The sequence below is a fragment of the Antechinus flavipes genome, chromosome 2, assembly GCF_016432865.1.
Source record: "Antechinus flavipes isolate AdamAnt ecotype Samford, QLD, Australia chromosome 2, AdamAnt_v2, whole genome shotgun sequence".
Classification (NCBI taxonomy): Eukaryota; Metazoa; Chordata; class Mammalia; order Dasyuromorphia; family Dasyuridae; genus Antechinus; species Antechinus flavipes.
This window is the reverse complement of record NC_067399.1, coordinates 240,500,352-240,561,299: the sequence shown is the minus strand read 5'-3', so window position 1 is coordinate 240,561,299 and position 60,948 is coordinate 240,500,352. Positions and strand designations below refer to the sequence as shown.

The 60,948-nt window shown below is 35.7% G+C and overlaps 1 protein-coding gene across 1 annotated transcript; it reads left to right on the top strand.

Moving 5' to 3' along the window:
* Window positions 1–546: 546 nt before the first annotated feature.
* Window positions 547–25,511, top strand: LOC127548933 (1,25-dihydroxyvitamin D(3) 24-hydroxylase, mitochondrial). Its single transcript, XM_051976616.1, has 12 exons — window positions 547–1,317; window positions 2,504–2,694; window positions 3,941–4,034; window positions 6,109–6,205; window positions 8,912–9,003; window positions 10,036–10,147; window positions 13,337–13,482; window positions 18,192–18,358; window positions 19,842–19,920; window positions 21,534–21,731; window positions 21,855–21,975; window positions 23,559–25,511. The coding sequence occupies exons 1-11, from the start codon at window positions 1,060–1,062 to the stop codon at window positions 21,963–21,965; spliced, it is 1,545 nt and encodes a 514-aa protein (XP_051832576.1). The 5' UTR covers window positions 547–1,059; the 3' UTR covers window positions 21,966–21,975; window positions 23,559–25,511.
* Window positions 25,512–60,948: the final 35,437 nt, after the last annotated feature.

Genomic DNA, 60,948 nt, shown 5'->3' with positions numbered 1-60,948 from the left:
GAAAGGGATGGTTCAAATACTAAATTCCTTAAAAACTGTCTACACTTTCCTTCACCTGGTGAGCAGAGTGAGCCACTGGTCGCTTTGCAAGGTTTGATGTTCCAGTTTCTGCAATCATCCCCTTGATTTACAGACCTTCAAGGATTCAAGGATAGCAAGTGTATTGTGCAACATCCTCGAGTGCCCTGCCGCTATTGCTGATTCTTGCACGTTGGAAGGGGAGGGGGGAGGAGGAGAGCACAGGGCATACACTCGTTGAACTCCACTTCGGGTTTCAACTTCTCTTCCCTTCCTCTCCTGCTCTCCCTGGTAGAGAGCTTCAGGGTCATCTGCCAGGGGGAGGGAAGGAGGAAGGAAACTGGAAACTGGGTCTCAGCAAAATGCACACCTGAGACGGCTGTTCTAGACCTGAATGACCTCCTTCACCTCGCGAGTTGCCTATCCCACCCCTCGGTACTCCTCCCACCTGCCGCTCCAGCAGGCCAAACCACGCCAACTCGGGCCCACCCCGCCGCACCCCGCCCTCTCATTGGCCATCTCGGGGAGTCCGGCCGGCTTGCCCCAGCTTCATAAATACCAGTGCATCCTTTACTAGTCATAGGAGTCGTCCCGGTAGGGAAGAAAACGACAACGCCAGCGGCAGCATCCTTCACCACAACATTGGCTGCAGATCCTGATTCCAGCCCCAAAGGCAAACGGAGCAGACAACAAAGAAGTCCCAAGCCTGCAGAGCGCGCTCTGACGAGAGCTGTCCACCGGCACCGCAGCCCTGCCGCCTCTTCTCTCTGAACTTTGGAGCAGCTGCAATTTGGTCGCTGCACCAATTCTGAGCATCTTTCTCTAAGTACCTTTAACTTCCTTGGCTGTTCCTCTTCCTCTCCTGTTCCCTTCTTTGTTTAACCCCAATTTCATGCTTTTCTCCTCAATCCCCCAAATTTCTCTGGATCCACATCTCCAGCTCCTGTGACACTTTTAACTTCTCTCCCACACACATCCGCATATACACACCCACACTACTTTCCATCTCATCTACTCACACTACTTCTGTCCCTAGAAGCCATGAGTTCGCCCATAAAGAAAGTCCCCTATGTTGCTGCTTTCATGAAGCAAATCAGTGGGCTCAGACAGCCTCCTCGACCTGTCACATCCGCCGCGTGCGGCCCCCAGCCTCCCGAGGTGCCACCGATGTGCCCTCTGATGGTATCCAGTGAGGTGCAGACCGCATCTGCCCTGCCAGGTCCAACCAACTGGCCCCTCCTGGGCAGTCTGCTGGAAATCCTCTGGAAGGGGGGTCTGAAGAAACAGCATGATACTCTGGTAAGTGCTCCTCTCCCCATATTTCTTGTCCTGCTTCCTCCCTGCCTGCTCAGAGCTATTCTCCCAAGAGTTTTAGCACTTTCCAGCTTCCAGGTTGGCTATGTTCTCTCGTCCTCCGAGAGAGAGAGAGAGAGAGAGAGAGAGAGAGAGAGAGATACAGAGACAGAGAGATACAGAGACAGAGAGAGATACAGAGACACACAGAGAGACACACACAGATACAGACACACACACACACACAGAGAGACAGATAGAAACAGACAGAGAGGCAGAGACAGAGAGAGAGAGAGACAAACACAGAGAAATAGAGACAGAGAGACCGAGAGAGAGAAAGAGAGAGAGAGAAAAGAAGAAAAAGAAGAAGGAAAAGGAGAAAGAGAAGGAGAAGGAGAAGAAAAGAGAGAAAGGAGAGAGAGAGAGAGACAGAGACACACAGAGACACAGAAAGATACAGAGACACACAGAGAGACACACAGAGACACACAGAGAGACTCAAAGAGACAGAGACACACACAGATACAGACAGAGACAAAGAGACAGAGAGAGAGACAGACAGAGAGGCAAAGAGAGACGGAGAGAGAGAGACAAACACAGAGAAAGAGACACAGAGACACAGAGAGACAAGAGACAGATGAGAGAGAGAAAGAGAAGAGAAGAGAAGAGAAGAGAAGAGAAGAGAAGAGAAGAGAAGAGAAGAGAGAAAGGAGAGAGAGACAAAGATACACAGAGATACAGAGAGATACAGAGGCACACAGAGAGACACACAGAGACAGAGACAGAAACACACAGAGAGATACAGACAGACAGAGACAGAGAGGCAAAGAGAGACAGAGAGACAAACACAGAGAGACAAGAGAGACAAAACAGAGAGAGGAGAGAGAGAGAAAGAGAGAGAGAGAGAGAGAGAGAAGAGAGAGAGAGAGAGAGAGAGAGAGAGAGAGAGAGAGAACAGAGACAGAGGCAGAAAGACAGAGAGAGACAGACAAGGGAGATAAAGACAGAGACAAAGAAATAGAGAAATAGAGTCAGAGTCAGAGAAAGGGGAGGCAAAGATTCGGAGACAAGAGAACCGATATTCTTTTGGAGAATATTTGGGTAACAGCACAGGAAGAGTGCTTCTGATCTTGCCTCCCCCTCCCCTATCATCTCCTTCCCCTCTCCTCACACCCTTCAAATCTTTTTCCAGGCAGAGTACCATAAGAAGTTTGGCAAGATTTTCCGCATGAAATTGGGCTCCTTCGACTCTGTCCACCTAGGCTCTCCGTGCCTGCTGGAGGCACTCTACCGCAAGGAGAGCAGGTACCCCCAGCGACTGGAAATCAAACCCTGGAAAGCCTATCGCGATTATCGCAACGAGAGCTATGGGCTGCTGATTCTGTAAGTGGGAGACTCCAATAGGAGTCGGTTATCTCTTACATCAAGGACAAAACTAGTTCTATTTCTTGAAGCTAGGGTTTTATTGAAGATTCTCAAGGGCCGGTCAGGCAGGCATAAGGAAATCAACAACATAAGGAAAACAAAACAAGCAAACAAACAATAAAAAACCAAAACCCTAGATATGAAGTAAAATCACTGCCTTAGATTTCTTTCTTTTTCTATAAAACAAAAGAGTGAGAAGTTGTTTTAAACGCTAAAACCCTGAGTCATAAGAATTTCCAGACATGGAAAGGAACATTCTGAAAGAAACTATCCAAGTAGAATTCCTGATTCCTTTTTAATTAGAAGGAGGGGAGGAAATAGGAAATTCATATTATCTGCAGAATCTTTCAGGAAATTGACCTAAGGACAGATTGTTAATTTCCGATCTTAAGGGGAAAAAAAAATAGAAGAGAAAACTGCAGTGGCACATTTGGAAACACCTGTAAACTCCTGACAATGTTATGGGTAAGAGAGTAAAAAAGACCAGGAGGAAGGAAGCACCTATTTGGAGGAGATATGGCCCAGGCTACATCAGAGAGGGCTATAAGAAAGACTTACTGGAATTATTTGATTTTGCAAAGAATAGTCTCTTTTAGGAGAACCCAAGACATTTTGCCTCAAAACCAAATCTCCCAATTCTGCCCAATGTACCTTTCCTGCTTTGGCTTAAAAAGTGAGAGGAAAACATCATCTCTGAATCAGACTTTCTTGACTTCTCATCCAAGTACATTTTTAGACCATGAATATATGTTCTTCCATCCTCCTAAGCAAAGTGGTCCCAAAGGGAAATAATAAATACAATAAAACCTTTTTTTTATATTTCTTTTATATTTCTCCTTAAAATTTATAAAGTTTATAAAGCACTTAACCTACATTATCTCATTTGAGCCAACAACAACAAAAACCCTGTAAGTTGGGTACTCAATTTTACAAAAAGGGAAAGTGAGGCTGAGAGTTTAGTGATTTGCTTATGATCATTTTACTAGTAAGGATCTGTCAGGATTTGTATTTGGGTCTTCCTGACTCTGTAGAACTTTATTCATTAAGTCATGCGTCCTAAATTCGCTGCCTAATTTAAGCTTTTGTCTAAATAATATAGATAATTTGCTTTAAATCTGTTTTATTTGATCTGTATAAATAGTGACTTATTAGACTTAGAAGTGTCCCGGCTTTTGTTTTAAATAATATTCTTTTTTATTCCCAGGGAAGGGAAAGACTGGCAGAGAGTAAGGAGTGTCTTTCAAAAAAAGCTCATGAAACCCACAGAAATTATGAAGCTGGATGAGAAAATCAATGAGGTACTTGTTACTGAGGCTGCCCCCTTACCTGTGCTCTTGGAAATAATGAGAAATTTATGAAAACAAAAGTGTGATCTATAAGGCATGCTTTGGAAATGAGACCAATTTTTAGAGAAAGAGAAAGCCTGCTTTTCTTTTCCTCCAAACACCTTTGAAAAACATTCAAGTAATTTATGTAGAAGTGATTTTCTTACCTCACATTCTCCAAGAAATTCTATCAATTTCCCTCTTTGTGTAGAATAGATTCAGACAACATATAAAGAACTCAGGATAAACAACCTGGAATACATCATCTTTCCAGAGAGATAATGCTAAAAGTTGTTGGATTTATATCACGTTTTACTTAAATCCTATGCATTTTAAGAAATGTTCAGGAAAATAAATAATTAGACCTAACTGAAATAAATGTGTCTTTAATTTAAGAAGACACCTTTACTTTAAGATATTTTATGTCAGTCCTTGGGTGAAATGGGGAGGAGGATAGAATAAATAGAGACACAAATGGACAGACATTGAGCTAAGCACTTTTTACAAATATAATTTCCTTACAACAACTCTAGTGAGTAAGTGCTATTCTCAAATACCATTTTACAGTTGGGGAAACTAAAGCAAATAGAAATTAAATGATTTGCCCAAGGTCACACAGCTAGTATTTGAAGCTCCTGACTCTAGGCCCAGCATTCTAGATACTGCACTACCAGTTACCTATACCCAGCATAGAAAGTCAGGAAGAAATGAGTTCAAATCTTGCCTTTGATACATACTGATTGTATGAATCTGGGTAAAGCATTTAACCTTCTAGTGACAAATGCAACCCTTTTATATTTTAAGTTGCAGAAAAAGTACTACTGATACTCTCCTTATTCAGAGTTTCCTATACCAATAAAGTCAAAGAAAAATGTTAGCCCTTAAATAATAAAACTTTGAGAACTGACACTAAGGTACTCTTCCTTACAATTTACTCTAGAGAAAACTTAAGTTATCAGATTTAAGTGCTGAAGTGATTTCTCCAGGCTTTTCTGGCTAATTGAGATATCAGTGTATTAAGAAATGCCAGCTACATGAAAGTTCACTTCATGTTTCAAAGAAAAACTACTTGAATGTTGTTAAATACAATGTAAGCAAGTAACTAAGGACTCTTTTGCCACCCACCAAATATGGGGTTGTAGCCCTGTGATGTGGACATTTTGTTTGATTTGTTCATCCACTTTTAAAAGTGCCTGAACTAGAGCTGGAAAGTATTTCAGAATCTTGGAAACTTATCTCCTTTGGGAAGCAAGGTAACAGTGGAAAGAACACTGAGCTTCGAAATCAGGAAGACTCACCTTCCTGAATCTAAATCCAGTCTCAAACACTTAGTAGCTGTGTGACTAGAGGCAAGTCATTTAACCCTGTTTGTCTCAGGGTTATCTTACCTGTAAAATGAACTGCATAAGGAAATGACAAACCATTCCCAATGTCTTTGCCAAGAACATCCTGAATGGAGTCACAAGGAGTCAGACATGACTGACCAACAATAATAAATCCCTCACTTTACTGAGGAAGAAACTAAAGCTTAGAGAGATCAGAAAGATGGCCCACAGTTCTACAGCAAGTAAGTCACATTACTAAAACTAGCTGAACTAAAATTCAGATCCTTTGACTGACTCTCTCAGCTCAGGGTTTCTTCTACTAGATCAGATCTACAGGAAGTTCTTTTCTAAATAAAGAAGTGGCAGACCTCAGAATAGTTAAAATTATCACAACACTTGGAATGTTTAGCCAACTACGCTTTAGATGATTATCCCTTAACAATCTAATTCCCATTGAGATTAGTCAATGTTTTCCCTTTCAAAAATTGCAAGCATCATTTTTAGATCAAAAGCTGAAACTCAATCCATAGACTTTTGCAAGAAATCTTTAGAAGTCCCAGATGACAAGATTTGTTTAGGCAACAAGGTGGGCTCTTATGGAAATATATAATTAGTTTACTTTGGGGGGAAAAGGGGAATCTCATGAGTATCAAATGCCATAACTGAAGTAAGCTTATGGTGTCATAAATAGTTTATTCTTTCCATTTGTATTTGTTTCTTAGGTCTTAGTGGACTTTATGAAAAGAATAGATGATCTCTGTAATGAAAATGGCCAAATTGAAAACTTGTACAATGAACTGAACAAATGGTCATTTGAAAGTAAGTTTTTAAAGAATTTTTTTTTCTTATGAGTTTCAAGAGCTAAAGATCTGGTAATTTTATTGCTGATTACAATACCTAATTTTAGGATTTACAAGATATTTTATGTACATTTTTGCATTTTACCCTTTTAATGATCAAACACAGGTGCTACTATTATCTCCATTTAGTAGATAGGAAACTGAGCTTCAGAGCTGTTAAGTGCTTTGCTCAGAATCCCATAGTTAGCAAATGTCAGAAGTAGGATTCTATCTCAGATCCTCTTGCATTCAAATTCAGCACCATCCCTCTAAGCCATGTATTCTGCCACAGAACTTTTTTTGGTTGGAAGACAACCAACAAATGTTATCTCACTAGACATAAGGCAAATAGAAAAAGTATTTTTCCTAATTGGAAGAGGAGAAAAATGAGATTCCGTTAAAATACTTAATCTAATATCAAGGAACTAATGTTAGAATTAGCTGAGTCCCAAACCTAAGATTGCCTATCATCTGATCTATTCTCCTAGCCTGTTGCTCTTCCCAATTAAAGAAGTTAACATCTCAGCTCTTCATACTATAATATTCTCTAAGAAAATTGGAGAAATTGGAAAGCTTAAGGAGTTATATTTTGTCATTTTATTGGAAATCCCCATTTATACTGGATATAGTATCAAATCTAAAATGACAATACAAAAAAAGGGAGGTACGCATTCCTACATGAAAAGCCTATGTGTATGTTCCAATCCAAATACTATGTAAGTCTGTTTTGCATGACATTAATGGACAATATATAAAGGAAGAGAGAAATCACTGTCTTCTGCCTCTCACAGAGACATGTTGATTTTCAGTATTGGGATAGAACCATCAACAAGATAATTCTGAGATAATGGAAAAAAGGACAGTCTTCAAGTCAGAAGGCCTGGATTTAAGTCTTGCCTTCAATACTTATCATCTATTTAACTCTGGGATAATCATTTAATTTTCCTTTCTCTCAGTTTCTTCATTTGCAGAATGGACCCACTTGACTAATCTCCCTCACAGAGTTATTATAGAAAATAAATTCTTCTTAAGCCTTAGAGTGACTATAAATACAAACTATTATTATTTTATATTTTAATCAGGTTTATTGTTATGAGTAAATCAGTCCACCATAAAAAAAAAAGTATTTCCTATTACTACATTTTACAAGAATATCCTTTTTCTAGTTATCTCATGGGACACTGACATTGAAGAGAAATATTTAATAGTACTCTATTTTGGTTAAAGTGATGGGACAAAGACCTTTTGAGACCACAGAGATCAGATTATCCTGCTCCTCCCATTATATAAATATCCCAGCCAATGAGTATGCTCATGATCACTAACATTTAGAGAGACTAATTATCTGTCATTATATATTATGTTCATACATAGATATATGCTTAGTTCTTAGTTCTTTTATGTGTTGTGTACCCCTTTGGCAATCTGGTAAAACAGATGGACTCTTCAGAATAATGTTTTAAAATAGATAAAATAAAGACAAGATTACAAAGGAAACCAATTATATTAAAATAATCAAAAGATTAAAGCAAAAAGTTATAAAAGCTAAAAACTCCAATTTTAAATAACATAGATTTAAGGTGATGATAAAGTATATAGACCTCTGAACCTGGAGAGATTTGACTAATTCAGCTTCTGACATAGACTAGCTCTGTGAGCCTGGGCAAGACACTTAACCCTGAGCAAATCTGCCTCAATTTCCTTATCTGTAAAATAAACATAATAATATCACCTATTTCCCAAAGTTGTAGGTATCAAATGAATTAATATTCGTAAAGCCCTTTGCAAACCTTAAAGTCTTATACAAATGGTAGAATTATTAATTTCAATTCAGCAAATATTTATAAGCTTCTATTCTATACATGTCTCTGTAACAGACACTTTAGAAAGCTGAATAAGATTTAGCCCTTCTCCCTCAAGAATGTCATAACAACAGAAGAACTAAAACAAAAACACAAATAGTTAAAATTCCAATTCAGTTTTGAGCATGGTTAAGCTCCCAACAGAGTTACCAAGTGTTCTGCAAGTCTAAGGAAGGAGTTATTCCTTCTGGCTAGCAGAGGATGAGTGAAGGGGTAGAAGCTGATGGAAAGAGAATTTTGAATTGCTACAAAAAAGAATAAAAACATTTTCTCCTTAACTTCTCAACTCAATTCCTCTGGAGAACCATTTCAGTGTCTCTTAAGTCATAGGAAAGAGGTGATTTCTGCTTTCCTTTGAGTAGAATTCCTTTTGGCTGTGTTTAAAGAAGGATCAAAGAGTGTCTATATCATGAAAGATGAGTTATTGACATCAGAGTGAGCCAACCTTTCATTGTTGTTGACTGCCATCTTAAGTGTCACCCGGAATAAATGATGGGAGTCCTAAACGCAATCTTATTCCAACCTCTCTTCTAAGATCCTTACTTGCCTAGAAAGGCAAGTTTCTAGGCAAGTAAGGATCTTAGAAGAGAGGCAGGTTTCTTGCCATAGAGATGAGATGAGCCCTTTAATTGTAGAGCTTCTATCACTCCCTTCACCTTGTTTTCCTTAATATGCACTAGGCCATGACAGGTCATTGAATTTTTGGATTCTTTGTTCTCAGAAAAACCAATGATTCTACAAGAATTGTACTTTTAATGACCAGATAATAACAGACTTCAGAGTTGTTGCTATTGTGTAACAGCCATGCTCATTTTAAATAACAGGTATTTGCCTAATATTGTATGAAAAGAGATTTGGACTGCTACAGGACAATGTCAGTGAGGATGCTTTGAACTTCATTACATCCATCAAAACAGTAAGAATATGTTTGATGTGTGGTTTTCCTGTGTGGAGTTAAATTGCCAAATAAAATTAGGAAATTGTATATCTCTTAATTGTTTTGAATGTGAAGTATTGAAATAAATCTGTTGAATCTATTGTATCTACCAAATCAAAAGCTTTTGCAGAAAATAAATCCTATTCCATATTATTTGGGGCCCCTAGTCACTGTAGGATGTATGCTATGGTACTTAGAATTCTGAATTTGGAACCAAAGGATCTGAGTTCAAATCTTATCTCTGCCACTTTATATAAATACAATCTTGGCAAGGTCACAATCTCATGGGTTCAGAAATAAGAGATTTGGACTAGATGGCTTTGGAGTTCTCTTCTATTATCTAGATCTATTCTCTGAGGACAGAGGAAAGTTTGGGAATAAAGACATAAAACCAACATCACCAACTTCAGAATTTTGAGGGATTGATCTCAGCTTGTATAAATCAAATGAAAATAATGTTTGTTTTTAATTATAGCTGATCTAAAGTAAGGATTCATTTGAGATTTAATCTAGACAGGATTCAATTTTTGCACACTTTTTAAAAAATTCTATGAAATTTTTGAATTCTGGCAGCAGAAAGGCACAAATTAAATTTTGTCAGGGAAGCCTGGATTCAAGTCTCCAGGCTGGTAGCAGATTAAAATTTAACTGGGAAATATTTAACAAAATAAATAAGAATACAATACAATATAGATGATGTTAGTTTGACTTTTCTAAATCAATATGGAGCCAGTGGGGAACTACTTCTACTTGAACTGGGCACCACTGCTCTAGGATTAGGTCATTTTCTGAGAAGAATTCTGATGACCTGAATTGGTAGAGAGAATTTTCTCATATAAAAATTCCTTGTACTAAGGGAATTACAGATACCACCTCAACCACCCTCTCCTGTGATCATATGCCCTCAGAAATCCATTCCATTTCTTGAGAGGGTAGGTTTTCACTAAGATGCATAATGCCCTAGTTTTCTTTAGAAGGACAAGGAATGTAAATGTGTTTGTTTTCTCCCAGATGATGAGCACTTTTGGAAAGATGATGGTGACTCCAGTAGAGCTTCACAAAACCCTGAACACCAAGGTCTGGCAGATGCACACTCAGGCTTGGGACAACATTTTTAAATCAGGTGAGAAGGTCCTTCCCTGTTTTCTGCATCTTTATAGTAAATATATTGAATTAGATGGCCCCTGAGGAGCTTCAAGATCTATGAGTCTACATTGTTGTTTGTCCTTTGCTCTTCAAGAAAGTCTTACTGGATCCTCTTCCTGACAGACTCAGCTTGGGTGACTCTGTTGAAGATGATATTTCCCTTTTTTGCCCAGCCTTCCCCAGTGGCCTGCCCAACTCAGGCAATTCTCTCTTATCTTCTTCTGCCTCTCTCTTGGAATTTGACAACATCATAGCAGCAGAACCTTCCATAGGAACGATGATATGTAGCTCATTGTAGAGTCCTTTAGGTCAGAGAGTAGATTTTATCTTCCCTTCTCTACCCCAGATACCCTGTTCAAAAATGATAACTGGTTCTAGGTTTAATAATACTGTGAATGTACATTCAGATCATGTTTTACTGTTACAAAGTTCTTTAAATGGAAGAGACAGCATTTCACAGGGGAAAATAATAGGATCTGGAGGTAAGGAAACCTGGCATAGTAGAAAGCATGCTATGATTGGAGACAGAGGGCATTCAAACTTTGTCTCTCATACTCAGTGGCCTCAGTTTCCTAACCTGTTAAAAAAAAAAAAAAAGGATATCAGACCAAGTAACTTCTAAAGTCCTTTTCTGCCCTAAATTTGTGATCCTGTAAGTTGGAAGGACTGAGTTTGAAGTCCAACTCTACAATTAAGAACTAAGCAAATCTAGGCCTTAGGTGTCTTATTTATAAAACAAGTGGTCTCAAAGGTTCTTCTAATCTCATTTAATTTTATAGAAAATTTGTGAGACAGGATAGGATAGGATAGGATATCCAAATATTTGGATATTTGAAAGACTTTATATGGCTTTAACATGGATATTCCCACCACTGGGAGAAAAAACAACCATAAATTCACCACTCTCAATAGATGTTCTTCATGAATTATTGTGGCTGAAGAATAGAAATATGTCATTATAGGCGAGAATGCTGGATTTAAAGTCAGGGGACGTGGACTCAAATCCTGCTTCTTTTATTTATTATTTGTGTCCTTCAACAAATTATTTGATCTCTTTGGCTCTCATCATTTAAGTGGAGAAATTGAATTGAATGACTTCTAAGTTATCTTGACTCCAAATTCCATGATTCTGTGACCTTCTGATGATGTGCTTTGTGTGTTTTCTTAGGGGAACCCTTAGACGATAGACAAGTCCAAGCATAATCTAGTCTAGGTCTGTAATTATGATCTTCCAGCTTGGAAAGTCCTAGGAGCACTCACACTTTATTGGCATAGCCTTCAAGAGCCCACTGTTTCTGTATCCTATAAGGAAGAATCAGTGTAAGATCTTAATGAACAAATATAAGAATTATTATAACCATGTTAGGGATAGGGACTAGATTTGTAATTTCACTGGTATAGGAAACTCCCAGGTCAGGAAATTCCCTTTACCAGTGCAGGTAAAGCTCTCTACAACTGTCAATCTTCAAGAATTTCTGAAAACTTTGAAAGGTTAAGTGACTTGCCCACTCCCACAGCCAGTATGTGTCAAAAGTAAAACTTGAACCCAAATCTTTTTGACCATAAGATCAGCTCTCTATCCACCTTATCAGGGGTGTAGTAGATTTGGAGTTAAGAAGAGCTGAGTTTGAATCCTACCTCACACATTATTAAACTAGGAAATTCTCAACTTGTGTCAGCCTATTTCCTTCTCTGTAAGTAGGGATAGTAATAGCACCTAAAACAGAAGATTTCCTTCTGCAGCTGAATTATTCTTTATTCCTATTATGTTAACTATTTTGCTGACAGACAGACCTAAGATTTGCTCCCTTCATGAAAAAGAGGAGTCTAGAACTTCTTGCATCTCCAATGTACACTAGAAATCTCTCTAAGGTCACACTATCTCTTTTAGTCTGGACTAGTATCTGGTAACTATGTTATGCTTTTATTTCTTCCTTTTCTTTACAATTTTTTTTCACTTAATAATATTTTATGTTTCCAAATACATGCAAACATAGTTTTCAAGATTCCTTTTTGCAAAATCTTGTGTTCCAATTTTTTTCCCCCTTTTTTCCTCCCTTTCCTCTCCACAAGATAGCAAGAACTCTAATTTAGGTTAAACATATGCAATTCTTTAAACATACTTCCATATTCATCATTATGCTTTCATTTCTAATGAATACAGTCAAATCTGTAATCAAATTTCTTGCAACATGTCAAAGTGGTAACAATGACTGAGGAGGCAAAACCTGGGCTCCAACCCCACCTGGGCACTTTCTATGTATGGAATCTTAGGCAACCTATTTAAAGCTCCTGAGCCTTGTTTTTTGCATCTTTACACTAAGTGTATTGAATTAGATGGCCTCTGAGGAGCTTCAAGATCTATGAGTTTATATTGTTGTTCATTCTTTGTTTTTCAAGAAAACCACATTAAGCAAGTAAGTTGGATTTAAATGAGGGAGGACAAATCACTTGCCTCACTTTCCCCTCCAGAGCCATCTGGGTCCAGTAGCCACAGATCAGGATGACTAAAGTTGGCCCTGGAAGCAATGGCAGATCTTGCCATTTTAAATTAAGGGCTTCAACAAGTTTCACTTTGATTGGGGATGGTCCCATTCAGTGATTAAGTTCAGGTAGCAACTGAGACAAATAATCTCCTCTTTCATCTAATCTAAAAAAAATCTAAACAAATAAATAAATAAATCTTGGAGGGGAAGACTCAAGGTTTCTGACAAAGCAGAAAAGATGGCTATTTACATTCAATCTGAATGAATTAGAATCCAAATAATGACCAAATAAGGACCAAAAGAATAAATCCCAGCCACATACATAGTATTTGTCAGCTTTGCCTTCCCTAACATTTACCCTGAAACTGGTGGGGTAAAAGGGAGGCAGGAAGCAGGAGAATGAAGCTCAGGTTCATTCTCAGGTATGCACAGTCCCCAGAGTATAGTAAGCATCCTAAATGTTTTGATTTATTGATAATACTGTATTCACCTTAAAATGTTTGTTGAATTGAATTGAAAAATCTTGTCATTCTCCATTGTCTTACTTGTTATTCTCTATTTGAATTAAATTCTGCTGCAGTGAATATCTTGAGTTGAGATTTTCATTTGATGGCTCTTCTCCTACCCTAATTATAATTGTATAACCTCATTTCTCTCTCATTTCTTTCCTCTTCTAACAGTCAAATTATGCATCAATAATCGATTGGAAAAACACTTAGAAAATCCCAGTGAGGATTTTCTTTGTGATATTTATTACCAGAATCAGCTTTCCAAAAAGGAACTAATTGCGGCTGTTACAGAGCTCCAGCTAGGTGGAGTAGAAACGGTAAGACCCTGTTTGTCTTTTCTACATATGGACTGGACAGTCACATGGATGCTCCAGCCCTACCAGATTGTTTTGTTGTGCTTTGTTCTATTACCATGAATTCTGTGGCTCAGGAGCTCTTAACATTTTTTCTATGTCTTGGACCAATTTAGCAGTCTGAACAAGTCTGTGGATCCTTAGAGTAGTAATATTAAATGCACACACACAAAAAATCTGACTTTACAAAAGAAACCATCTAGATAATAATAATAACTAGTATTTATATAGTGATTACTGCAACAAGCACTTAACAAATATTTCATTTAGCTTCACAACAACGCTAAGAGATAGGTGCTATTATTATCTCCATTTTATATTTGGAGAAATTGAGGGAAACAGTAGTTAGTGACTTACACAAGGTCACTTGTTAGAAAGTGTCTGAGGTGATATTTGAACTCAATTTTTCTTTCAGGTGAGGCCCAATACTCTATTACGCCACCTAACTGTCTATATTTAAATACAGCTAAAAACATTTAAACAAAAACAAACAAAAAAACCCTCAAAGACCCTCTGTTAAGAACCACTGCAGAAGATGAAGATTGACTCCTGAGCTAAATAGAAATTTCACATTTTAGTAAAAGTAAATAATATTTTAAATACTGAACTTTTGTCCTATTTAATACGTATTTTATAAAGCTACCAATATAGCCTTCTAACTGGTCTCCTTGCCTCAATACCCTCCCAAATTCAGTCCATTATCCATTTAGTTGCCTAAGTTAATCTTTGCCAAAATTATGTAAATAATACACACAATAAACCATAGTGGTTTCCTATTATAGCCAGGATACGATAGAAAATATTATATATATATGGCTAAATATATTCATATGTTTATATATAAATATAACATAAAAAATATAAAATTCTCTGACATTTATAACCTGGTCTATTCCTAACTTCTTGGGCTTATTATTCTTTTTTCTCTTCCACTCATTATTATGTGATTCAACAATGCTGAGCTTCTTGTAGACTCCATGCCTTTACATGAAAGTCCACCATCCCTAAAATGCTCTCCCTCCTCACAAAAGTCTCTTACTTTTCCAGGCTTCTTTTAGGATTCACCTAAAATCCCAACTGCCTTCAGGAGGCCTTTCTGGGTCCTCCCAATTATTAGTGCCTTCTCCTCCCTCTCAAATTGCTTTCCATCTACTTTGTAGACATTCTGTATGTACCTAATTGTTTATATGGTATATCCTTTACTATAAGATGAATTTCATAGGGCAAAAATCATAGTTTTGCTTTTCTTTGGATGTCCATTTCTAAGCACAATGTCTGGGCATTGTGAGCCCTTAATAAATGCTTTCACTTGCTCGAGGATCAGCCTTACAGATCCCTAAAGGAATGGAAGCCAAGGAATGAAATTTTTTTGGCCAAAACAAATTTCATTAGTTTTTACAGTGATAAAGGCATTATAATCTGAATTAGTAGAATAGTGCTTAATAGAAACTATATAAATATTAGTTGTTAATATTATTATTTTTAATATTCAAGTGAGTACCCCATTGATAAAACCACAAATTCTTGAAATATTGAAGCTTCATTTAAAGTGCTACATAAATATGAAAAATTATTGTCATTGTTATTCCTGGAGAACCAGTGCTTGTATTGTGACTAAAAAACCGTTCTAGGACTCAGAAAGCCTTTGGCTTTACTCATGTTTTTCACATATACTATTTGTTTGTCATTGAGCAACTTGATTTCTGAGTGTTCTAGATAACTCTCTAAGGTGTTAAATGTGGAAGGGATGTTGACCTGAGAGGTAGTTTCCTCATGCAAGAATTCTCTATACTAATGAAATCACAAGTTTAGACTTTATCCCTTAATGTTAATAATATCCCTTCCCCAATTCAACATTGCTTCTTCTTCCTCAGTTCTGGGCAAAGCACATGGAGATTTTTTTATTCATTCTTCTGCTTCATTTTTTGCTCCTTTGCAAAAATAATATTTCTCCTATAGAAAAAGTAGGGTGCTTGGTAAAATTGTATTTCTCAATGGAGCTTAAGATATTATTCTAGTTTCTTATGCTTCAGATTAATTGAAATGAGATTTCACACTAATTCATTTTTATAGTTGAGCACTTATCCTTAGACAGTATTTATGCCCTTCCCACTGTGTTGATTTTGAAAATTGTTACCAGGTTAAGGTAAATTCAACTCAATTGCCAGTTTTGGACTCCAGAATGCTGGGTGCCTAGAATAAGAAAATCATAAGTCCTTCTGTGATCCCTTCTTTTTTCATTATTCATAGAGCTAATACTCAGTGTCCAGGCCAGTAGGTCTGAGGAGGTTTTCTAGGAGAGGTCCCAGTGGAAAAGTGCAGCCTTTCTTGGATGCTTTTGGTGAAGGCTACAGTTATCTGTCCTTTGGAAACCTTGGAGAATACTTGTGGTGAAGGACTTATTGATATGGTTAGATCTGTTTCTTTTTTCGGCCTGGCTATTCTGAAAGTCACATTTGGTAAATTTGAGAAATTTGAAAGCATATCTAATGTGGTGGCTATGCCTTCTTCCTGTTTTGCAAATTGGGCTATTACAATAATGCCTTCCACCAGAGTTTATTTGAAGCTGTAACCACCAGAATCTTGTGACTTAAAACAACCTGCCATCAAAGCCTCCTATTCCAAAAATAATAAATCTGGCTTCCTTTGAGCTCTCTCCCAATGTGCTGTTTGGTCTGGGAATCACAGATGTATTTTCAGAGAACTGTATATGGCACTTGGCGAGAGTATATTCATTCCTCTAGAGAGGTCACTCTGACCATTTCCAGGGGAATATATTGTCCAATTTAGCTATTGCAGCCTTACACCACACACCATTCACCGAAACTGGTCATCAAAACCTGGCATGTGTTTTTTCAAAGAGTTGGACAGGCTGTCTGGGCCATTTCCCCCCTCCTTGTCTAGTTAACTTGGGACAAAAAAATAAATGATGCCATTTTAAAAAATGAAACAAGTTTTTATTAAGAATAAATAGAAGTCAGAATTTCATATTTTGGTAGGAGCTGTGGTTAAAGACAACATTTTTGTTTATATAGGAATTAACTTCCTAAGGATGAGAAAAAGAGCTGGATTTTTTTTTTTTTGTCAGCTCACATATAAGTAGCACAGAGATTTCCTCAAGACTACTATGTGAGGAAGGCAATAATAATACTATATAATAATGTTATTATTAATAAATACTATAATAAAAGTATATAATAATGTAATTAAACTATACTCATTTTGTAGGTGAGGAAATTAAGAAAAGAAGAAATAATGTACCTAAAGTGAATTTTTATAGCCAAAAGAGAAAACTTTAATGAATTTATTAGCTCGCAAATAATACAGATTGTTTTCTATATGTAGTCCCTTGTTCACAGTCAGGTGTTTAATAAATTTGTTGCATGGACTTGCATTGAATTTTAAGTATAAGGTAATCCCTTTTTCTAATTGTCCAGACCTATGATTTCAATGATGTTAGGAACTTCCACTGAGAAAATACCCCCTATCAGTGTGGTTCAGCAGTTATTCTGTAATTTATAGTGTTAGAGAAATGTCATTCTCAGAGATAAAATGGCTTTCCAGTGTATGTCAAAAATGAACCTTAAACCCAGCTTTAGGCCAGGGCTTTTTGACTTCATTGTTAGCTTGTCTACCATACCATTTCATATGTTATTGAGTCGTTTCAGTCATGTCTAATTCTTTGTGATCCCATTTAGGGTTTTCTGACCAAAAATACTTCAGTAGTTTGCCATTTCCTTTTGCAACTCATATTACAGATGAGGAAATTGAGGCAAATAAGAGTAAGTGACTCCCCCAGGGAGCTATCAGGTATCTGAGGTTAGATTTGAATTCAGTTGTTCCTGGCTTCCAAGCAGACACTCCATCCACTGTGCCACCTAACTATCATTCTATTCCATACGCAAACATTTATTTTAAAGCTCAATAAAGCTTTATTATAACGTTTTATTATTTTTCATTTTTATTATGATATAATATAAAATCATTTTATTTATCTGTTGCCAATAAACAATCAGTCTTTGTCATATCTTTCCATCATCCCCACCTCCTACTGCAAAGCCCTTCCTAATTTTATAAGACCTGTATCAGTTGTAAATAGGAAGAATGTGGGGGGAGGGAATTACAGCTTAAGGTCTGGGTATATCTTGTTTTATACAACAAATAAAGCTTTTCCTCAAAGATATATGAATTGAACCACATTTTAAATGCATGAAAAAGATGAAAAATCGTCCTATTTTTGCTTAAAACTGGATATTTCTATAATGCAATTTGCAGCAAAAAGAACTAAACTTTCCATCACATCCAGTGGGTTCTGACAGCAGATGGCTTCAAGGCAAGCTCTTTAAATGCAGCTATTCATGGCTCTACAATGTAGTATAAAAGGTGGAAGAGTAAAGGTTTGTGGATGTAGCCTCAGATCTCAGCCCTACCACTTAACTATCTGTGTGACTCTAGGCAAATCTTTTCCCTCTCCCAGCCTCAGTTTTTCCATATGTACAATGAGGAAGTTGGACTCTCAGATTCCTACTAGTTCTAAACCCATGATGCTAAGATAATAAGTACATTAGAGTTTGCAAAGCTCTTTATAAAATAAGTGTTGGAGACAGAATTAGAACTCAGGTTTTTTTCTATGGAATGTCTTCCCTCTATGACAGTGTCTATTTGCATTTCAGATAGCTAACAGTTTATTGTGGGTTCTGTATAACTTATCTCGAAATCCCCGGGTGCAAAAGAAGCTTCTTGAGGAAATAGAGAGAGTTTTGCCCAATCAACGGACACCCAATGCAGAGGACTTGAAAAATCTGCCTTATTTAAAAGCCTGCCTGAAAGAATCAATGAGGTAAAATATGTATATCCACTGCCAGAAACATAATCTTAATTGTCTAGGTTGTGGAAGAAATTCCTTTCTGCTTATTGCCTCATGATTTAATAGCTTCTCCTTTGCCCTTTTCATCCATCTTCTATCTCTCCCATATCCAGAGCACTCCAAATGGATTGAAAAATGGAAGTTAATTTATGAAAACAGAATTTAAGGAAGCCTTGATTGAGGGGTTGTGAAAAGTGGACTGGATTTGGAATCAGAAGCCTTGGATTGGGTCAGCTAGATGGCACAATGGATAGAGCAGTGGTTCTGAAGTCAGAAAGAACTGACTGACTTCAAATCCAGCCTCAACCACTTAATATTTACTAGCTGTATGACCCTGGGCAAGTCACTTAGCCTCCACAAAAATTAATAAAAAAAAAGAAGAAGAAGGAGGAGGAGGAGGAGGAGGAGGAGGAGGAGGAGAAGGAGCCTGGGCTCAGTTCCTAATTCAGCCCCTTCCTCACTATATGGATCTGGCAAAGTCACAATCTCTCTGGGCCTCAGTTTACTCACATAATATCAAGCAAGACATCCCTAAGATTGAGATCCCTAAGATTTGTTCTAGCTCTAAATCCTACAAACCATTGAATCACATTCTTGGGCTCCATTGTTCATGAAAGGCTGAGCAAGTCACAGGTGTTCTATCCTTAATTTCTAAATTCAAATTAAGAATAATAATGCTCTCAGGAATGCTGGGAGCATTGATGAATAAAGCTGGGATCTTGTTTTAGGCCCAGGGAGATGAAACAATTGCCCTAAAGTCAGTAACCCAGCAAGTTAATGACAAATACTGGTTTAGAAACCAAGTCCCTTAACTCTCAAGTCAATTATCTTTTCACTGTACTACACTGTCTGATTTATTTGATCAGAATCTAATTCCTATTAATAACTGATGTAGAATTTAATCACTTATACTTCAAATTAGGTTCATGGTAAAGTGAAGTAATTTGATATTCAAAAAAAATGTGAAAGGTAATGTGAACTTTCACTACTTTTTTATGTTCCAAGTTTTGGTTACATAAATCCAAATCAACTGACAGTTACATAAGCTTTTGAACCTTAAACTATAAAAGTAATGAATTTCTATTACTCTCTATTTCCATCCTTCTTTAAGTTCATATAAAATTCTACATAATTGAATTAAATAATATATTAAAAATCTTGTCTTTTTTTTTTAATGTAGATATATCCTAAATGGACATTTTAGAATTATTTTTTACCAGTATTAGAGACATTTGCTGAACTGAAAAGATGTGTGATGTTATGTAATGTAATGTAATGTAATGAAAAGATGTGAATTATGTTGTGTTAACTGTAGTAAACTGTGCTTTCCTATTAATATAAAAAAATAGAATTGCCATTTATATCATGCTTCTAATATGTGCTATAAATTCCATTAAATTAACTTATACAAAAGAATTATAACTATCCAACTTTGATAACCATTTTTTTTTTTTAGGTTAACGCCATCTATACCATTTACAACTAGAACTCTTGACCAAGATATAGTTCTTGGAGACTATGCACTACCCAAGGGGGTGAGTAGAACTTGAGTGCTGATGTGAAAGGGACTCTTAAAGCAAAGCAGACAGAGCTTTTGACAGCTGCCTTCCAGGAAGGCGGCAATTCAGATGAAAGGGGAAATTGTCATGTGGAAGGTTAAAATTATTATTTAGAGAGGCTACATATCAATTGTTATATGTATAAATGTTGATAAGAGGAAATTTGGTTTAGCATCAGAGGGGCTCTGGTGGTGTTCTATGAAGCTTACTAGCTATGTGAACCCTAGGACAAATCATCTCACTTCTCTGAAGTCTGACTTCTACTTTTGTAAAAAGAATAATGCTTATACAACATATCTCAGAGGGTTGTTATGAAAAAACATTTTGAAAAAAACTAAATTATATATTATCAGTAGTAGTAATAGTAGTAGTAGTCCTCATTGTCATGGTAGTAGTAGTAGTAGTAAATAGTAGTAGAAATGATGATAGTAGTAGTGGTGGTAGTGGTATTGGTGGTAGTAGGGTAGTAATAGTACTACTAGTACTATAGTAATAGTAGTAGTAGTAGTAGTGTGGTAGTAGTATAGTAGTAGTAGTAGTAGTCATAGTAGTAATAGTAATAGTAGTAGTAGTAGTGGTGATAGTAGTGATGGTGATAGTAGTGGTAGTAATAGTACTACTAATAGTATAGTTGTAGTAGTAGTAGTAGTAGTAGTCATAGTAGTAATAGTAGTGGTGATGGTGTTGATGGTGGTAGTAGTGGTAATAATAGTACTACTAGTAGTATAGTAGTTATAGTAGTCATAGTAGAAATAGTGATAGTAGTAGTGGTGTTGGTGTTGATGATGGTAGTAGTGGTAGTAATAGTACCACTATTAGTATAGTAGTAGTAGTAGCATAGTAGTAATGGTGATAGTAGTAGTAGTGGTGGTGGTGATAGTGATGGTGGTAGTAGTGGTAGTAATAGTACTACTAGTAGTATAGTAGTAGTAGTGTGGTAGTAGTATAGTAGTAGTAGTAGTAGTCATAGTAGTAATAGTGATAGTAGTAGTAGTGGTGGTGGTAGTGTTGATGGTGGTAGTAGTGGTAGTAATAGTACTATTAGTAGTATAATAGTAGTAGTATAGTAGGAGTAGTAGGAGTAGTAGTAGTAGTGGTGGTGGTGGTGATGTTGGTAGTAGTGGTAGTAATAGTACTACTAGTAGTATAGTTGTAGTATAGTAGTCATAGTAGTCATAGTGATAGTAGTAGTAGTGGTGGTGGTGTTGATGGTGATAGTAATTAATAGTACTAGTAGTGTTATAGTAGTAATAGTGATAGTAGTAGTGGTGGTGGTAGTGGTGGTGTTGATGGTGGTAGTAATGGTAATAATAGTACTACTAGTAGTATAGTAGTAGTAGTATAGTAATAATAGTAATCATAATAGTCATAGTGATAGTAATAATAGTAGTGGTGGTGGTAGTAGTGGTAGTAATAATACTACTAGTAGTATAGTAGTAATAGTAGTCATAGTAGTAACAGTGATAGTAGTAGTAGTAGTGATGGTGGTGGTGGTGGTGGTAGTAGTGGTGATGGTGATGGTAATACTATTTTTACTACTCCTGAACACCTTCCTTTCTGATTAACATGAATGTTGTATATTTTTTTAGACAGTTTTAATGTTAAACACTCAGTTCTTGGGATCCAATGAAGAAAATTTTGAAGACTGGAGTCAGTATAGACCAGAACGCTGGCTTCAGGAAAAGAAGAAAATCCATCCTTTTGCTCACCTTCCATTTGGCGTTGGGAAGAGGATGTGCATTGGGCGACGCTTAGCTGAACTCCAGTTGCATTTAGCTCTTTGCTGGGTAAAATATTCTTCTTGATGCTTCTTTCTTGCTCAAGAATTTCTATCACAATGAGCCTTAGATAATTCTTCAAGAAAAAAATAAAAGTGGATAATTCCATTTCTCTGTCATTTTGTGTTTCAGATTGTACAAAAATATGACATTGTAGCCTTAGACAACAAGCCAGTGGAAGTGCTGCATCTGGGCATTCTGGTCCCCAACCGGGAACTTCCCATAGCTTTCTTGGCTCGATGAGGTTCTTCAGGTAAGTGACCATCATGTTTTCTTCCATGAAATGGGAGATGTGCGGATATTTGACATAATGGCAATACTCATTTAAACATAAAACTTTCCTCATCATCACTCTATGAAGTAAAGAATGGATGAGGTAGTTGTCATCATTAGTAGTAATAGTGATAGTAGTAGTAGTGGTGGTGGTGGTGGTGTTGATGGTGGTAGTAATGGTAATAATAGTACTACTAGTAATATAGTAATAGTAGTATAGTAGTAATAGTAGTCATAATAGTCATAGTGATAGTAATAATAGTAGTGGTGGTGGTAGTAGTGGTAGTAAGAGGAAAGAGAAAAATTGAGTCTGAGGTTGGTGTTGAGGAAGGTGATCTGTCTAGAACCACAAAACTAGCAAGTGTCAAAGTTAGGGCCAAAAAAAAAAGATATTCTAACTCAAAATTCAAAATTCTTTCCATTTTTATTAATCTGGGTTATATTAAATATGTCACCTCCAAATATTATAGCTTTTAGTAGGAAAAGTTTTTGGTTTCAAGGAGATCAGAGTTCAAGTCCTGCTTAAACACTTACTAACTAGGTGACTCTGGACAAATCACTTTATGTTTCTGAGTCTCAGTTTCCTCATGTATAAAATTATGAGTTTGGATTTAATAGTTTTTTAGGTCCTTTACAGCTTTAAATTTGTGCTCTTATGTTAAATTACTTTAGTCTCTATTTCTTTGACTGTAAAATTGAAATAATAATATTTATATGACCTCCCTCACAGAGTTGCTTCAAGAAAAAGAACTTTGCAAATTCACAGAAATATGAATTATTTCATCCCCATTACTCTGCTCTCCCATTCATTTAGTATCACTCCCTGACTCCACCCCAATCCTTTTGTATACTGATTATCACTGGCTTTTCAGATACCTGTTTTCCTCCCTATTTGTCCAGAATTACATGTTTTCTCCATTTCTGGGACACTTGTACAAACTATTTCACAGTCCCAGGCATTAGAACATCTGGTTCAACTGACTCGGAAAGATAAAGGAACTGAGGACAAAAAGAAAAGTGATTTGACAAGATGACACAGAAAGTCCCTTCCAGAGACAAGACAAAACCTTAGAGACCTGGTTCTCAGTCAAGCATTCTTTCTATTGTACCATATTATTTTTTGAGGTCCCTTTGCTAATCACCAATTATGAAGCAATAAGCTGATTAGCAAATTTTGGGAATTACACTGAACTTGAAATCAAGAAATTTAGATCAAGCCCTAGTTCTTTCTTTTACCAGTTTTGTGACTATTAGAAATCACTGATCATCTCAACCTCAGTTTCTTCAAAGGTGATTGTAAGGAAAACACATGACCAATTTAATATTTCATATAAATGAATTACTTAGTTCTCCTCATCTAAAAAGTGGGTATTTTACACATACTACCTACCTTATAGAATTGTAAGGGAAATGATTCATAAATCTTAGAGCAGTAGTAGAAAAAGCCAGTGGCAATTCTTGATGATCTATGAACAGTCACATATAAAATCATAATTACTAGCTTATGCTACATTCCCCTCATATAAATATTTTTCTTTGATCTGTAATTGCATTATTCTTCAGGTTCTCCACCAAGTGTCAAGAATAGCATTTTTTTGGCTTATGCTCAAGATTGGTGTTCACACTACTAGATGACCAATGGAAAGACTACTTTTCAAGAGTGGCAGATGGCATCCAAGGACATTTCATCCTCACATTGAATGGATATTCTTTTCTCTCATATGGTCTTTTTAATACCTCTAGTTTATATATGAATGATAGTATTTATTTTTACTATGACCAACTCAGGAAATTGTATTGAATGCTGGAATACAGGGTATTTTATCTCTATATCAGGTCAGTAGTGATTAAAAGCAATTTTTATTGTTTAAAGGTGCTCTGACTTGAATTCATTCTGGTCTTAACTTGGTGATTAGTGAGTCAACTTTTCTATCTAATACTAGGAATTCTCTTGTGACCTGGAAAAGGAGGATGAAAGGTCATGAGAATACCAGATAGAAGATGGCAACTATTTTTGCCTTACCTTAGGGGGATCTTGAACTTCAGATGGGTGAATCTGGGACATCTCCCTGCCCTGAAGACACTATATGTAACTCACAACTGAAGAGCAAGTCATATCTGGGACAAAAAAAAACTATTATTAAATCCATGAACTAAAACTCAGTTTTCCCTTTTATTGTAAATATACTGCTTCAATATTTCAAGGACTCATAATTTCATTTGTGTGGAAACTACAACACTGATTACAACCTCTCTGTTCTTTAGAAGACAGTATGTGTGAATTTCTGGTCATGGGGTAGAAGTGAGGGTAGAATCTCTCATCCAGAGTCCAAAATTTTGAGAATGAGGCTTTCTGAATTTAGCTAGATTTATCCTTTCATGATAGACAAAATTTAGAAGATAATCATTGAATAAATTAATCAATACAAAAAGGTTCTGAATTAAAGGGTCAGCCCCCATGAGTGTACTGAGTAAGTCTATCTCTCTCCTGATAAATTTAAGGATAGTTAGAAATGTTTTGAAAAATATTTTCATATATCTTTAACCAATTCAGAAATTATTATTTTAAACAGATAATTCACCTTAAAAGCCTAATTGGAAAAATCATGAATTTGCTAATTGCTCTTCTTTTTTGCTTTGTGGTTTGTAACCCTAGGGAAAGATACAACTTTTGGGGGGGGGAGTGTATAAGCCAAGAAATTAAACTTATTTGTTTAAAATAAAAATCACTTTTTCCTTTGAGTTATTTTTATAATAATGATATTATTTCATTTAGGGTTCTGTCAGATTGAAGGGAGAGCTTGGATCTTGTTTCAGCCCAAAAAGGTTTAATTCATGACTATAGGAAATAATCTAATTTCCTTTAATTTCCCCTTTTATACAATGAGACTTTAGTAGGTCCTGTAGCCTAAATAATAATTTTCAAACTTTTTTGTTCATTTATTATATTTTATTTTGAGAACTACCAATGCATTCATTATGAGAGTCAAAAGATTTATACATTCTCTCAAAAATGCATGTGTATGCTCCTTATAATTCCCTATACTTTTCGAAGAAAGTTATGCGATCCCATGACACACTTTGAAAACTACTGTATTTAAGGATTATACTGAAATTTAATTATGCTACATTTCTTTGGTGCTTTTGAACTCTTCAAAAGAAATGAGATTATAAAGTACAAAATATCTATTGTACACATAGTACAAAGTAAGCCAACTTTACTTATTTATATTTATATGCTATTTATATAAGCTCCCACTATTAGTTTTTCCTTTAAACATATTGACATTTAATAAAATTTGCATTTTTAGTAAATGACATACCCTGAACTATCAAAAATGCAAAATTTTCACATCCATGAACTTGCACATACTATAAATGTAACTCTGTGTTTTCTCTGCAATGACAACATATTATTTTCATAATTACAATTATACTTGTACTATCCAAAAATGCTTTTGTTTATCATCTTTGGCCTCTTGGGAAGGACTGTAATAAAAATGAAGTTTTAAAATACTTGAGACATAGTTATTCTCTATTTGCATTGGGAACAGACAGAACTATGTAAGGATAGAGCTTTTTTGTCTTATTAGTAAATAAGTTTTATTAGTGGTCATTTTACAAACTATACATGGTGTCTGAATGTAGACTGAAGTAATTTTTTTACTTTATTTTTAATCTTGAGGGTTTTCTTGGGGGATCTGTTTTCTTTCAAAATGTTAACAGAAATGTTTTGTATAATTTCATAGGTGCCTTCTTAATAAGGGAGTAGGGAATAGGGAGAAGGGAAGGGAGAGAATCTGGAACTCAAAGTTTTGAAAATAAATGTAAAAAATATATATATTTAAGAAAGTCTTGCATATGAAAAGAGTGATGAGAATGTTAAAAACACATCATTTCTATGTAAAAAGAACCACTGCAGGACTTTTATGTAGAGTTCTCTTTGTAAAATTAAAATATCTTTCCACTTAAAAAAAAAATCTGTTTTTTTATACTTTTCAGGAACATGTATCTTAGATAGTGAGGCACACTTCAATAGGAATAATAATAACTGGCATTTATAGAACACTTTAAGATTTACACTTTATCAATTATCCCATTTGATCATTTCAAGTATTTCTCCAAGAGAGATGTAATTATTATCCTAAATTTAAGAATGAGAAAAAAACTTAGGTAAAGTAATTTTCCTAAAGTCATAGAATGACTGAGTGACTTCACTAGCATGCAAATCTAGGTCTTCCTGACTACAGTCCTATACTCCACCATTACTCCATGTTATCTCTCACGAATAATGGTTGAAAAACCTTACTATTACATCCCCCCCCAATAAAAAAATTCTGCCCTTGCTCACCTTCTGAATCCCCCAACACTTTCTAGTAACTAAATTATCAACAGGAACAGAAGCAACATCAATAATGGTTTCTTTCTCATTTAATTCATCTGATTTAATGTAATAGATTATTATCCTTTTTTTTTTTTTTTTTGGAGAGAGAAACAGTTTGTTATAGTAGAAGTGGAGTCAAGAAGACCTGAATTCAAGCCCCATCTTTGACACACTCTGGCTAAGTGGTCCTGGATAAATTGCTAATATCTTAGCAATTGTCTAAGAGTATTAATTTCAGAGAAGGTGATGCTCTCTATTGGTAAAGGAAGTTCCTGTCCAGGAGTTCCCTAAAGTCCAATGAAATCACAGTTTATCCTTTCTTATCACTATTAATTAGAGATGACAATAAACATAGCTAACCTTTATATGGAGCAACTAGATAGTGAAATGAACAGAGTGCCAGACCTGAAGTCAGGAAAATAGGTCAAAATTAGTCTTGGACACTCACTAGTTGTGTTATACCACAGTTCTCTTTTATTGTCCTGACTCAGTTTCCCTAATTATCCTGACCCAGTCCTGACTTAGTTTCCCTAATTGTTCTGCTTCAGTTTATAATTATCAGCTCAAAGCTCAGTCCTGCAAAACCTCCCCTCCCTCTTTATCAGAATATTTGATAAGAATAAAAGATCTTATGTTTCAGAATACCAGAATGTCTCTCCCCATCCCAAGCTATCGGAATGTCAGATACCATCTTATCAAGATGCCTCCCCCCATCTTGAATGGCTCACCCCACCCTGTCAGAGTCCAGTTCCCACTCTCAGCACCTGGACTCCATCCCTGCTTCAATCTTCCCCCTGAGTCTGAGCCATATGTATATAGTTCATTGAGAACTCACAGTGTTTGCTGGATTCTTGGAGATGATAGTTTCATTCAGCCCTGAGACCAAACCATGGATCCATTTGGTCCCAGTAAATCTCTCCCTTTAAATAAATTATTAAATACTCTCTAATCTCTATCTTGCCTCAGTTTCTCCAGCATTACAGCTGTGTGACTCTGAACAAGTCACTTAACCCGATTTGCCTCAGTTTCCTCATTTGTAAAATGAGCCGGAAAAAGGACATGGTTAAAATGCTCTTGTATCTTTGCCAAGAAAACCCCAAATGGGGTAATGAAGAGTTGGACAGGACTGAAGAACAACTTTTATAGAACTCTTTACAGATTAGAAAAATGCTTATATACATTATCTCACTGCAGTCTCACATCACTATGAGGAATATAGTGCATGGATTGATATACCTATTTTAGAAATCAAAAAATTAATGCTGAGATGAAGTGGTTTGCTCAAAATTCAATAACTAGTAACTGGCAGAATGAGTGTTAAACTCAGGCCTTACTTAGGTAAAGTTTATTGCTTTTCTCACTCTCTACAGTTTCTACAAAGTTCTAATGACATGCATCTCACGTCTAGATTTAATTCATAAATTTTTCCCTGCTCACACTCAACCTTTCTCTCTTGAAATTCCTATTAGGAGAGACATAGTTTTGGACCTTTAAAAACAAGGCAAAAGATCCTCATTATGCCAGTCCCAAAAGATAATTGAGAAAGTTTTCCTAACAATCTCAAAAGATAGATCCATCAGTGTTCCTCATAATGAAATTCTTGAGCCTTTATAATTAGGAATTGCTCACTAATGCATAACCAATCTACCCTGCTATAGTTTATGCCATTTTCATTCTTGCTACAGACTCAGTAACAGCAGGGGATAGTTTGTAGTTACCCCATCAGTAGAACATTCCTTTTCTTGTAGACTAATATTAAAGTCCCTTTTTTAGCAGGCTGAGACTCCAATCATTTCCTTTAGTCTACCTACATTAGAGATAGCCTCAAGCTATAGGTCAAGTCTATGCACTTTCAGAATCCAGTGACATTTAAAGGACTTAATTACAATCTCTGACTACATATGCTAATGGCACATTTTCCATGCAATGCTCTTGCCTTTGGGTGCGTTTAGAATACTGAGGCAGAATGGTACAGGAGTCAGAAGACTAGAATGCTGAATTGGAAATGAGGTAGCCTGGCTTCTGTTTTCAGTTCTACTTCCTGTATGTACCTAAGCAAGTCTTTTCTCCCCATTCTCAGTTTCCCATCTGTACAAATAAAGGATTGGACTCAATGATTTCTAAAGTTCTTTCCATACATTTTCATTAAAATATAAGCTTCTGACAAGCACAAATTGATTTGTCCTTTTAACTTTGTATCCTCAGAGTCTAGCACAACTCCTAATACAAAGTAAATACTTAAAATATTTCATGGATTGATTCCAGTTCTAGAGCTGTAAAATTAGGGGACTGGACCAGATGATCTCCAAGATTCCTTCCAATTCTAAATCTAAGATCCTAGATCCATATTATTTTTAGACCTGAAAAAGAACTCAATCAAATCTAGTTAGACTAGACAGAGGAGGAAACTAAGGTAAAATGACTAACTCAGATAACTTACCTATAACAAATTAGTGTCAAATACAAGTTTAGATCTCAATATCCTGACTTCTAGTGCTCTTTCCACTTTTCTTCACTGACTGAATGATAATTAAAATATTATCTATGAGGGGGAAAAAAGGTGAAATTCCATTTTCATAAATAATATGGGGTAATTTATTAAAGATTTCGTTGCAATACCACTACTAATGCACGAGTTTACATTTCATTATGAGACGGAGGTGACTTGTCAATAGCTCAAAGACTGGTTGATAAGGACCAAAATGACATTACTCTGTTTAGGTTAAGGTACAATGTGTCTGATTATGGCTGATCAGACTAACATGAGCTTGGAAGACTCTACCACAAGTCAGGCACAAATAGTTCATAGGAACATTTGGAGTGAAAATGTCTCTAAATTTGCATATCTCACATTTCTTTTAAGCTATTGCAATTCTGTTTTGCTCATAAAACACAGCACCTTCTTTGATCCATACTAAGCAATCCTTTACCAGCATTTCCCATGTCACATAATAAATTTTAAAGTTCTTCAGAGAGACCTTGAGAGTGTCCTTATATCACTTCTTCTGACCTCCATGTGAGCACTTTCCTTGCATTTTCTCCATAAAATAATTCTTTAGGCAAATGTACATTTGAACAACATAGTCAACCCATAGGGATTGGTTTATCCACAGGAGAGTTTTAATGCTTAACGGTTTACCTCCAAAAAGGATCTTAGTGTCTGGTCTCTTATCTTACCAGGTAATCTTCAGATCTTTCTAAGACAATTCAGATGGACAAGTTTCAGTTTCCCGGCATGGTGCTGGCAAACTGTTCAGATTTTATAATAAAGAAGTCAGCACAATGACTCTACTGACTTTCAGTTTAGCAGGAAAGTGAAGGAACTCAAAAACTATTAATACTAGGAGGCTATAAGATCTGTTTAGGAGGTTCCACCAAATTGTAAAAGTTTGGCACTTATGCTCAAAAAAAAAATAGCACAAATCTGTTTGACATTATTGTGTTTTTGCTATCCAAGGGCCAGTGCAGTCAAACTTAGGGTCTAATAAGGCAAATATTAGATACCAGGTGATTGTTTAGGGATTGCCCTCAAGGAACTTGGCAAAAACCAGATATATCTACTGAAGTAAGTAGATTTTAAAAGGCATATCAAATGACTACAGGGTGATTTGGGGAAGGAAGCACCAATAACTATCTTTCTCCAGATACCTAAATGGGAGATCTCTTCAACGCTCTGTTCCTGATCCTCTTTTCTCTCAATAATTCTTTCCTTGATGACTTGATTTATTTATATGTTTACTGTTAAGATAGCTCTTGAATATATTTTCTCCAGTCTTGACTTCCTCCCAGAATTTCAAGAACACATTTCTTAGCTTGTGGACTTTGAGAAAAGGAAACCTGAATGTAAACACTTACTGATTGTGTAACCTTGGGAAAATCTCAGTTTCCTCATCTGTAGAAGGAGCTGGAGAAGAAAAGGGCACACCAGTTCATTATCTTTGCCAAGAAAACCCCAAATGAGTCACTAACACTCTGACACAACTGAAGTGACTCAACAACAATACCCATGTGATACTTTTTATAAAATTCTAAGTTATTTCATCTTTATAGCCTCAGTGACTAGTTCAAGGTCTTATAAAAAGAAGACAATAAATGTTTGTTACTTATGTTAAATCCATTTAATACCTCTAAAATAAGTATTAGATCATCTGCCCAACAATGAGTTTCAAACCATGCAGCCCCTTATGAGCTTGAAAAAATATTTCAAGTTTTAATTGGCTTCCTGAATCATATTATTTTTTCTTGCCCATAAATCTAAGTTATCCCCACCTGGAAGATCATTGGACTTACTATATTAATCAATAATTCAACTAGTGCTCATCATAAATACATTGGGCAATCTCAGCTGGAAGTCACTTTCATTAATGAATATGGGTTTCTATAATCTTCTGAATTAGATAGTGTACCAAATATTACCATTCCATAGCTCCATTATTATTTTGCCCTGAAATAATCATAGTATTAATAACATATTTAATTGGTTTCATAGAAATAGATTTTGTAATGTTAAGGCTGGAAGGATCCTTGGAGAACTTAATTCTAATTCCACTCTCCATGTTAGAGATGGAGCTTTCAGAAACCCATAATCCCCTTGATTCCAGTGGTATGATTGGCCTTCCAGGTACACAATCACCTCTTTAACATCTATACTTTAAAATTCATGATATAATTTTTCTTCAAAACCTTTATTTTCCTGATTTTGGTTTGCTTAGTAACAAATAGTTCTGCTTTGGAATTAAGAAGAGAAAGTGAGCCAGCTGAATCCTATCATCACAGAAAAATAGGTCCAGGATTCAAAGTTAATTATGGAAATTTTATATAGATAGTCAAGAATTGACTCTATAAATTGAATTGACATTGATATAGAACTTTATGGTTTTCAAAGGAGTTTTCATAGGATTAAAGAATTTAGAGTTAGGAAAGAATTTAGAAATTGGAATTTACTCATTACAAATGAGTAAAATGAAGCCCTAAATCAGACAACCAAAAATGGGCTTAATTGAGATTCAAGACACAGTCTTCTGATTCAGGATTCAATGCTTTTTTCCTACAATTCCAGAAATGCTCAAATGAAAGGGATCTCAGAAGCCAACTAAAACATCCCTCAAACATATTTTGATGGAAGTGGATTTCTTTGACAAAGAGACCTAACTAAGTTTCAATTGATAAATGACGGACATAAGCAGCTACACCCAAAGAACGAACACTAGGAAACAAATGTGAACTATCTGCATTTTAGTTTTTCTTCCCGGGTTATTTATACCTTCTGAATCCAATTCTCCCTATGCAACAAGAGAACTGTTCGGTTCTGCAAACATATATTGTATCTAGGATGTACTGCAACATATCCAACATATAAAGGACTGTTTGCCATCTAGGGGAGGGGGTGGAGGGAGGGAGGGAAAAAAAAATCGGAAAAGAAACGAGTGCAAGGAATAATGTTGTCATTATAAAGTAATCATTAAATAAAAAAAAATAATAATAAAAAAAAATAAAACATCCCTCAAAAATAACTGAAAACTTCCCAGAGAGGAGGAACTATTTACCTTATTTAGAATTTCATTTCACTTTTTCACAGCCCTAATTCTTAGGAAGTATTTTTTTTCTTTTTCCTGAGATCAAACCTAACTTGTTTTTAAGGACTTTGATCAATACATGAATATTCATAATTACAGAGAATCAATGATGACACATGAAACCCAATATAGAAAGATGACAGAACTGGGTGTAAAATGAGACCTATGTTTTTGTTTAGAGATGTTGAGGGAAATTTATTCCATCAAACTGTGCATATTTATTACTTGAATTTTTTTCTTCTTTTCTTTTCTAACAGTATTGGTAGCAGAGGATAAGAAAGAGAGAAAGAAAGAAAATAGATTTCTGTGGATTTTTTAAAATAGAAATAGAATTACATCCATGTGAAATGTTAGGTACACTTTGAGATAAGGTCACTGTGTTGTTAGTTTTATAAAATGGAAGTCTTATAAAACAGAAATAATCTGTAAATTTTTGTAATATAAAAACAAAACACACTAATAATACTTAAAAAAAGGAAAAAAGTAAGACAGCCTTTTGAATTATATTCTGATGAGAAGAAAAACTGTAAGAACACTAAGCTTTTTTGGAATTCCTGAGTGAAGGACAATAATGAGACTACAGTCTCACCCTAAAACAAAGAATTCTTTGCTGATTACGGGCATAAGAAAACCATTTGTCTTACATGACTAGATATTATTGATCCCTATAGAACTTAAATTTCTTGAGGGCAAGAACTATTTCATTTTGTTTTTACATCTCCATTGCCAAGTATTATATGCATACTACATAATACATGTAGTATTATGTAGTATACACCCATAATACATGGGTGTATAAATGACTTGAATTTGTGTGTAATGTGTGTATAAATGAATTGAAGAGAGGGAAATCACACCCATCATCCTTAGTGTTGTCTTCTGGAGTCAAATAGTACAAATTCAATCCTTCTTTTGTATGATAGTCCTTCAAATACTTGAAAGCTATTATTATGTTCTTCTCTACCTCCCCATTCCAAATTCATCCAAGTTCCTTCAAGTAATCTGCATATAGCAAGAAAACAGCTTCTTAATCAATAATGACTTCTGAGAAAAACTTTGAGAACCACAAGATACAATCCTTGTTTTCTGTCTTTTCCCTTTAAAGACTCCAAAAGCAGAATGACCCATGCCTTTGATGTATCATAACTTTTCTGTGACAATAAATTGGTTATTTTGTGCTTCAGTGAAAATGTGCTGAGCATAGTCTGAATAACCATCAAGTCATCTCTGCCAAATTTTTCCAAGGTTCACTAACTAGTGACCTGGAAAACTCTCTATAAAAACCTTTAACAGTCTTCAAGGGCCGGAAGAGATTAAAATGGTTAACTCATCAACTAATCCAGAATGAACTTGGGATCAGCTTGCCCTGCATGTTCCTTCCTAGGACCGGAAGAAAAATCTGAAAACAATCTATTTTAAGAAGTGTACATTTCAAATGGACAGGTCAATAAAAAACCTGCTTGGTAATTAGTGACTATTCATATTGTGCAAGAGCTGTTGAAGCATAATGTGTTCCCAAATTTCTCAATGGCTCTTAGAGAATAGTCTGAAAGTTGTATGTGAAGCATAGAATTTTCATCCTGGAATCAGTAATTTAAATTTGTTTTAATTCAGTCTTAGATATTCAAAGTAGTAGCCAATTATAAAAGAGTAGATAACTACAGTTTCTCAAGGATCCATGGTTTCATTGATATAAGTGATCTTTCTATCAGTAGATTGCATATCTTAGTACTGCTTTAGAAGGTGCCTTGGCTGAAAAAAAAAAATGATCTTACTAGTACCTCACTGAAGCACATAGTAAGGTAAATTAGTCAATTAACAAGCATTTTTAGTAAATTCTATATGATAGGCACTGGAGTTAGAATAAAATTATTATACCCTGCACTCAAAAAGCTTACCTTCTCTTAGGGGAAATAAAAATTCAAAATATAATTTTTCAAGGCAAAGAAAAGCAAGCAAGGGTGCCAGGAGTTGGCAGACAGGTCTACTTTAAATGCTATCCTAAAAGGCAGGATTTACTTCATTAATCTGTCACAGCATTAGGTTAACCCCTCTCAAATCAAACTATAGACTACATTATAAAATCAATGATTTAGAGAACTAAAGAAAAATAATCAATTCCCATCAATTTCTGAATATATTACATGAAAATACCTTAAGTAGCTGCAATCTCAATATCTTGGATCATTATTTCTTTTTTTGATGTTTTAATTTATCCCTCACAACCACAAGTATCACTGTGGTAAACTATAAACTATCAAATTCACACCAAAACTTTCTCTTTCAATAAACCTTTCCTGGTTCAACTCCCCTATTTGGAAAAAATTTTGTCCTTACTTGATTTCCTAATGCTTTGTACAGTGTGGAATAGTGGAAAGAAACCTGTACTTGGAATGGATTCAAATCTCAATATGTAAAATCACAGAATCATAAAAGGTCAGATTTAGATTTAGATTTGATCTGAGATTTAGATCTGAGAGAGAGACCTTAGAGGTTTCTTATCTTATTCCTTTGTTTTATAGTTAAGGACACAAAAACCCAGAAAAAAAAGACACAGAGATCACACAGATGTTAAGTGGCAAATCATGAATTTAACCTAACCTCCTCTGACTCCAAACCTAGTGATCTTTCTATGAATGTTTCTCTGAGTCATACTAGCTGTTGTGACCATTGCAAATTACTTCACCTCCTCTGAATCTCAATTGTCTCACCTATAAGATGCTCATAAAATTTCTCATCTTCTCTAACTCACAGGATAGTTTTATGGAAGGTACTTTGCAAACTTATAAGTTAACTAAATGCGAGTTATGATTACTCTATATATTTGATATGTTCATTTGTATTACATTTAGCTGAATTTGCTTCCTTTACCCAGTGAGTTCCCAGAAATCAAGGTTTATTTATCTCTTTATCTCTCCAATGACTAATGAATTTCCTATACTTATTTTAAGTTTAAGACTTATGACTTCATTAGAAGGAGTTCTCTTTCCACTGATGTAGATTATCTTCTTTTTCTCCCTTACTCTTTGTGAATTGATGTGGCTAAAAAAAATAAGTATTAACTGATACACAATTTTCTAGGAATAAGCATCTAAGTTAAATTAGTCCTTGAATAAAAGATGCATAGTCCATTACCAGGCACTATACTTGATTTTCCTGCTTAGTAGGATTTTCCAGTACTTGGGCTTGAACCCAGGACCTCCATGTTATGTAGAAGAATTAGAGTGGGATTTTAATGGCATAATTACATATAGGAGATGCTTAATACACTTTGGGTGAAAATTGAAATGGCATTGTAGTTTAAAAAATTCACCTCTGGTGGAGGATTATGGAAAATAAGTCAGAAAATTCCAAGCTCTCCATACACACAAAATTGCACATAGACTGGTGTAAAACAAATAGGATGTGAGGGATAACAGGGGTTCTTCTACCTGAGAAGACCCAAGAAGACCTTGTTCCAGGGCTTAACCTGAATGAAGTGTAAACACAGCCTAGGCTAATTCCACAAAATCAGCCAGTGAGGAGCCCTGGGGCTAATTGGGGTCTGTTGGCTTAGCTGGAACCACAAAAACTTTCACTTCTGGGACAGCAAAGGGAGTGGGGAGTCTGCACTTATACTGATGAGGATCATCAGTTCAATTGTGCTGCAGAGATGCAGCTACAGGAGAGATTGACATCCAGTGAAGAAGCTGTGGGGCAGGAATACTGCTGTCTGCAGCCACTTGTAGGAGGGTGGAGTTCTTGGTTTGGGGTTCCAGAGCAGAGCAGAGAACCAAAGTGAAACCGGAGACCCTATCCCCTTCCTTCTCCCCCCCCATCCCAGAATTAGAAGTGTTTACACTAATGGTTCTCATTTTTAAAAACTGAACAAAGAAGAAAGAATCCAACCATTTGTTATGAGAATAGGAAAGAAGGAAGTTCATTTCAGAGGAGGAGTGAAGTTAAAAAAAAAAAAAAAAGCCTCTTGTACCTCAAAGAGTGATGTTAAATAGCTACCTGCACAAAAAAAAAAATTATAGAACTCAAAAAACCTCAATAATTAAACCAAGAGAGATTGAAGAAAAAGAAAAGGAAGAAGAAAAAGAAGAAAGAAAAAGGAAGAAAAAGAAGCTATAAAGAAGAAGATTGTGAAATAATAGTTAATCAACTAGAAAAGGAGCTATAGAGTCTTAAAGAAGAATTCTTGAAAACTAGAATTGGGCAACGGGAAGCCAGTGAGGTTATAAGAAATCAAGAAATAACAAAACAAAATATAAAGAATGAAAAAATAAAGGATAATGTGAAACATCTTATAAAAAAAGAAATCCACCTCTTAGGCTCCTATAATATCCATTTGCCTGGGAGCTTACAAAGGAGCTGAACTCTAGGTGTGAGGGCTTTAAGAATACCCACAGTAAGTCATGAACTTTCTGAGATATGTGGAAATGAGTTATTAGTTATTTGAGATTAAAATCTATGCTATGAATTAGCAATGAAACAAAGATTTGGCCTGACAAATAGGAGATTGAGCAAACAATATTCCATGAATAGAGAGTAACAAGGTTAGTTGTTATATAAGGTGTAAGAATTGTATGGAATGTCATTCCATTTACACCATGCAGCAAATATTTCTCCTGCTTTGGAAACAGAAAGCATAGTAGGTGTAAATCTCCCTGTCCAAGTTGAAATTTGCCTTTGGGACCCTTTCTTTAACACCTATTTAAGCTGAAACATAGATTGCTTTCCAAATGTTCAGATTGGAAAATAACTTCCAAAAGATTTTATTTGCAGTAAGACATATGCCAAGATAGCAGCTCTTATGCCAGGCTGAGGAACACTAATCTAGACACAACTTATTCTCTTTTTAAAGAAAATTGGCTTTTTCATATGATTTCACCAATCACCAACAAACATTAATGGTCCAATATACAAAGAAGAATTGTATATTATCTTCTTCTCTATAGTTTATTTAAATGTATATTAAAACGAATATGATAGTAACAAAATGCTGCTGTTTGTCCCCTTTTGAACTTCTTTTTGTTTCACTCAGTGTATTTTTAATGTTTTGTTGATGTCTTTTCCTTCTTTTTGTATCTTTATCACTTGTTGTCTTTCATTGACAAAGCAGATCATACCAAGAAAATGATACAATGACATGCAAGTGAATTAGATTGAAGTGAGGAAGGGCTATGAGAGTCATCAGTCTCACTTTCTCCTCTGAAGCCATCTGGGTGCAGTGGCAATATAAATATTAGTACTATTAGTGATCGTCCTCATCTTTGTCACTAGTCACTAACTCACTCAACCTCTGTCCCCAAATAGAAGTCTTCTCTTATAACAAGTAAATAGAATCAAACAAAACAAATCAAGATATTACTTATAACTGAATGTGTATGTTTTATTCTGCTCTTTATTCTCTTTTTTTTTTAGCAGGCAAAAGATTTTGGACTTTATTCAGTAGGCAATAGGGAGCTTTTACAAAGTAATTTTATAAGTCATAGATAGAATTTGATTAACATATCTTTTTTATAGCTTTTTATTGACAGAACATATGCGTGGGTAATTTTTCAACATTGTCCCTTGCACTCACTTCTGTTCCAACTTTTTCCTTCCCTCCCTCCATCTCCTCCCCTAAATGGCAGGCAGTCTCCTACATGTTAAACATGTTAAAGTATATCTTAGATACAATATATGTGTGCAGATCCATACAGTTCTCGTGTTGCACGAGAAAAATAGGATTCAGAAGGTAAAAATAACCTGGGAAGAAAAACAAAAATGCAAGTAGTCCTCATTCATTTTCCAGTGTTCCTTCTCTGGGTATAGCTGACTCTATCCATCATTGATCAATTGGAACTGATTTGGATCCTCTCATTGTTGAAGATAGACATTTCCATCAGAATACATCCTCATACAGTATTGTTGTTGAAGTATATAATGATCTCCTGGTTCTGCTCATTTCACTCAGCATCAGTTCATGTCTCTCCAGGCCTTTTGAAATCACCCTGCTAGTCATTTCTTACAGAACAATAATATTCCATAGCATTCATATACCACACTTTACTCAACCATTCTCCAATTGATGGGCATCCATTTAATTTCCAGTTTTTAGCTACTACAAAAAGGGCTGCCACAAATATTTTGGCACATACAGGTCCCTTTCCCTTCTTTAAGATCTCTTTGGGATATAAGCCCAGTAATAACACTGTTGGATCAAAGGGTATGCACAGTTTGATGACTTTTTGAGCATAATTCCAAATTCTTCTCCAGAATGGTTGGATTCATTCACAGTTCTACCATCAATGCATCACTGTCCCAGTTTTCCCGCATCCCCTCTAACATTCGCCATTATCTTTTCCTGTCATCTTAGCCAATCTGACAGGTGTGTAATTCTGCTTCTTATTCTTAATAAAAATTCATCTTTTATTAAATAAAAAAGCCGTTTCTAATCAATTTCAATAAACATTTATTAAGTCCTACTATGTGTCAGGCATTGTGCTAAGTATTAGGAAATAAAAAGAGGCAAGACAGTCTCTGTCTTTAAGGAGCTTACAATCCAGTGAGAAAAACAATATACAAATAAGTATATATAAAGCAAATTATATATAGGAGAAATAGGAAATAATTAAATGAGGGAAGGCACTATAATCAAGAGGGATAAAGAAATAACAATAATTAGGTGTATTTCCCACTTAGCAAAGAGATGGTGGAAGAGAAGTATGAAATGTTATATAATTCTCATTCATAACTAATTTTCTGCTTGGCTAATATTATTTGTTGCAAAACAAAGCTTTTTATTTGAGAAGCAAAGAAATCGTCCAAATGTGGATGAAGATGAAGCTAAGACGGCAAAGTTATAGCATTAAAATAATGCCCCAAATTAAATTTTGAAGTGGAAAAGTCAACAAAATGTCAGAGAGAGATATTTTCCAGCCTAAAGTAACTTTGGAGACCTATAGCAGATGTCTATAGTACCCAGGTGAGTGTCAGCCTGGAGCAGGTGAGAAATACCAGTGGTAGGTCTTAGAGACAGCTACTATAGCAATAGCAGCAGCTTTGGTGGCTCTCACCCCAGAAAGAGCAAGGGAGTCAGATAGCTGGCCAGAAAAAGATTACAGGGGACCTCTTGCTTATCCTGGGTATAGATGGCATTGATTGCCAATGCCATTACCCATACACAGTTCTGGGTTGTAGTTCCATGATGAAATGAGCACTTGAAAGGGAGAGAGGGGGGAACTTGGTCATAAAAAGCTACTGGAAAGACCAAGACATAAACTTAGAAAAAAGGAAACAATGTGAAAATATCTGTAAGGAAAGACTCAGGAAAAATTAAAACTAATTGGATAGCAAGAATTCCTGGAAGAATTAAAAAAAGAAATGAGTGGTAAAGGAAAAAATGGGGGTGGGGGGGGGAATGGAAGTGAGAAAATTGCAAGAGAAAGAAAGAAAATTATTAAAAAAAAAAAAAAAGCTCAGTAAAAGACGCATAAAATAACATCTCAAAAATGGAATGGCATAATAGTAAAAGAGCATAATAGTAAAATTCACTGAAGAAGAAAATTGCTTTAAAAAGCAGAATAGACCAAATGGAAAAGGAGTTACTAAACTTCCCTTAAAAAAAAAAAGTAAAATTGGCCAAGTGGAAAAAGAAATACAGTCATTGAAGAAAATAATTCCTCAAAAATTAGTTCACAAAGTGGAAGCTAATGACCCCAAGAGACTTTAAGAACTAATAAAATGAAGTCAAAAGAATGAAAAAATGGAAGAAAATATTAAATATCCCATTGAAAAAACTAACCTGGAAAATAGATTGAGCAGATCTCAAGAAGAATTATTGGACACCTGAAAGCTATGATTTAAAAAAAAAAAAAAGGAACCTAGACATCATCTTTCAAGAAATTATTAAAATAAAAACTGAAAGAATCCACTTATCTCCTTCTGAAAGAGATTCCCGAAAGAAAACTCTCAGAAATATTACAGTTAAATTCCAGGACATCCAAGTCAAAGAACAAAGACTGCAAGCAACCAGAATGAAACAACAAATATCACGGAGGCAAAGTCAGAATCAGATAAGATTTATTAGCAGCTTCCATTTTAAAAGAGCAGAGGACTTAGAATATGATAGTCCAAAAAGCAAATGAGCTAGAATTACAACCAAGAATAATCTATCCAACAAAACTGAGCATAATTCTTCAAGGGGAAAAAGAAAGATATTTAATGAACCAAAAGGATTCCAAGCATTCCTGATGAAAAGACCAAAATTAAATAGAAAATTTGACATTCAAACAGAAGACACAAGAGAAACATAAAAAGGTAACCATGACAGAGTAATTATAAGGGACTAGATGGAGTTTAAGTGTTTACATTCTTATATGGAAAGATGTTATTTGTAACTCCTAAGAGCTTTATAATGGTAGTTAGAAAAAAAAATCTGCATAGTCAGAGGGCATGAGTATCAATCAATTATGTTGGAGTGGTCTTAAAAAAAAGAATGTAGGGGTGAAAAAGAAGAATGGTCTCAGAGGATGGGCAAGGGAAAAGTAAAATGGGGCAGTTTTTCTCACATAAAAGATTTTTATATTGGAAGGAAAACTGGGAGTGTGGCAAGCAATGCATGGACTTCACTTACATCAGAAATAGTTTAAAAAGTGAAGAATATATATACAACACACTTCAATACAGAAAACTCTCTTGGTCAACAAGGATATAAAAAGCAAAGGGTATAAGAGATGAGGGAGAAGTGACAAGGGGTAGTGCAGATTGGGAGAGGTAGTGATCAGAAGCAAGACAGATTTTTAAGGAAGGACAGGATAAAAAGAGAGAGAGGATAAGCAGAGGAAAATAAGGTGGAGGGAAATGCATAGTTAGCGATCATAACTGTGAATATGAATGAGATGAGCTAACCCATGCAATAAAAGAGAACAGCAGAATGAATTGGAAACCAGAATCCAATCATATGTTGTCTAAAAGAGACACACTTGAGACAGAAAGGCACACAGAGTTGATATGAAGGACCAGAGCAAAACCTGTCCTACTTCAACAAAAGTAAAAAGATGGCAATCATGATCAGACAAAACAAAAGCAAAAATAGACCTAATTAGAGGCAGCTAGGTAGGGCAGTGGATAGAATACCAACCCTGAAGTCAGGAAGTCCTGAGTTCAGATCTGCCCTCAGATACTTAACACTTCCTAGCTATGTGACCCTGGCCAAGTCATTTAACCCTGATTGCCTCAGTAAATAGATAGATAGATAGATAGATGAATGGATGGATGGATGGATGGATATACCTAATTGAAAGAGATAATTAGGGAATCTACATTTTGCTAATTGGTACCATAAACAATGAAATAATATTTAAAAAATTACAGCAAGTTTCTCAAATATATAGGGAACTAAATCAAATTTATAAAAGTAAAAGCCATTCCCCAAATGATAAATGGTGGAAGGATGTGAATGGGAAGTTCTCAGAAGAAGAGATCAAAGCTGTATAAAAATGCTCTAAATCACTATTGATTAGAGAAATACATATTAGAACAACTATGAGGTACCACCTCACATTTATCAGAAATGACAAATGTTGGGGGAAATGAAGGAAAATAGATACAGTAATGAACTGTTGGTGGAGTAGTGAATGGATTCAATCATTCTGGAAAACAATCTGACACTTGTACCCAAAAGGATATAAGACTATGACCTAACAATACTACTTTTACTTTGATACTCTAAAGACATCAAAAAAAGAAGAAAAGGACCTATATGTACAAAAATATGTATAGAAGCTCGTTTTGTAGTGGCAAAGAACTGGAAATTGAGAGGATACACATCAGTTGGGTTATGGCTGAACAAGCTGTGACATATGATTGTGATAGAGTACTATTTCCTGATAAGAAATGACAAAGTGGGAAGGAAAGGTATAGGATAGAATACCAAAACCATCTGAAGGAGACTTGGTTGTTAAACTGTTTGAAGCTGTGGGCAAGTCTGGCCTAGGCTTAGCTATCATAGGAGGAGTTGTCAAAATTGTCCTATATGATGTGGATGCTGGCCCAGAGCTGTCTTCTTTGGTAGGTTTCATGGAGTCCAAGGACTGTTACAGTGGAAGTACTAATTTTTCATCCCAAGAATACAGACACCAATTATTTTTAATTGCTGTTCCCAGTCATGGAATGTCCCAGTAATCACTGGTAGTAGGGATTCCCAGAAAGTCAGGATCATTCTTTGTGTGTTCTTCCAACTTGTGGCCAAACAGCCTTGATTCTTCACCAGCATTGGCAAGGACTATGAGAAGAGTATGCTCACAGAGATCCACAAGTCAGTGGTAGCTTGATTTGATGCTTGAGAATGGATGATCCAAAGAGAACGGTCTCCAAGCACAGAGCAAACAGCAATTCATCCCAGATGATGTCCCTTTGATGCATGTGTGAAGGAGTTCATGGAGGCAGTAGAAGCCAAACAGGTGGCTCAGCAGAAAACAGGGCCAGATTTTTCAAGGGAGAAAACTGAACAGAAGAAATCAATCATCACAGCAGAGGGTAACTCCAAAGAAGCCAAATTGATTGCCAATTTGGTCACCACAGGAGATGGCCTATAAGAGAGCTTCATAAGCTAGAAACCACAGAAGACATTACACAGAGCTTTTCTGCTCTTGAAACCTGTCTAGTGGACAGCCAATGCTCCTCCAGTTTCCCCAGTGAAATCTGCAGTCGCATTACCCCCCTCAGTCATGATCTAATCCACAGTCTTTTCATGACCCCATTCAAAATCACTGTGAGATTTAATAATTTGGCTTAAGCAAAGGAAATAAAATTTAAAGTCATTTTGAGATCTTGGGGAAAAAAAACAGAAATAAATGACAAGTTTGGGAGGGAGGTCCAGTAAATGATCTGACAAGATCTAAATAAACTGATGCAAAGTAAAATGAGAACTGAGAGATTATTGTGATGGTAATAGAAATGTTGTAATGATGATCAACCATGAAAAATTTGGCTACTCAGAGCAATACAATGATCCAACACAATTCCAAAGAACTCATTATGGAAAAAATGCTATCTACCTTCAGAGAGAAAACTGATGAGTTCTAAATGAAAATTGAAGCATAATTTTTTAAACTTTATTTACTTTCCTTTGCTTTTCTGAAAAAAAAAACATATTTTGAAAATATGTTTTGCATGATTTTACATATATAATTGATTTATTGTTTACTTTTTCATTTAGTGGAGGAAGGAGAGTGGAAGGAAGGAGAGAATCTAAAACTCAATTTTTTAAATGTTAAAAATAAATAAATTAGAAATTAGAAAATTTTAATCAAAAAGGAGAATTCATAAACATTTTAAAAGTTAGACATTCAATGACATTAGGTGATTATTCTGAATTAGGCATTGTGCCCGGGGCCATTGAGCCCCCTGGAGTTCAAAAGGGGCAAAAACAGTTCTTGTCCAAGGGGCATTCTAATGGGGAAAACAACTTATAGATAATAAAATCCAACATACAAAATAGATGGAACACAATCTCCTAGGAATGGGGATACCCAGAAAGGTCCCTTGAAGAAGGTAACACTTGAATTAAGTCTAGGAATGATGCTCTTCCAGAAACAAGAAGAATATGAATTTGATCACCATTCTCAAAGTAAAAGGTGAAAGGCATGGGGGGGGGGGGGGGGGGGAGATATCAGTCCATCAGGAAAGAAGGAAGAGTAATCCAAGCAGATGAGGCAGTCAGGATAAAAGTCTAAGGTTGGGGAATGGAGTGTTGAATGCAAAGAAGAGCAAGTAGCCCAAAGGAAATAAATTGTAGAGTATATGTTGAGAAGTCAAATAGAAAAAGAGAAAAATGCTATGCTTGTGGAATCAATCTGTACATAACTGTACATAACTACCATAACATTGAAGATATGTCATTCTGTATATGAACATCCAAGCCCCTTTAAACTCCTAGTGATTCATACAAAGTTGGCAAACTAAAGATTGCAATAAAAGATTCACAGTAAGTCCCAAATGGTATCCAACAACAAGTAAGCAACTGCTGATAAAAAAAAATCTCCTCATTATCTTCATTTCCTAGAAAACTTCTCAGAAATACAATTCTGAACTGTATGCAAAATCCATCTTCTTACACTTTGCTCTATTCCAAACTAATCTTTTCACACCCCTCTACATAAATACCTAAAACATCAGCTCATGCTCTGACATCCAGCACTGATTAGATTCTATGTTCAGGATGAACTCAGATACTCCTATTAGGTAGATTAACCTAAACTTAAGTTCACGACTCATCTGGAAATGGTGATTCTGCCAAATTCTCTCCACTTAAAGGCAATTTCTCCCTAACAAGTCTGAACATTAGGCTTTGACTATGCACAAACAAGGTTCATTGAGACCACCAACTTCCTCTTTTATGGGATCCCTATAGGATCACAGATATAGAGCTAGAAGGCAACTTTGAGGTCATCTAGTCCAACCCTGTGATTCTATAGATGATGACAATGAGTCCCAGAGAAAATAAACGACTTACAAAAGAACACACAGGTAGTAAATGAGAGAGCCTGGATTAAAATTCAGGTCCAGTGGCTTCAGATACAATGTTCTTGCCACATCATAGATTCCCAATGATTCTAATAATTATATTGTAGTTGAGAGAGAGAGAGAGAGAGAGAGAGAGAGAGAGAGAGAGAGATGGAGAAACAGAGAGAGAAGAGAGAAAGAGAAATGGAAAGACTCAGACAGAGTCAGATATCTTACTAAGCTATAAGGTTCATGACAATGGGGACCATATTTCATCTAAACTAAAATCTAGTACAGTGTTCTTCACATAATAGGTGCTTAATACAAATTTTCCTCCAACTTCCCATGCATACAAATGGAGTTTTAGCAGCATTTTTACAATAACATAGAAATTGAAGCAAAGTGGATGTCTACCAATTGAGAAACAATTGCATAAATGATGATATTTATGAAGTAACTCCTATGTGTCATGCACTATACTAGATGCTAGGAATACAAATAAAAAAGTGAAATGGTCCTCCCCAATGAAACTTACATTCTAGTGTAAGTGTGTGTGTGTGTGTGTGTGTGTGTGTGTGTGTGTGTGTGTGTGTAGGTCCTAGCCAGGGAAAGAAATTTTGGTCTCATAAGTCATGAGAATGGTAAATGGAGCCATGTTGCAGTCATCATGCTCTTTCTAGAAACAACAAGGATATGAATTTGATTTCTATTCCCAAAGTTAAAGGTGGAAGGCATGAGCGGTATCAGTCAGGCAGGCAACAAGATTTAGTACCAGAGTGAATAAAAAAAAAAGACAGTTGCTCCTTTCAAAGCTCTAATCACAATCTAATAAAAGAGACAAGATACTATTAAATATGTGCTAACAAGGTATATACAGTATAATTTGGAAATAATTACAGAATGAAGATATTAGTATTAAGGGGGATCCCAAAAAGGCTTCATATGGAATGTGAGATTTGGGCTGGGACTTGAAGGAATTTAGGAAGGCCAGAAACCAGAAAGATGAAGTAGAGAAATCCCCCTGTATGGATGTTCCTCTCCTCCATGTGTCACGGGGATTGTCAGGAAGTTAGAAGCTGGAGCACATGCACCAGAAAGAGAGATGGCAAGATTCCTGGGCTTATAGATGTATAAAGAATGCTCTGAGACAATTAGAAACAGCTAGTAAGGTGAGTTTGCAGTCCTAATCAGGACAGCTTAGACTCAGGGCTGCTGAAATCAGTCCTGCCTCTTACATAAGGAAGTAATGGAAGAGGCTAGGCTATGAAAAGTTTTAAATGACAAAGAGGGTTTTCTCTGTATTTGATATCAGAGACTTAGAAAGCCTTTGGAGTTTATTGATTGTGAGTGAGAGAATAAGACTATGCCTTAGGAAAATCAGCTTGGCAGCAGAGAGAAAGATGGAGTGGACTAAGGAAAGACTTGAGGCAGAGAGATCAATTAAAAGGATTTTTAAAAGTCTAGATGAGATGTGATGAGGGTCTAAACTAGGAAGGGAACCGTGTGGATGGAAAGGAGACTATGTAAGGGATGTTGTAAATGTAAAAATGACAATCTTTGGCATTGGACCAGAGAAGTTGAATAGGTGTGACTTAGGAATTGAGGATTATACTGAATTTGTGAGCCTAGATGACTGGCAAGTTCAGAAGAGGGGACAACGTAGGATAGACAGGAGCAGATAAGGATTTAAAACACATTGAGTTTGAAATCCCTGAGGCATATCCAGTGCAAGATGTTAAAAATAAGGTTGATACAATAACAAGATTATATGATGATCACTTGGCTCTTCTCAGCAATGCAATGATTCAATATAATTCCAATAGATTTAGGATGGAAAACATTATCCACATCCAAAGAAAAAACTCTGGAGATTGAATGTGTGTATCTTCACATTTTTGTTATTTGTTTGTTTTTCCTTCTCATGATTTTTCCCTTTTTGTCTAATTTCTCTTGCACAATGACAAATATGAAATACATTTAAAAGAATTGTACATATTTAATTTATGTATGATTGCTTGCTATCTTGGGGAGGGGGAAAGTAAGGGAGAGAGGAAGAAAATTTTGGAACACAAAGCCTTACAATAAAATGTATCTTTACATGTATTTGGAAAACTAAAATGCTATTACATTTTTTTTAAATAGGGTTGATAAAATAATGTAGCTACACAAAGAGTAATGCCCTTGGTATATAGCTCTGGGAATCATCTGCATAAAATTATTAATTTTGTCTATGGGACCTGATAAAATAGCAAAGTAAAATAGTGTATAGAAAGAAAAGAAGATGACCTAGGACAGAGTTTTAGCGGACCAATAAGATTGGTGTTCGTGACATGAACAAAGAACCAAAAAAAAAGACTGAAGAGTGGTCAGACAGGAGAAGAGCCAGGAAGTACCAAATCATGAAAACATAGAAACAAGTATGTCCAAAAAGAGATGATAAATATCAAATGCTACAGAAAAGCCAAGACAGATGAAAATTGAGAAAATTCCATTAAAGATTGAGAACTGAGATTCAGCAAGTAATATATCACTGGTAACTTTGGAGTAATCTGTCTTAATTGATGATGAAGCACAAAGCCATATTTCACAGAATTTAAAAAAGAATAAAAGAAAAGAAAGTGGAGACACATAGTATAGACAGTTTCTCAAGGAATTCAATTAGAAGAGAAGTAGAAATATAAAGGAATAGTCATCAGGGATGCTTGAACAAATGAAAAGCTTTTTTAAGAATAGGGGAACCCTGGGCATCTGTAGGTGGCAGGGAAGGAGCCAGTAGATAGGAAGAAATTAAATATAAAAGAAAAATTGGTAATAAAAGACCATCCTGCTAAAGAAGATACAAAGAGATGGGATCAAGGGTACAAATAGAGAGATTGATCTTGGCTAGTAGAAGAGTCATTCTTTTTTCTGAGAGAGGACTTCTCTTAGAGATGATGGGGGAAGTTGTCTTAAGGTATTGATATAAAGAGAAGGGTTAATAAAGAGGAGTTCTCATCAAATGACCTCATTATTTTTATTAATGAAGCAAAATCCTCCCTTAAGTGAGGTGAGAAGTTATCGTGGGAATGTTGAAGAGAGAGGAGGAGATTGAGAAAAGTCATTGTGAAGAGTAGGATAGTGAATCCATTAGAGAAATAGAATATTACCTTTGTGCAGTGAGAACCTAGTTGAGATTAAATATAAATTGGTAGTGGAGGTAATCAGCATGATTTAATGATTTCTTCCAGCTCTATTTAGCAATATTTGAATTCAGCAGGGAAGAAATCTGATGTTTGGAGTAATTGAGTGCTGAGAATTGGCAAGATGTGATCAATGACAAAACAAGAAAGCAAGAAATCCTACAGTAAAAGATTGTATTGAATTGAATTGGTTCACCAAGAAGTCCAGATAAGGAAGAGAGGAGAATAGTAATGAAGGAATGGTCGATCGCCTGAGAAATGCCTTATGAGCAAAGGTTTTAGAAGCTGTGGTAAAGAAAAAGAGCAGATAATGATTTGTATAGCATAGAAAAGAGTGGAATTATAAAAGACTCTGATCAAATAAAGTGATTTTGGAGTTTGGAAACAAGAAAATATAATTTTCTGATGGTAAGATCAAAGGTCATCTTTTGGGTACACACAAAATGTTAATGTAAAGCAGAGAAATAAGAGATAAAAGAGAATTGAGGAACTTGGAAGTATTTGAGTATTTGAGAAACAGGATTGAGGAGGAGAGAAAGACAACAAGCTAGAATGTCCTAGGGGTCAATATATAATAGCTATCTTGAATTGTATTGGGTAATAAATTCAAATAGTTCTAAGTTCAAAAGGGGAAAGACTGTTGTGAGATGAAGGTGGGAGAGGAAGTTTCTGGAAGTGACTATAGAGAGCAAAGAATGTATTATGATTCCCTTGTCATTACCATTGAGTCAATCCTCATGGCATTTAATTATGTAGTGTCCCGTCAAGCCCTAGGATGCCTGTCTCTAAGCAGGCAGGAGCAGAAGGAGTTATGGGACTCCAGTTGAGAAGTGGTCATGACTTGCTATGCTTAACCTGACAGTCAAGAGGGAAAGTGGATTCTGTTCTGGGTGGTTGGGACCTAGAGAAAGCCCAGGACACCATGGAATCAAGGAGATTCTTAACCCTTCTTGGAGCTAAAGGTCTTGCCACAGGGTTAAAGGAAGCTGAAAATGGTGGTGAATAGAGACAATAGGAGCCACTGCAGATTTTTGAGTAAATGAGTGACATGATCAAAATGAAATATTAAAAAAGATTGTTCAAGAAGAAAAGTAGTAGACTAATCCAAAGAAGAAGCACTAAGAGTCAGAAAGAATTATTTGGAAGCTATTACAATATTCTAGGTACATAGACATAAGACTCTGAGGGAGTGAAGTTGCAATAGGAATAGGGAGCAGGACTACAATTGAAAGATATTGTGAAGTTTTATGTATAACAGCAATTTTTCTGACCCTCATTCTTTCAGGTTCAGATCTGTTACCTCTTACCCTCAAAGCCCAAGTTTCTCCAATACCCAGGGCATTGAGTTGTCTTTGTACTTCTCCTGTCTCAAGCCCCAACTAATTCAGTTCTCCTTATTTTTAGGAAACCAGTTATTAGTATTCCAGTTTGATTTAGCTACTTAAGACCAAATCAGCTTTTACAAAGCAGCATTTACTTCAAAAGTATTTTCACAACAATCCTACATACATTTATCACAATACCTCAGGATCATAATCCTCACTATATTACCTTGATTTGTTGGGATGAAAGTGGGATTAAGGTTTAATTCAGTTCCTACATCAGTCCAACAAATTCAAAACCCATTGGGCTAGCATCCTAGATTTTTACTCCTAAGGACTTTGCTATTAGGCCAAATGAAATACCAAGTTTGGATTCCTAGACTCCAGATCCTTGTAGCTCAAGATCTCAGGTCAAGAATTTTACCTCCTGGACATAGAAGTTACAAATAAACACAAAACCCCAAACTAATTTCTTGGAGCCATATGGTAAAAGGTATAGGGAAGTCCTCAGGCACTCCCCCCTTACATCATTACTTAATTTATGTGATATGAATGAAGGAGTCCCTCACTCTCAGACATAAATTCAAGAAAAAAGACAAACTGTGTATAGTAAGGTAGTTTTAAAGATATAGCTAGTTCTGGCTATTCAACCAATGAAAAGGTCTTCTGATCAGATGGTAGTCTAACACATTACATCCATTTTTGTTCCCATTCTCCTACCTCCCAGAAGCAGGTTTCCCAGTGTCTCCCATGAGTGGCTCCATAATAAGTGACATGCACAAAAGCCCCACAACACTTAAGATGTGAAAGGCAAAGGAGAAAGAAAAGTAAAAGATGATTCCAATGTTTCAAGATTGAGCTACTGAGATGAGGGTCCCATTAAGAGAAATAGAAGATTAGGGAGAAGAGAAACTTTAGGAATAAACATACTACATCATTTTAGCATGTTTGCAAATGTCACAGGTTCATGTATCATAATTGTCCAGGGTGAAATATTTTGTGTGCATTTGGTAATACAAGATTATTAAAGTATATTTAGAACATAGATTTTACTTTAAAAGATTAGTAGATTTACTTTTCTTTGCAAAAGTATAAACTTCTCAATAATGGCATATTTTAGTTTGTTCAAGAGATGTTTCTATAAAGCAGTTTGCAAATATTTTTGGTAAATCAAATTATATTTTGACTACCTTAAAGGGAACTTTTTCTTTGCAGAACAGTATTCTTCTGACTTTTCTTCTTCTAATTTGTGGTTAAATAAATTTTAAAATTTGCATCTGCAGACTGTTTATTCTACCCATCATTAGCACATTTGGGATATTCTTAAAGCTCTGTTAGAAATCCTTTCTTTTGCATTTCAGAAATGTTCAAGAATTTCCAAACACTATATTTTACTGGATGGGACAAAGGAGAGGGGAAAAAAATCTAGTAAAAGAAGAAAGAAAAAGACATTAGGAAAGAGAGAAAGCCAGAAGAAATAAATGCTTCTGTACTATGAATCTGGAAATTTGGATTGAGGGACTAATTTTTTTAGTTTGTTTTCTTTTTTTTTTTAAATAATTGTATTTGATTTTTCCAAATACATGCAAGGATAGTTTTCAACATTCATATCTTTGCAAAACCCTGTGTTCCAAATTTTTCTTCCTCTCTTTCTGCCTCTCCCCTTCTCAAGACAACAAGCAATCTGACATAGGTTAAATGTGTATAATTCTTTTAAACATATTTCCACATTTGTCATGTTGAGCAAAAAAAAAAAAATCAAATCAAAAGGGAAAAAACATGAGAAAGAAAAAACAATACAAAACAACCACTACAAAAAAGATGAAAATACTATGTTCTGATCCACATTCAATCTTCAAAATTGAGGAGCTAATTTTAAATGTTATTGCCATTTGAACAGATATGGAAAGGATAAGTTATTCACTATCCTACTTAACTTTTTTAAAAATTATCTTTTGTTTATACATTACTTTCATTTCCTTACCCATTTCAAGTAGCATAAAACAAAAAAGAAAAAGTAGGGAAAAGCATGTCAGCCAAATCAATCAATACTTCAGCTGAGCCTGACAATATAGATGAAAGAAGAATACATTTCCTCATTCTTCTCAAAATCAAGCTTGGTCAATATATTTCCACAGCACTGAATTTCAACTTTTTTTGTTGTTTTTTCTCTTTGCATAGCTATAATTGTGTATGTCATTCTCTGGGTTCTGCTTCCTTTTCCAGCATCAGTTCATACAAGTCTTCCCATATTTCTCTAAATTTTTCATTTTTACAATGCCATCCACGTACATTTACACTTTGTTTATCCTCTACCCAATCCATGGGCATCTACTTTGAAACTAACTTTCAGATCCTATCTTTCTGTAATATCTGCTCATAGACCTGAGCAAAAGTTACTTTTAAAACTACTTTACAGAGTTTCAAGATGATAAATCAGTTTATTATTGCTTTTATCTGAGATAATATATATTTTTAACACACATTTTGACTTGATTATGTTTTGATTTTCATACTATAATATTTTAATGAATTTCTGATCTTTGTGATATAATGATTGAAATCCATCTGACCCTTTTCTCTCACATGATTCCTCCAGCTTTTTTAATATAGAACTAATCCTTAAGCTCATTTTTGAAACCCCCTTTTTCCTATTTGTTTTACAAATGTTTTACAAAAATCTTTGATTAATAGCAATACAGTTCTGCCTTGAACTCAGAAGGAAAGGAAAAGACTAGAAAGGAAAAATCAAAGAGGAAAAAGAGAGAAAAGGATTAAATACGAAAGAGGGGGCAGGGAGGAATGGAAGAAAGAGTTGACACAGGGCAATGTACCGGTAAAGAGGAAATGCCAGTTAGAAAATAACTGTGTGATTCTCAGGACAACTGAACTCAGTAGTTGGAGTAAAGGCACCCTTTGGCCTTTGAGGATACCAAACTGCCATCCAGTGACTCAAGTCTGGGAAAGAGGCCAAGAGAGCACAGTTGAACTAAGATACTGCCTTCACTTACAACTGACAAAATTTTAGGAGAACAAAAAGAACAATTTTAACTTAATTTGTTGTTGTTGGTCAATCATTTTTCAATAATGTTCGAATCTTCATGATCGCATTTGGGATTTTCTTGTTAAAAGATATGGGGGTGGTTTTCCATTTCCTTCTTCTACTCATTTTTACAGATAGAGAAATAAGGTTAAATGTCAAACAAGGTGAAATGACTTGTCCCTGAGTCACACAGTCAGCACGTGCTTGAGGACAGATTTTTCAACTCAAGAAAATGAGTCTTCTTGACTCCACATGGCCTAACTGGCAGAAAATAAATATCCTCAGCCACCTCACACAATTAGTATGAGTGCTATTCTCCCTCCATTCCCTGGAAGGAATCAGAGAATCACCAATTATGTTTGTAAAGTCTCCCAGTACTCATTAACTTGGTTAAGTGGTTCAGTCACTGATAACAGAGAGATCCAAGGTTTCAAGGATGACACCAATCTTCCAAGTTAATTTTGCCAAAATGCTAGTAGTCTGGGCATTGTTTCTAACATCCATATTAGCTTCTCTCTTCATTAAACACATTGCATCTAATGTTATCACACCAGTGTCAACTTCTCCCCAATTACTGTCACGTCCCAATTACTCCTTACCAAGCCATCGACATGTCACATACAGGCTTATTTAATCATTAAAGGCTAAATTCCATAACCTCTTAGGTTTTCAACCAAATGAATATTTCAAAATCTCAACAATTAGGTCACCTTAGGCTTCAAAGTATATGAAAACCCCAAATTTTTGTGAATCATTCACACTCACACTTCACACATCTCCAACCAGTAGAGCACAGTTTATATAGCAAGACTCCTCAACACATAGTTGATTTCTTAACTATGGCTATAAATTCTTGCCTTGAAAGGGAAACATATTTTTCCTCCTTCTTAATGAAAGGAGTGGATGTTTGTTTTGAAAAAAGTTGCCAGAGCAATAAGGGAGATCATTTCATTTTTAAATGTAATAATCAACAATTGTGCTTAATAATAAATGGATGCCAACTGAAGTTTTAGGACTAGGAATTGATAATAAAAAAAAAGTCAATGAATGTTAAGGATATGAAGAAATAAGTCAGCATGATAAGAGATTTACAACTTTTATAGTTACTATTTTAGTATGTAGGGAGTATCCATATATACCCGAGGATCCTTTGCATAGTGGAAGCCAAGTGCTATCTCATTGCAGAGAAAAAAATCAATCGGTTTAACTGAATGTTCCTCAAGCTTTCCACCCATTCCATGCTTCCCAAACCCTCATTTCTGTGCTGAAAAAGACTTGATTGCCGAGCTCCTCTTGGCCCAGCAACCATGTCAAACTGACTAAGTCTTCAAGAATCTGGGAGGGCCACCCAGGAAAGTATATACTTTGTACTCTGAGTACCAAGGGGAGAACTGAGTTCAATGCTATACTTGTCTAGGGGAAAAAACAATAATCATAGGAGCCTCTACTTGTTTGTCCCTGGCGTGCTTCCATCTCTCTTTCCACACCCTTTCTTTCCTTCTTTAGATTCCAAGGTCCTTCATACTTGTCCCTGATAGCTCAGGTCACCCTCATATATTAGTTTTCCCTTTCTACCCATCATGTCATTTCTAAACACACACCTATACACACAAATGTGCATATATATATATATATATACAAACATATATATATGGATATGGTTACATGCATATATGCACACATATGTGTATGTAATATGTACTTTTTATAGAAAGTTGATGGCACAAGTCCATGTACAATAAGGCATATGCTATAAGATATTATCAATATTTCAGATTTTTCCCTAATCCCAGTTTCTGCCACAGCAAAAGACTATATCAGGGATGGTAGTATCAATCAACAAATATTTATTTAATGATTAAAAGCAGATATTATTTCTGGTTCAATTAGAAAATACAAAAGAATGTTCCTGTTTTTAAAGAACTCATACTATATTGGAAGGGATATTAATATATTCACATTTGAATCATAGTGGATTAGTAAAGAAGAATAAAGTGATTTGGGGAAGGGGTACCTAACTGTTCAGAGGATTCAGAAAGGTCTCTTGAGAAGATGGCACTTGAACTCAGTTTTGAAGAGAGCTAGGGTAGAAACGAGTCAAAAATATATTCCAGATATGGGGTGTGGACCTGTCCAAAGTCATGGAAGGCAAGAAATAGAATTTCATGTGCCAGAAAGAGAAAAATTGTTTGACAATAATATACTATTATCCCTTCCCCATCATAGGGATTAGTGGAACAGCACCCCCCTACAATGTGAAAAATCCGCATAAAATTTTTTGGCCTTTTCTTCCATATCAGAGAAAAAGTCTGAATTTATTTCCTTTTTCTTTTATGGGATGTTTACAGTACCTTATTGTAAAATTTGGATTATATATTTAGTCAGGATCCTGTGTCTTTCTAGCCTTCACATGTCATTTGCAACTTCAATACCCCACCCCCAATTCCCATTTAATTTCTTATGTTGACCCATGATATATTGAAACTGCAAGGGGAAACATAAATGTAGAATGAATAATGGGTAATAATGTGTAACTGGTCTAGAAAGTTAAGCTACATAATTGTGCCATTAAAAAATGATGAGTTGGTAGATGTCAGAAAAACCTGCAAAAACTTTTATGAACTGATGCTGAGTGAAGTGAATAGAACCAGGTAAACAATATACACAGCAACAGCAATGTAGTTCAAGCATCAACTTTTGATATACTTAGCTCTTCACATCACTGTAATAATCTAAGACAGTTCTGAAAGATTCATGGTGGAAAATGCCATTCACATCCAAAGAAAGAACTATGGAGTCTAAATGCAGATCAAAACAAATATTTTTTTCTTTTTTCTTTCTCATGGTTTTGCCCTTTTGTTCTGATTCTTCTTTCACAATATGACTAATGAGGGAATTTTTTAAAAAGATAAGTTGGAATCAGAGTGTGTAAGATTTACAATTATAATGATTCTTTAAAGAATCAATTAAACTTTTGATTTTAAGAAAAGTAATCCAATAACTTAATTTCTTCTAAGTTGTGAATGACTGGTAATGACTTCATAAACTATCCTTTTAGTAATATTTTCATTTTAACTAATGACTCTTGGAGATGAAAAGTTTTGTCAGAAGAATCAAAGTGACATTAGAAGAACAATGAGACTGAAACAAAGGACCTGAGTTCAAATTTCCACTTAGCTAATTATTATTTGTGTAGGAAATTGAGGCCTTCTCTGAGTCTCAGTTTCCTTTTTAAGGATGGAAGATGAGAGAGAGAGTGAGGAGCTAAGGACGACACCTGGGTTGGGATCCCAAGTAGTGTGGGGATGTGTGTGTGTGTGTATCTTTAAAGAGAGGAGAGATATGTAAGTGTAGCATCAGGGAAGCAGTCACTGGATGGGGAAAAACTGAAGATAAATGAAAGTTGGGAATATTAGATGGAGTCGTCTTCTTAGGGAACTGGGATAGAATCAGTTCATTTATGCATATAGAGAGGTTTATCTTAGGAAAAAAGGCTTCTTCCCTGTATGAGACACGTTGTGAAGGAAAAGAAGAAAAAGAAAATAGAAGAAGGCATTTTAGTAATGTGAAATGAAGAAGAAATAAGATGAAGTCATTTTTAACAAATGGACCCAATTTTTTTCAGTGAAATGTGAGATAAGGTTTCCAACTGAAAGGGTATAAATGGAAGAAGTAAAACAGGAATGAAAAGCTTGGAAAGGTCATAGTGGTGAGCAGGATAATGATTCAGTCACAAAAGTATAAAAGGATTGCCTTGTCACAGGAAGGGCCCAGTTGAGATTATGTAACAAATATGTATGGGACCTAGCAAGTAATGGTTTTATGATTTTTTTTCTAGTTCATAATTAGAAAGGGATGCAATAGATGGTTGGAATAATATAAAGCTGAATCGGCATAGCAAAGTCTTTTATAGGATAAGGAGGCAAGGGAATTGAGAAATGAGAACAGTGTAGAATTCAACTGGTTTATGTCTAGATGGACAAAGATGGAGAGAGTAGTCAGTGCAAAGGTATTGTTCTAGGAAAGAGTTGAAAGGTTGAGGGTTTGAAAGCACAATGAAAATAAAGAACAGGTTTTGAGGTTACAAGACAAAAGGAGAGACAGAATTACAACAGATTGTGATCAGTGTTAGTAAACATGGAAATGATGTATTTGTGGGTTATGGCAAGATCAAGGGCATGACCATTTCTTCTTATAGTTGAGGTAGGATAGAGGAATGTAACATGGGAAAAGAGTGGGAAGTTAGGGTATTTTATGAAGTGTGTGTATGTAGGTATGTATATATACATATATATAAGCATATGTATATGTATTTATGTATGTATTGTAATTAAAGAATCTTAATATTAGGGCAGAAGTTAGAAAGGAGAAAAAGACTGTAAGCCAGATACTAAATTCATTGAGGAAGGAAAGTATCTTAAGAGATGCATAGATAACAGCCTCAAGAACCTTGATTGAATGAGAAATACAATGATAAACAGGAAGTTATCGAGTAGTAAGGGAAATATGAATGAGAAGGGGGAACAAGAAATATATCAATTTTACCACCTTGATCAGCAAGTCATAAAATGAGTTAAAATTCAGCCAGAATTAAAAAGGAAGAACCAAGAGGATGTGTCATCTATTAATAGCTATAAATGATCTATAAGAATTACCAATGACTTAATCTCTCTCCTCTCCTCTAGTAGAGCATCTCCATTAATTCCTCATCCTGGCATTAAGTTATCATCTCAATCTGTTTTTCCTTTTCCAAATTTATTGTACATTGCTCCCCTTTACATATTCTCCATACTAACCATACTTGGCTATACATGTCTAGTTTGTTTGCTTTTTACATGACATTTCCCATTTCTAAATTTTTGTACAAGTTCTCTTTTCTAGCCTTATCTCCTTTGACTCTGAATTCTTGGGTTCCTTCAAGTGTAACTTGGGTATCACTGTTTTTCTTGTGTTTTCTACTCCTTTAAATTTCTGTAAATTTACCTGGTTTCATTCAAGTTTTCCCACCAACTGAATGTGAACTTCCCGAGGGCAGACGTTTACTCATTTTTTGAGTCATTGGATTTCTACTGCCTTATACTGTGTTTTGTTTAAATGTTTGCTGAATTAAATTTTAAACATGAGCAGAACCATTCTTTTGATTACATAATTAATCCAAATTTAAAAGAACTACATGATTTATCTCTTCTCACAGTCTAGTCTCCATTCTTACAAAGCAGAGGGTACCAGTAAGTCCTTTCCCAGGTTTTGGAATCATAAGGCAGGTGACCAAGAAATCATTGCATTCCATGTACACAATAAAAATGTCAAAAAAGTATCAGACATACAAAATGTTCTAGACTTGTAGTCAGAAACATCTGAGTTCAAATCTAGCCTCAGACACTTACTAACTATGTGAGCCTCAGATAATTATTTAATTTCTCTTTGCCCCATTTTCCTCACCTATAAAATGAGAATAATAATAGCAACTAACTTTCAGGATTTTTGTGAGGAGAAATTTATATAACATATATAGTATTTATATAAATGCTAGCTATTGACTTATTATGAAGTCAGCATTCCTTCTTAGGAATAACATGTTTAGAATGACACTTTATTTGCTTTCTTATCAGTTGACTATATAGAATTGAATTTCATATAGAGACCCTTCCCATAGAAGGGTCACTGTTGCCAGCCCTAATTCTAGGAGACTACAGTGTGTAATGGGCTGAGGCTTGAGTTGATGCACTGAGGTCCCAAGCACATGAGACTAAATAGTAATTGGACCATACTCTATTAATAGATAAGCTTGGAGAGAGAATGGCCCCCACCCACTCTTTGTGCAAGTCCTGATGTGTTGTATAGGAAATGACGATTTTGGTGGGTGGAGGCAGGGGAGTGGAGAAGGAAGGGGAGGAGAGACTTTTGGGATTGCCATTGCCACGGTTGGCTCAGCTCACATCTCTCTCTGTTAGCTGACTAGTATTGCTTTACATGTAAATTATGTAATCCTTTAAAACAAACAAAAAAACTTTTTGTATCTTCCGCCTTAATACTTGTTCCTTTTTTTTTAATTGTCAGAGCCATAAAGAATGGCCCCCTAAATTCCCTCCCTGCCCCCAACATAGATGTGAATGCAGACTTAACAAGTCTCCCGCCGAGTTTTGAGATTGGTGCCAGTACTTGGGGGAGGGGAGGAGCTTTACCTGTACACTGACTTAAGACCAGTTCAAATAAAAGTGCACACGTTAAAGAAAAAAAAAAAAAAAAAAAAAAGCAAAAAGAAGAAAAGAGAAACAAATCAGCTAAGAGAGAGCGATGCGAGCCGAGCCCCTTCTCCACTCCCCTGCCTCCACCCACCAAAATCGTCATTTCCTATACAACACATCAGGACTTGCACAAAGAGTGGGTGGGGGCCATTCTCTCTCCAAGCTTATCTATTAATAGAGTATGGTCCAATTACTATTTAGTCTCATGTGCTTGGGACCTCAGTGCATCAACTCAAGCCTCAGCCCATTACATCTCCCAGGTGGGGGAGGAGATGGCTCAGTGGATAGAGCACCAGCCTTGAAGTCAAGAGGACCTGAGTTCAAATCCAGCCTCAGACACTTAAACAGAAAAAGTTGTCAAAAGCAGCAAAAAGCAAAAAGAAGAAGAGAAACAAATCAGCTAACAGAGAGAGATGTGAGCTGAGCCAACCGTGGCAATGGCAATCCCAAAAGTCTCTCCTCCCCTTCCTTCTCCACTCCCCTGCCTCCACCCACCAAAATCGTCATTTCCTATACAACACATCAGGGTGGGGGCCATTCTCTCTCCAAGCTTATCTATTAATAGAGTATGGTCCAATTACTATTTAGTCTCATGTGCTTGGGACCTCAGTGCATCAACTCAAGCCTCAGCCCATTACAACAGTGGAGTTTTAGAAGTTTGCTGCCAGTTATATACAATTCAGGGTTAGAGATTTTACCTTTCTAAATGTCGGGGGGGGGGGGGGGGGGGGGGAGCTCCCTACTGATTTGGGAATTTGGAAGATCTGATGGCTTGTTTTTGTTATTTGTCCTTCATTCTCAAAGAGAACCAATGACATCACAAAGGAGTAATCTATATCCTCAAGCTCTTTTCTTCTTTGCAGTAATCCAATTAAAAAATAAAAAAAAAAAAACTTAAAAAAAAATTTTCCAATGTATAGTTTCCCCAAGGTAAGAAGAACTTCTATTTGTCAAAGTCTAACATCACCAGAATGCAGGTCCAGTGCTCTTTCCATTGTACTGAACTGACTCTGTTAAACCCTTTCTGGGAAATGTTATGAGAAGAGTGCCCAATTAGCCAACAATAAGTCAGGAAAGAGGGCAGTGAAGTAGTTTAATTTTTGTTTTGGTAAGTATTTCAAAGCCCTTATATTCTCCTGATTAAGAATTCCTAAGGGCCAGGCAATAAGAACAAATGTCTAAATAAAGGTTTACCAGGCTCTAGCTTGCAGGATGAGAAACATTTCTCTTTTTGAAAAGAGACCTAATAACACACTCCTGTGGACAGAAATCTATCTACTTGTTTTCAAAAAATACTTATTTATTTAACAAGGATTAATTATCTATTCTTCCCACTCTCTCTCTAAAAATGAAGAAAAATAAATAAGCAAAAATAAAACCCTCAAAACAAATATGGGTGGTCCAGCAAAGCAAATTCTCTCATTGTCCATGTCTAAAAATGAGTGTCTCATTCTAAATATTAACCCCATCATACTTCAGGAGGTGAATAGCATATTTCACCTTCAGTCCTCTGGAATTCTGGTTTATCACTGCATTGATGAGGGTTTTAAATTGTTTCAAAATTTTATTCCTTTGTAATGTTGCTGTCTTGTATAAATTGTTAAAATAATAATAATAGCTGTCATTTAGTAGATAAACATTTATAATGTGTTTTACCAATACTATCTTATTTTATCCTCACTGTTAACAATCCTGGGAGGGAGATGCTATTCTTATCCTAATTTTACAGGTTAAGTGGCTTTCCCAGGGTTATACCAGAGTCAAACTCCAGTCTTTCTGACTCCAGGTCCAGTACTCTAGTCACTGTACCACCTAATATTCTCTAGCTCTACTCACTTCACTTTGTATCATTTCATAGGAATTTTCTCATTTTCTTCTGAAGCTGTCCATTTCATCATTTCTCATGGTACAATAATATACAACTGCATTCATATGCCACAATTGGCTTAATCATTCAATAGATGAACAACCCTTCCCTCCCCCCATCTGGTTTAGTTTGAGACAACTACAAAAAAAAAAAAGAGCTGCAAGAAATATTTTTGTACATGATAGTTGTTTATTTTATTTTTTGTGATGCTGCTCATTGGTAATTATAAGCGTTAGTAAATTAATCATTCAGGTAGCAGTGCAAAAATATTTTGGAATCTTTTATAAAATACATATTGCAACAAGGTAATAAGGCTATGGTAAGGACCCTTGGGACACCTCACATGAGTGATGTGCTGGCTATTTTAACAAGTACTTACACAAATTCCCAAATAAGTCTGATCTCCAAGATCTTGGCTATAACTATTCCTTCAAAGATTCTTTTCTATTCCCTTTCTTTTCTTCTTAGCACACAGGAGCCAATTATACAATTGTGTGGGGAGAGGAATTCATTCTTGACCTAAAGATGATCGGTTTAAGTGATAAAATATGTAAGCTGATTATCCCATAATTGTCTCATCTTCCATAGCAACCAGGAAGATAAACAACTACAAATGATGTAGTCTTTTCAAAATGTACCCCAAAACTACTTAACTCCATGACCTTCTACTGCATTGTTTTCTCCCTTTGGTAGGTAACATTTTGGGGCTATATTTCTTCCCTTCTATTTTCTACCTTGACTTTCAGAAGACTTTCAGGCTTGTTCTAACTTGGGTAATAAATCAAAGACAAAGTAAACACAATTTTACCCCCTTTGAGGATATAGAAGGGATTGGTCAGATTTCATACAATGTCAGA

What these genes read in the sequence shown, in the direction of transcription:
- LOC127548933 (XM_051976616.1), top strand. Translation starts at nt 1,060, where the DNA reads ATGAGTTCGCCCATAAAGAAAGTCCCCTATGTTGCTGCTTTCATGAAG. An exon ending in GGACAACATTTTTAAATCAG is followed by an intron (nt 10,148 to 13,336) that starts GTGAGAAGGTCC and finishes CTCTTCTAACAG; the next exon opens with TCAAATTATGCATCAATAAT. An exon ending in AGCTAGGTGGAGTAGAAACG is followed by an intron (nt 13,483 to 18,191) that starts GTAAGACCCTGT and finishes TTTGCATTTCAG; the next exon opens with ATAGCTAACAGTTTATTGTG.